We start from the raw sequence: 72089 nt of genomic DNA, 5'->3' as shown, positions 1-72089 counted from the left end.
CTCAATTCACTCATAGTCCATTCTCGGTCTAGTTTTTCTGTTTAGTCAATGAAAATTCTTTGAATTGTACGTCAGGACTTGTCCTGCTATGTTTTTTTGTTTCGTCGTCTGACGCTCTTTTTTCGTTTTACATTTGTTCACACAGCAAAGCTGAAAAAGTCAAATTTTCTGAATGACTTCTTCCTCTCACTAACAGCATTTGCGCTCGTGACGTCATTTCTCACTCGCTTTAGCGAAAGTTTTTAGGTTATTTGCGTGATTAGATTTTGATCATACGTGACTTACCTCACTCAATAAAATGACTTTTCCACTTTAAAACTTAAGTTTAATTTGAATTTGTTTAAGGTCAAAGGAACTCATTTGTGCAGTAAAGGTCCCTAATAAGAGGCTTCTGTGGAATGAATTTTAACAAGCTTTATTAATTTATCGCTGAATGTTTTTTACCTAGTTTTTTTGAGCGGCGTCGATTTTTTTTTTCAATTTTGATCTGTATCTGTTTCTATCTCTATTATATGGCACGCAGGTCTATTCTTTCGCAGCTATTCCGGCAATCTGCCGGTGATGTTTTCGAGATACTGTTTAGTCGTGTCTCACGCTGCGCGTGAAACTAAGAGTATGTTTAGCGCTTTTGCTGTATTGAGGAAGTGCTTGGCAGATTTTGCTCAATTAAACCGTGTCGGGTCATGTCTTAAAAGTACGGTTTCAAGCCATGTCCTTGCATTTGTTAAATTTACCAAGGATCAGCTGCTCCTCTCAAATTAACTTTATAAGTAATCAGACCCACCCAGTCTTTAAAAACCCATGATAATCTTTTTAATAGCTGCGAATGATTTTTGCAACTGTTTTTTTTACGATACAAGGAGTATTTTTCTGCAGATTTTTTAAACAGGAGTGTTAATTGTTCGGGCACCGTTTTGAACGAAAAGCAAAATCATTTAATGACAATTTAGCTCTAACTTAAGTATAGTCTTAGTTTTTAGCCCTTTCCTCCCATCAAGGTGGGTGGGTGGATGGGTTGGTGGGTGGATGGGTATATTAGAAATTTTTGTTTTGCTGATAGTTTTCCGAAAGGAAGGAAGAAATTAATTTCTCCGCTTAAACAATATCATCAATTTAAATATAAACACAAATACTACAATTAGGGAGAGAGTAGGCAAACGGGGGCCCTATAGACCCTCCTAGTATCTGCCCCGTGTTAAAAGATGATAGTTTTTGTTAACTTTGTTCTGAAATAAAGAAAGAAAAAACCCTTTCTCCCCTTTTTCCATTCCGATGTTACGAATGAATGTCAGAATATTTCGTTTACAAGGCTTTTAATCTTGTTTGGTTTCTCTTTGTTCGACTCAGGTGATGAAATAATTTTTTCATAAAAACAGTTACTAAGTTCCTTTATTTTATCAGAAAATCAGGAAAACTGCTTTCTAAATTAGAAGAGCTAAATTTTCTTGCTGGAATCAGGGCTTAGAATGGGGCTGCATTAGCATGCAAGCAACGATTAGAAAAAAAGGAAATTCTACTGAACAAATATGTTTAACGAATTCCTCATTTTGTTTCAAAAAGGCTTCCTTAAGGTTGAGAGAACTTTAATTTCAAGATATTTGCACAATTAAGATCGCTTGTGGGAATGTTGCTTATCCGAAGTTTGTTGTACATTTTGTTACTTCTGTACGGAACACGTTTTCTCTCTATTTCCTCCCTATTATTCTTTTTAACAGAGGTTTTTGAGGATCTATGACTGACCGTCTTTTCGGTTTTTCTTGTTCAAAGTGAAATCAATTATTCAAATAACTTTTACAATGATGGCAGTTGATTCATTTTGGCACAAATTTAAATAATTCGTAGATGTAAAATTCATACACAGTTAAGAGGTTGTTTTGGTGGAAAATATCCGAATGATCACTTTTAACTCAACATCAAAATTTTTCCTGGGAAATAAGTATTGGCATTTAAATTGAATAACTACAACCTCCATATACTAAAACTCCTTAATGTATGATCGAATTGACGTTACTTCGATAAAAGTTGATAACTTGTTCACGGGGAACATAATATCTTAATTTTGCGACGAAGCCGTTTTGCTTACTTACAAAATCGATATATGATTTGACGGATGGTTTTGCATCAAGAAAACGTCAAGATACTTAAAAACTGGTTTGAATTTGAAAACTATTGCCACCTAGCTTAGAGCTCATACTGGTAGTACGTGATCCAGTGTTTAATTGAACTGTTTTTATAGTTAACAACTAATTTGTTTGCAGTTAGCCATTCATTTAATTTATCAACATCTTTCTATATAGCAAAATTTACTTTACCAATAGCAGTAACATTTGTGTCACCTGCTAAGGGAATAACTTCCTTTATTCTACAACTCTGCGGAAGATCAAATATATAGATAAGAAATAAAAGTGGTCCGTGAATTGAACCCCCGGGGTACACCAGAGGTGATATACTTCCAGGAAGAAAAACTGTTAACAACCACACGTTGCTGTCTATCTAAGTATGAAGTAAATTATTTTAAGACAATTCCTCGAATGCCTGTAGCTTCAAGTTTGAAGAGTAAGCTGTGGTGTTCAATGGTGTTGAAAGCTTTTTGGAGATCGAGAAAGAAACTCACTCACAGATCCTTTATTTACGTTGAGTGGTACCTTTTCCGTAATTTCAACCAAGGCAGCATCTGTGCTATGCTGTTTTCGAAAACCATACTGTTTGCAATACAGAATTTGGAATATTTCTAAGAAGTTAAACTATGTTCAGCATTGCCTTCTCGAAGTAGCCACTCTTGTGAAGGGGAATAACCTCAGCTTTTTTGAGAAGGATTAGAAATCTTCCTTCCTTAAAAGATCTATTTATAAGATTAGTTTGCTAGCCTCCCTCATCTCAGTTGGCTTTTGTTCCGGGACCTTTATACATTGCAAAATTTTTGGATGGTATTTGAGCGCTCTCTTTCTGTTCAAACTTTTTTCTTGAGTTTTAAGAAAATGAGGTATTTTAGTTCTAATACATCATAGTTTCAATTGTTTTATTCTCTCTAGAAGCAACTGTTAGACTTTAACAGTATTCGTTTTCAAAAGTTTGTATTTCTCTCCAACGAATTTTGAGTATTTTTTCATGCAAAATTTCCGCTTGACAGTTTTCATGTAGATCATTTTTTCGATTACACTTTTTGAGTGACTTCTTCACGCTCGACTTTTCGAAGTTTTTATTGATTTCAAATGCGAGTTTTTGTTGCTAAAATAAAACTGATTATGAGAGGAGACCGTACATAGCCAGTGGAGCATAACGGTTAATGTCTAAGGCTTCTTATCAGATGTGTGTGTATTTTTGTATGCGTATAGCTGTTCTACGAAAATAACGTCAGTAGTCTTATAATGATGCCAATTGTTGGGCTGTTTATGTAATAACCGATATTATTGCGCAGTTGATGTAGAAGGCAGCTGTATTATTGCTTTGTTGACGTAATATTCAATGTTAATGAGCAATTTTGCTAGTAGTACTGCCGTATTAGTGGATACAAAAATTACGAAGAGCTGTAAATTAACTATAACGTAGTTGGGCCCAGCATTAAATAGTTATGCCGTAATCCGAAATTTGTATTAACTAAAATTTTCAGCTTCCGAGGTCGCGGTGGTCGTGGAGGGGGTGAAGGTGGTGGATTTGGCCGCGGCGGAGGAAGAGGTGGTCGTGGAGGAATGGGTGGCGGTGGAGGAAACAGAGGTGGATATGATGGGCAGAGAGGTGGAGGTAGAGGTGGTGGTGTCGGTGGCGGTGATCGAAGAGGCGGCGGAAGGGTGAGTTAACCAAGTCATAGTTTCATAAATATTTGAGTGGAGAAGTAGAGATAGTCCTTGTCTCGCCGATGTTTTATAATTACTTTTCATTTGCTGAGCATTGATATCTTTCTTAGAGCATTGATATCTCATATAGGTCCCCTGAAAATAAAACCTTAGTCAAACATAACTGCAAGGGGAAAATATTAAACAAACGGTTATGGACAAATAATTAAATCTTCGGGGTCTTTCGAATTTTAGACCCTCAAATGAGCGAGCAATAGAGGTAATTTTTTTCATTACGGAACCGATTATCTGTCTGTTTTAGGGAGGCAGAGGCGCTGGAGGTAAGTTATCATTCTTTGTTTCTCAAGTGCTAATAATCCCTGAGATCATGACCTGTGTGTATAGTTTTTGCAATGATCAGTTGTTGGATTGAAATATGTCTTACAATTTGTAACCCAAGCTTTCTGAAGTTGATTTTGTGTAAGGTCATATTGTGAAATTTGGCTATAACACGCAGTCAGAGATTCTAAATTAAAGGTGCAGACGAATCTCTGAAAGAGAATCCTCTGTAAGTATTGAAAGATGAACGTCTTAAAAACAAAATGAAAGGTGGAAAACTGGTTTCCAGACACTTTTTTTTCACAAAATACAATTATAATAAGCGTTAAAAGGTAAGGTGGGTATGTATTAAAGGAGATATTGATCCATTCCAACAGATATAAGCTTTGGATGACGAGGGTTTTTTTTAAAAAGTGAAGCATAACTAGTATGAGTGAATGACAATGCCATCGTTAAAAGCTGAATATACGAGATTTATAGGCGTGGTGTAGATATCAGTAACTAATCTGAAACAAAGGTAATTTCAGGAATTACCTTTCACTGCATCGTATACTAATTAATGATTGTTAGTAAAATAAAAAAAATATTTAAACTTTAAACTGTTTGCATAACCTGCTTTATACCCTGTCAAAAATTTTAATGCTCTAGAAACTCTAGAAGTTGAAGAAATAAAATTGGCAGCCTTTAAAACCATAGTTCTGGAAAACCTAAATTCTGTTTTCTCTACGATGGAATCCTGAAGATCCATCTGGCAATGATTTGTTGCCAAAAAATAGAAAGCAACTTTTAAAATAATTTATAAGCAATTTAACTTAAATGATATTCTACACCATAAAACGCAAAAACGAGAACGAATTAAACGCAAAATAAAATAAGAATAGTTGGAACAAACATGGTGCGTTGTTTCAGTGATATTAATCTCCAGTATCATCCTATGATTAATAGAAAAATAAAATGAATAAAACGGAAAACAAAAAACAGAAATTTTGACTCCGACTGTAACCTAAGTAAATGATCACAATGTGTCAGATAAATGCTCCCAAGTTAATATCAAAAAGGGTTTCTGGTTGCCATCTACAGTGAAACATTTTGCTACCTTTAAAATTTTGTACCGACAGATTAAATATGAAAATAAAAATTTGTTACTGCGATTGGTCTTCGCTATTGTAATTGTCTACGTCTGTAATATCAAACGAACAAACCAAATCACTTAATCACAGTTAACAAAAGGTGGACATAGATTTTGTGATAGGGGATTTTTAGCCGATTGAACTTTCGTTTGAGGGCTTTATTCGCTGAGGCCATTTTGATTTTGCAGATTCAACTGAAAAACTCAAAAAAGTATGGGGTGAAGTTCAAAGCAAATACTTTTATTGACCATTTGACTTTTCAACCGACTTTCTCACGCTTGATTTCTTGTTTTGCATTTATTGAATTGCTCCCATTCCGATTTTAGGCTGCTGAGTTGTTCGCGACAGGTCACTACTCAAAGTTAAATCAAAAGCATTAAAATAGGCGTTCATTATAAGACCCTTGGGGACACCATACCCCTTCCTGGGTTTTAGTAAGGAACAATTGACCACCCCTTGTTTGTGCCTTGAAATGTCTGTGCTCCAATGGAGAAAATAGATCTCTCTGATTAGTTGAACTCTAGAGGTCAAAGTCAGGAAAACGGTTGAAAACTTTTTTTCTATAAGAACTCTGCTAGCGGAGAGTTGTAATCAGTTTCGTTAGATAATGTTTCTGGATCAATTTCACTGTGATGTTTTCCGCTCTCAGTGGAGATGTTTTTGTCAGTAACGTATTTGCAGTCCTACAATTGGTCTGTTGTTTTTATTTTTCATTCCAAATACTTTTTGACCTCATGGTTTGAACTCTCAAGTTTTCGCTCTTTTCTAATTGCTCTCTAAGAAGTTTGTAGCAATTATAATAGTCACGTTGGTCTTCTTTATGACATTTGTCGTACTATCGACACTTCTCGTATGATCGGTTTTTGGTTTGACCGTTTGACTTTCTGTCGTCAAATTCGGGATAACAGGTGAAGTCCGGATGTCATTATTTTTTCTAAATATGCGATTCACCGAAACTGTTTAAAGACATAAATTCATGGCGTGGAAGGCGGTTGGGATCTTTTCCGTTTGTGCTCCCACTCTTAGTGGGCATAAATTTTTTGAACAACGCAGACGCACGTTTTTACGTAATGATTTACTATGTAATGGCACGTACTGTAAGCGAAGGGAGCATAATGTACTGAATGGGGCGCACAAACGGAAAAGATCCAGTGGTTCTTAGAGTTTGACCAACCTCACACGTCGTTTGAGAGCAGTTCGCCTGACGTTTGTGGGTTGTTATTATGTTCATTAATTTTTACATGACCCGTATCAACAATGTGTGACACCTATGTTCCAGAAGTTTTGTGCAGCGCAATATTTTTTGCTTGTTAACTCGTTTTTTTTTCATTTCTGCTAATGCTAATAGTTTGGTAGTTTTCCGGCTATGGTTGAGAAAGTCATTGAATGTTGTTTTGCTGTCCAGGACGTGTGTTGCAATAAAGTTGGTTGTCTTATTTTTGCGAAGTTTATTTTTCATTATTAAGAATGATAATTCCGTTAAATACCGTTCAGTAATCTTTTGTGTTGATTGATACAAGAAAAATTCTTTGGCAGTTTGCTTAAGTAGTCTTTTTGGTCTCCTTATCTGTCCGTGTTTTTTTACTGCAATTTATTCAAGAAAACAAAATAAATTCTTTTTTGTGCTATTTTCCACCTGACTATTGAATTCTATTTGCTCGATTTAGTGCGCTCGCCTCGTCAGCCCTTTTTCAGCAATGCGTTTTACTTTAGTGGGATATTTAATTTGTGCGTGTTTTTGCTGTCTGAAGGCTTTTGTATTTCATAACAAGAACTGAGGTCCGCTATTGCGCTGATGGAGCTTTTCCGTTATTGACTCCCGACTACATTTTGCCCCATTCCCAGTTAGAATATATGCGTTATTGCATTGTCAATCACTGTGCCCGCCTGCGCTTGGGGGTTCCAATCGAAAAGCCACCACTTAAAGGGGGTGGGGCGATAACGGAAAAGACCCGTTTCAGTTATAGCCGTTTAAAATAGTGTTGTCTTGATAATTGATTGCATTAAATTTTTATTTTAAAATAATGACAACGTAAAATGTTTACTTTTCAGGTTTCGGAGGCGGTAGCGCTCGATACGCGCCCTATTAAATTGCTCAAAATAATCAAAATCCAATTGAAATTTTTGAGTAATTTGAACACCACTGATGAAATATGACCCCTATCTTCCGCTTAATTTAACAAACAGTAAAAGAGAACAACAGCACCCATGCCAAATTATCTCCATAAAACAAACGCAGGATTGAGTTTTTAAAGCCCAGGTAAACTCAAAGCTAACACTATCTAAACAATCGGAGCAATTGTTCATCTAAAACCGTATTCCTTTTCACTTTCAAGCTTTGAAATCGTTCCTTAAGTTTTCTAATTTAGGATGTGTAGAGTTATATGGTTAAAAAATTTGAAGAAACTGGTAATTGGTAATAATACAACGGCATTTTATAGTAAAAATTTGTAAAAAGAACATGATAGCTTGTAAAAGGAATATGATTTGTCAAACCTCATCTCTTTATATTTAGCATCCGTAAAAGTAAATATTTTGTGCTGTGTTTGAATAAATGAACCATAAAACTGCCTAGCTTGTAAAAGGAATCAACTTGATAACTTTTGATGCTGATTTAAACTTCCGAATGAAATCACGGCAAACCCTCCCAGTGCAAACTGTAATCTAAGTAATACGTAACTATGATTTTGGTTAGTATTTATAACTTTTGTTAACAATCTGGGAGGGACTTCCGTGATGTTGATAACGTCAATGTAAAATGGATTAAAACTGATAGTAAAATTCGTTAACAAAATTGATGTATAAGATTTCTACTGGTTGTCGTAAAATTTGCTTGTCTGAATAAAAAGTACAAATGCTGAAAGAAAGACTTGGAAGCAAGTCGAGTCTATTAATGAATGTTGTTTTTATTTTAGTTTGCCGTTTGTTGTTACCTCTACTAAATTTCATAACCACCCATCGATATCTTGTGTAAACTTGTTTTGATATTTTGTTCTTAATTAAAAATTCAAGTATTTCCATTTTTAAAACATGGATAATCTGTGCGAATCTTTAGCTGGTTGCTATTTGACCTTTATCTGCAGGTAGGAGTACGGGATTTTTTGTGAATTCCGCTAGATAATGTCAACAATGTGAAATTTGAATTATATCGACAAGATCCAACGATGGGGGGGGGGGGGGTAAATCGAAAGCTTTATTTATAGGTTGGATCTTCTTGTACTGTCCGTAGCACTGAAAGTGCCAGCCTACGCTTTGGAAAACATTTTAGAACGATTAACATGTTAGAACGATCAGCCAGGAAACTATACAAAATTGTAAAAGAAAACGGATTTCGAAAAACAGTTTACTTAATTCATAATAAATTGAAAACTAAAAGTTTGTAAGAGAAACGTCAATGGTTGTTTTTAGTTTGTCTGTTTTCTCTTGCTTTCCAGGCATTTGAGTAAGTTTGGTTTTTTGATCTTGGATAATGATGTTCTGTTCAGGCAAATATTTTTAATAATTCCAGCAATAGAACGAAAGATAAGTTAATTTTCAAAGCTATTTTCTGGATGTTATCATCAACTTTTAATAGCCGCCGTCAATCTCTGAACTGCTTTTGCATAGGCGCTCTCCTTTTGGTGCGCTATCTTACGACTCGAGGAGTATTGGTGGCGCAGCTTTTTATCAACAATTTTTTGGAGTGTATATAAAACAGAATGTAAAAGTCAAATGCCGCACGTGAAAACTGAATATTTAGAAAAAACGGCTGAGTGAATTGAAGAGCATAGAGAAGAGAGAGTGATTTTCTGTTGACGCCGCGTTTTTGCGAGAGAGCGAGAAAAGTTGGCGTGAACAAAAATTTAGCTAAACGAGCAAAATGTTTTGATCACGTGCGGATTTTTTGAAACAGTTTTTTAGTTTCTACTTTACTTTTTGGGTAAACTGGTTTCCTGAACAAAATTAACTAGTAATTGTACGTTTAGGAGCATTTTCGTCCATCTCAATCATATATTAGAGTTTGATGTGCAACCTTGAGCTATTTCTGTGATCATTGCCTGGTAAAAAATTGTCATTAAAAACTGAAACCTGAAAAACTTAAGAATCAAACCAAACATTCTCTCTTCATTCCAAGACGATCAAAGAGAAACCCCCTAATGACTATTTGGAAGAACATGGTTTCTCTCTTTGGATCCGACTGCAATCTTAACCAAATAGTGAACAGAAAACAATCGAGAGAAATGACAAAGACCTAGAAAGAAAACAACTTTTCAGTATCGGATGTAAATTACGGCAATTTTACAATAGAAAAGCTAACTTTACAGTCTACATGACAAGCCAGGAGTGGGAAATCGTGCACAGGCTATGTTTATGCTTGTGTTCTTAGTTACCCGTGTGAACTACGCTTATGTTCGCAACTTTGAGGGGATTAACGATATTAGCAGCAAGAAAGCGTATTGTATTTCAGTCGAGTAAAATGTGAAATTGGATTGCACATGTTTGCATAACTAGAGCAAAAATTTGGAATGTAAAAAGTACTGACAAAGTTCGTAGTGCACAAAGTGTTGCACACAGCCCTCCGTAATGTACACCTTTTGAGACGTGATTACCTATACACCTAAGGTCGACACAACACTTGTAAAGTGTACTGTAATGGAAAATCTGTCCCAATCAATTCTTAGAAATTTAGGTCTATAGGTAATCCAAAAGTTTTTAAAAAGCTGAAAACACCACAAGCGTAAAGAACTTATTTGAAAATAATGAAAAATTGTAAACCAAATTCAATTTGCCGTAATTGCCCATCATTTATGCACCCAGCTACTAAACAACAAGAGTGGTATCAATTGGTGTAGATTGAAACGAAAGAATTAAACTTATGGTTAATTTCCAAAAAAGAGTGCTAAATGTAACTAAAACGGAATAACTGTCAAATTCGGTAATTTTTTTTCTTTAGTTTTCTCATGTTAATGTTAGTAAAAACAAACAAAAAGGGCATTAATCTTTGAGGAAAACCATCAGAAAGAATGTTTCTGGCACTAAATCATGCCTGGACATATATAACTTTAAATATTGGCCAAAATCTGATAAAAAATTTTGTTAGAATCACAATAGCAGTTCATAATGTTAGAGTTGACCATAAAGGCCCGCTTACTACAAAATATGGTCAAAACGACTATAAAGCCACCTTAAAACTATAATGGAGCCCAGTGGAGACTTTTCAATACGAGAGAATGAGCTTAAACAAAAGAAGCGTTAAAATTGCAGCAAGTGAACGAAAAACTTTGCTCTTAGCGAAATTTTTTCAACGTCTACATTTTTCTCTCGCTCTTTCAAATGGTGGCATGAAAAAGAAAACCTGTCTCTCCCTCCAACAAAATAACCAACTCATCTTCCAGTCGTAATTTGGCTTTCGGCATTCCGTAATAAATGAAATTTTTCTTCCCTATTGTTTTTAATAGATGGCGTTTTGAGACTATAGGTCTTCGAAGCTATCGCAGCTATTGTCTGGCAATCTGCCAGCTATGTTCTTTTAGGCCTTTTATAAAATTTCTTAGATAATAGATTCAATGAGGGAATGAGTCCAGTCAAGAAAAATTTTGCGGTTCAAGATCTTACGAAAAAAAGAACGGCCGGTACCGAAATGGTCAGCGAATAAATCCGATCTGAATCTAATTGAAAATTTATAGGCAATTTCACAAATACAAACTTACGAAAATAGACAGTTCTTAAGGAAAATTTGAAAGAAATAACTGTCAGAGAATTGACAATTGTCGTAGGAAACTTGTGTGAAAGCTATACAAATCGTCTATTTGATGTTTAATTGCTCTCAAACAAAGTTTGAAGCAATTATATTAGTCATGTGGTCTTTTGTTATGCGTTTTTTTGCTTGACCGAATATTCGTCTGACGCATCTGACTTTTCTTCCTCAAAAACAGGATAACAGGTAGCGCCCAGAGGGCATTGAGTTCGTTTAGACCCTTTTAGCTCACTAATATCCAAGTATGCGATTGACAGAAACTGTTTTGGAGGCGTATACTCATGATGTGAAGCCCCCCCCCCCCCCGCCGTGCTCACCTCATGCCCCTTCAATTAAGCTAAAGTTAGCCTCACTAAACCTTAGCTAGCTGCTGACGAAGTCAACCGCTCGCCGGTCGTCTGAGAGCAATTAGCCCTACGTTAGTCGGTTATGTTTAAAAAAACCAACAACGTAATGAATTGTTACTAGAGGACTTATTTGAACTAAAATATTGTATTAATTGAGGTCTGTGGCGCTTCAAAATTCGTTAGGTGTACGTAGCTTCTTGGTCTCATAGTGTATTGCAAACAAAAATGCTAATTTGGCAGTGACAAATGTGGATTGAATGGCTATTGTATCAAAGAGTGGTTGTATGGCTATTTGTTTCATAGTTAGCTCTGTATGCGTATGGAAGCCATAAAATGAGATCAAGTTCTCTCAGTGAGAAAATGAGCGCTTATAACAGAGACACCCATCAAGCAAGCAATCAAAATGCTGACAAAATGAATAAAGGTCGAGATCAATCATCAGATGGAAATTTACTTTCACCGGTAAGTCAAACAATTTATTCCAAGATTAAATTCTTAATCATGTGTTATAGGATAATGCATTATGATCTGCCCTGCTAAATACAGGAAACAATAGATGTGAAGTAACCTAAGAAAGTGATATCCACCCAATCTTTTGTTTAATACAATCCGTAATCTTAACTGCTGTGATGGCATCGGGTCTGGAAGTCTGGGTCGTCTGTTCAAAAGTTTTGTGAATATGGTCGAAGGAAATAAGTGGAAAGAATAAGGCTGCAAGAAAATATTGAAAAATTTATTTCTAAAAACTAATTAAATTCCTTGCTATAAGACTCCAGGAAAATGTCCGGTTTATCCAGCAGTAGCAAAAAGTTGCCCATAGTACGCAAAAATCGTTCAGCTTGATCACGGGAAGTGGAATTTGTGGCTTATTTTGTTTAAGAAGTGATTAATTTGAACCCATTTTACTCGTGAATTTCAGATAAACTTGAATCTTGTTTTGTTCTGTAAGTTTTATTGATCCCAAGGCAGCTAATCTTGTGATATGCGAGTACTGTCCTATGTTGAATTTTTAAGGAGTGGGATGCAAAACTTAAAAAGCATCAGTTTGGTCCAATTTTCAAAAACAAGATAGCTCGTACGAGTCTGTGCATGGCAAACAATGTTCCAGCATACCTCTCACGATTGCCAAAAAAGTTTAATTTGCTAGCAGAAAATTGTTTTTCGGATTTTTCTAAAAACAACTATGGGCAGTTTGTTTTTCGTAAGTTATTGGATGCTCTGCTTTTTTATATAAAATAAATAAATCATTACATATCACCTTGGTAAAATAAATGCAAAAAATTAATACTTAACCATTTTTTGTGTTCTACTTATGCGAACAGTAGATATTGCTTCCTCGGCAAATCTTTCAGTTAGAAAAATATTAGCAACCGTTCCTTGCGCTCTAAAACCAGATGATTTCTGTCAAATGGTTTGCAAAATCAATAACAGCTACTTTAAAACTTCATCATTAAACAATTAATTGACTCCAGTCAGGAACACATCACTGCATCTTGGAAGTGAAATCAATTGGAATCAAATATACAATTTATCTGGAGGAGAAAAAGGAAATAATGGAACAGAATTCAGGAATATTTCATAAAATTTGGTTTTTTTATGAAAAAAATCTGTGCTATCTTTAATGAAGATTTTGTTTAGTCATCTTTTTTGGGTAACTATTTATGAATAGCAGAAAAATGAGCAATTAAGTTGATCCCTGGGTCCACAAAAAATCGCCAAACAATTTTGACCACAATAACAACTTTGACAACAGTAACATTCTGTATTATTGAACAGATTAGGTCACTAGCAGACAAATTCCGGTCATAGTTCGAGCAAAATGTTCCGACACCGATCAACACATTTATACCTCATAGGAAGCCATGGTGACCTGTCTTTATCCATCATGTCATAGTACTTCATAAAGAGGAAATACAAGCGCAAATAAAAAAGTTGAATAAATTTTACGAGAGAGCGGTCTGACAGCTTTTAAAATCACATATGCTCTAAAAAGTATTAATTATAATCAATTGCGCTTTGTTTCAACGCCATCAATGTGGTAATTAGACTAGATAGCAGTAAAGAGACCCAAAGATTGGAAAAGGTGCAAAATAAAAAAGTTATGAAAACTCATAGTATCAAAGCCGAAGAACCATTATATAGATGATAATACAGCAATGAAGACTAAATAGTTATGTATGTTCTTTTTGTCATATTTTTTCCGTAATTTTGGCTTTTAATTAATTGAGAGCTGATTTCAAATCAATCTAAAATGTAATTAACATTGAAAAAGGCCAAACAATTATTAAAGAAGAACACCACCTCTTTAGAATCCGATTAACTTCTCAATTGTAAAACTCCATAATTATAACGCAGATAATCTTGCTATTGCTGCTCGTCCATCAAAACAACTAATTTTTCCAATTGTTGCCGAGATAACTAATTCGTCAAACTAATGACAATATATTAAATATAAGTTATTAGTTTTGGATTCTTATCAAGATAAGTTGGCAAACAACTATTAGTTATCATCTGAAATTATGAAATTGTTTCTATAATAGCTCTTTAGATAGCAAATGAGATCTTTGATTAATTGAACTCCGTTATAAGACTAGAAGAACAGCAAATGCTTGCAAAACTCAGGAATTCATTGAAAGTTTACGAAAACACTTTGTCGGAGTCATAGAACCATGGGATTTACTCAGATTTCAGTATTTTTTTTCATTGAGCCTCATTTGAAAATAAATAGGGTTTCTCTTTAATTGAGCTTCCGAATGAAAACAGTTGTCTGCTATTGGGATGAAAAAAATACAAATTATTTTAAAAGGACAGCCCAGATACAATCCGAATCCCTTTTCTTGGCGAAATTCAACTATGAGAACGAAACTGGCCTTGCTGTCGCTGCGCGGATGTTAAAGGTCATGGTTTCAATAACTGTGTAATAGATTTTTTTGGCGATGGAAAATCTTAATTTATCAAAAAATATGCATTTTTGATAAATATCGGTTTAAGTTAGCTTAAGGCCGCCAAATTATAAGTTCCAGAATATTTTCTAGGAAACTGGAGCTGAAAATGGTTCCCATCTGAGTAAATGAAGGTTATGTCGGAATTTCTTATGTCTGCACTATCGGTCAGCTTGGATAAAGTGGTCTAAAGAACCATACTTTAAAATTCAGAATTTTCAATAGTTTAGCCAAAATTGTTGGCCAAAAGGTTTAGTTCAAACAATTCGCAACACTCTTATATATTTTAACGTGAAAATAATAAGACTATTGTTGACAATTTTTCATATTTGTAGCAAAATTTATCGGCAAAAATTACGAAGAATGTCAACAAAAGAACAGAAGTGAGACTAACGTTCACAAAACATTAAACGTAATTAAGCGGAAAAATCTAATTTGATATGCTACACTTGAAAAGCTTTCCTCAACTCTGGACGTCACTCAATTCTGGACGATGAATATATCGATCGGCGAAAATTGACTGAACAAAAAAAAAACCAGTTGAGCATATAGTTTCTCCCCCCACTAAAGTGCGTCGGAAAAAAATACAAGAAAAGAGTGCGTCGGAATCGTGTGTGTTCTTGAGAGAGGCAAAATTTATATTTTGAAAAATTCACACCGAGCAGTTATTTCCAAAGAGAAATGTAAAAGTTGAGAAAACGATTGTGAATCTCAGCATTGTTTCGTCAGCCCAACATGTTGGAGAAACAGTCGGCAAACTCATGACAGAAATGTCATTAAATATACGTTTAAAGGAATTATACATGTAGATTCAATTATATCCGCCTGTTAATTCCAACAATTAATTGGGGAATCTTATCTGACGCTCAAGTTGTAGTGATGTTTCGAGAACCACGAAATGCACAACTTGTCAAGACTTGAGCGAAAAACCGATTGATGAAACCAGTTTTCATCAGAACGCCAACTTAGCAATGTTTGCATTTCAGCAACATCTTAATCTAATCCTTCACAAAAAACAAGATCACTTTTAAGGACTGCGATCAGTGACGACAGAGAACATTTTCACATGTCTTTTCAACAGCTCAATATTTTTTATCAGTCATTTTTTGCCATCAATTCATTTTTGTCTGATGACTAATTGCTCTCGAAGCAAGTTTGAAGCAATTATTGTAAACCTGTTGGTCTTGTTTTATGCAAAATTTTCGCTTGACTGTTTTGACATTTCGTGTGACTTTTGGGCCATTGACTTTCTTTAATTTAGCATGATCAAAATTTCTCTCATTCACAAGTGACAACAGCTGGAATCGAGTAGCGACAGTTCACTGCCAAAATTCAAATGAAAAGTGCGCCGGAATTGGTGTAATTTTTTAACTTTCAATTTTTCGGAGAAAAACTAGGAGTTGATTAAAAACTGTAATTTGTATTTCCGTCAAAAAGTTTTAAAGAATGGAATTAATATGGCATTCATGATATCTCAATAAAAATTAAATTCTTAATATGCTAGAAAGAATTTTGAAACTGTTTTTCACAAACTGAGATTTTTGAAATTGATTAAAACTGAAGTTTTCAAAATTACCAATTTAAGATATTGAAGAAACGTCCAATACTATTTTCAAAAATTTGTGCTTTCCTATTTTTTGGTCACGAAAGAAATTGTCCTTTCAAATCTAAGGAAATTGTATGAAACTTTAATTGCAATATTAACCCATGCGTTCAGAGAAGACTAGGCGTTTATCAAATTGTTCGATTTGTAGAGTTGCCGAGAGGATAGTTGAAGAAGTTGTTTTTTTATTAAAAATTTAGTTTTGCTTTTAAATTGTTCTCGAACGAATTTTGTAGCAATTACTTTAGTCATGTGGTCATTTTTATGCGATTTTCGCATTAACGATTTTTTGTCTGACCCATTTGACTTTTTGTCCTTAGAAGCGGGATTAACAGGTAACGATCCAAGGGCATTAAATTACGTTAGAGCCTTATGCTAGCATATCTGAACCGCAGATGGTTACTGCCAAAACTGACTGCTCGCCGGTCGTTTGAGAGCAATTTGCACGACGATATTCGGTTTTATGACTGATTAAACCTAAGTTTGGTTCACATCTTGAAATTTAAAGATTGATTTGTTCTGAGGCAAGAAATATTTTTATCCAACTCTAGCTTGGTTTTTTATTTTATTAAATTCTATGTTCTTTTTTATGTTTATAATTATAGAATTTTGTTTAGTACATGGGATAAAAACAATAAAGATTAAGGTTGGCTTCAATAATGAGTGGATGGTACCTGTCACTATTGGGACTAAATTACAAGTTGTGAGAAAGAAGAAAAAAGGGCAGTGCATAAATTTTAACGTCTTTAAGAAATTATTTTCGAGTCATTTAAACCATTAGCTATCAACTGAAATCATTAATTATGCTGATTTTTACATTTTGAGGAAGCTTCTGGGCCCAGTCATTAGAATATGTGATACAACTAAAAAAGCAACAAAAATTAAAATTAGTTTGTCAAAAAAACAGTTTTGAAGCCGTGAAAACCCAAATGCTCTGCAAACATTAAAAATGTCCAATTGCGACCCTTTCAAAGCCAATGGTTTCTGATTTGCATCTGACAATCTGAAAATGTTAGTTAATACATAGACAGCTGTAAAGAGTTACTTTTAATTCTCTAGAAGGAAGAATGACATCTGTCTGCTGATACTGAGATATTACTGAGTTACCAATATTTTCTTAAGACAAACATACCCTGAGTTACCAATATTTTCTTAAGACAAACATATCCAATGCCATAGGAGCCATTAAGTATTAACTGAAAGCCTTATATAGCTTCACTTTTACTGCTTAAGGAAGCCAACTGGAGACTAAGTTATGAGATTGCAAGAAGAAAAACAAATGCGGACAAAACAGAATTTAATTTAAGTTCACGATAACATTCAAAACTCGTGAGCTTTTCCTAAAACATATTTGCTTGTCCTCATTTTCAAGTAAATATTAGCTGTCAGTAATTAACCTTTGATAGGAAATAATATTAATTAACATTAAAAAAACACAAAAAAAACGGCTAAAATTTCTAAAAAAGACATCGCCTCAATATAATCAGAATAATTTTTTTATTGCAAGAGACAGCGTTGAAACCAAACACAGTCTTGAAATTGCTGTGCATTTACTAAAAACAAATAATTGTTCCAATTAATACTGAAATTGATAATTCGGCAACAAAAATTTAAATGTATTAAGTAGAAAATAACGCTTTTCTGTTAATGAACGTTTTAAGATAGCAAATTCCTGCAAAATTTCTATTCCAGAACACTCATGGGAAGAATTAAAACTAAACCCCCCTTTTGAGTTCACTAATAGTTGTGTCAGCAGTTTTTAGGTCTTCCATCAAATTTAAACAAATTCGGCTACAGTATCGAATTTGGTGCCATTTTTCAATGAAACAAGACTGAATTTAGCAGAATTTTGAGCCAAAAATGTCCGATCAAACAGTTCTGCAAAACTCCTCTATGTTTATAGTTAAAACCAATAACACTTTAGTTTAACAAATTTAACATACTTTAGCAAAATTGACTGACAATTTAGCAGAAATTGTGAAAAAATGAAGAAATAACGGATATCATTCAAATGCTCACAAAATTTTAAACCCCAATGTTTGGAAAAAATTAAAATCTTTCTATTTATATATTCTACGCTGTACTGGCTTTCTAATGAGACCACTAACAACCCTGTACGATTAATATATCGATCGGCCAAAATTAACTGAAAAGAAACCCAGTTGAGAATGTATAATCCTACTAAGGTTGGTCGGACCAATTGATTTCAGACCACATTATGGTGACATACAAGCTGGTTGTGACATACAAGCTTTCTTTCGTGATTTTTCTTAAGTTTTGTTTTAAATCCTTAAATATCATTTTTTTCGACACGCACTAGTTTAAAATGTTGAAATAGATGCTGTTTTTACATCTTTTCGATTTGGTGGAAGATTTAGTCTATACTATTTTATTTAGAAGCGCATTCGATGTTGGTACCCGCACGTTTTCTGTCAGCCCAAAGGTTCAAAATGATCTAATCATACAAGAAGGTAATAAAAAATCGGTCGGCAAACTATCTGTTGCCAAGAATTTGTTTTCGCGTTACAAATCCTTCATTCCTATTTTTTCCTGTTTAATCGTTTATTCACTGCAATTGATGTTTATAAATACTGCACTAAAATTTGGGTGACAAAACTAATTGGACGAATAGTATCACTTTAGCTTGAACGGCTCATGGTGTTTTACAGGCTAAATTGATCTGATTTCTGAGGAGACTTTTGATCTCTTTTCAACAGAGTGCAAAACTTGAATCCGATATGGTTATAATAGGGCTTATGAAACCATGAAACTGCGTTTAAAAAAACTAAAAATTTTTAAAATTTAACTCTCCGGAAAACATTTTAAAAACTGCATTTAACGTTCTTTTGACTCGTTTATTTATTTGCGTTTTAAATTTTGATCTTTTAAATGGATCGCGATTTTTGCTGAAAAAATGAATAAATACAATAGATATATGCAGAACGTTGGGCAGTTATATTTGCTGGGTTCTGTTTCAAATTATTTTCAACTTAGTCTTGAAGCTGTTGTGTAAGATTGCTCCAGCTTGATAATTTGAGAACTCGACCATACGTTAAGTAAACTTCTTCGTCGCCGTGTTAAGTTGGAATGGTGACCACTTGGTCGTCTCAAAGTGATGGAAGTAACATAAAAGTGGCTTCCATTTATTGATAAAACAGACTAGAATATTGACCATAATGCTCAGGCTTCAATTGAGACTCAAAACCGCATAAAGAGGTTTGTATATGATTCTACTTAGGATAATGTGAAACAGAATCTATTTTAGGATGATTCCACATAAACGCCGCAGGAAAAGTTGTAAAGCGCAATGCAATCGCTTTTTGTCCGAGAACTAGCAAAGTGAAATGAAGCGATGATCTAGATTTGTTCTGCAGTGGAAATCGTGTCACGCTTCAGATGGAAATTGGCCACGTGTTAGAGAATTTGATGCAACAGTTGTTTGGACCACTGTCATTGTTTTCGAAACCAGAAAGTTATTGGCATATTGTATTTGTTGCGGCTTCGTATGGGGACTGAACTACGCTGCTGAAAAGTAAACAGGTAAGTAGTGATCAAACTTAGATAAAGGTGTTAAGCTATGAAATTAGGTTTTCAGTTAAAAATGAAATTTTTAACGTTTCTGTGCTGTATATAGGGAGACTGGCATGTATGCTCTGTGGACCAAAGAAGTACTTAGATTTAAGTAACATGGGAAGTAAAGGGAGTGAAAGAGTTATTTCGAAGCGTGAATTTTTTAGGCTACATTTAAAATTGAATAAGAAATTGGTTTGAAGTTGTTCGCGGTTTTTCGGAGAGTATTTTCACGTGCTTCAATTTGACTTTGGGTTTTTGCTATTTTCTCAATCTTTTGAGATTGCTATTAAAATGATATGCGTATTCTAATGATGCATAGTTGAAATTGATCGAATCCCTCAATGAGCAGGTAATTGTTTTATGACTTTGATACTATTTGTTTTTGTTGTTAGTGAATTGTTGAGTTTTGCCCGTCTTTGGTTGCTTTTTCGTTGTGCAAAAGTTTTCCGCGGTGTTGCTTTTTTGAATAAAGTAGAATTTGAAATGAACATTTTGATTTATGTACTCCCTACTTTTGTCTAATATTTTCCCTTCCTTTTAACTAGAGGTTCATGTTATTGTTGTTGTTACTGCATTTCGCGGTAATTTTCGCGGAATATCGGCGCTTATTGCCGTTTTTAACTGGTTCCTTTGTTGCATTTGTATAATAATAAAAAGGTACATCAGTAGTTTGACTGCCTATTCACAACTTGCTTCCACGCCATGGTGGGTGACATGCAGTCCCGACGACTGATGGTATTAAGTCCTGCGAGCTAGCTACCTCTACTGGTCTTCACCACAAGTCAATCACTTTTAGGAGCGTGGTGTTCCTTTTGCAGTTGAAAATGTGATTTACGTCATGCGTGCGGGCTACTTCGCATTTGGGACAGCGATTATTGACATTGCTACAAATCCTATTGAACTACGAATCCAGTTCTCAGTTCTGGCAGTATCCAGTTCTCAGTTGTGCCAATCGAAAAGCTGTCTTTGTTCAGCTGAGTATGGACCGTGGTTCGGTGAATGTTTTTGAGCGCATTTTTGTATTCTTTGCTAAGTATCATTTAGTGTCGGTCTCATGGCACGAGAACTGGTTGAAGAGTTTGTTTTGTTATGAGCACGGTGGCTCTGATAACTGCCGGCCAGAAAATGCTGCTCTAGCATTTCTGTGTGAGCTTTAACCAGCAGAATTTCATCCTCGTTGTAAGTCATTGATATTCAGACAATTTTACACAGCCAATATTTGTGCGAAGAGCAATATTTTGTTGACTGCATGTGGTTGTTTGCAGGAGTTCTATTCTACGGCTGTTACCTGCTGCTTTGCGGAATATATTAGTGATCTAAGTTGACAATGTTCATTTTGTTTTTCAATTTCACGTTTCGATTGAATAACTAACTTTTTGTCAGATAGAGAGATAGTTTTTGGCGTATTTTTTTCCTAATATCTACTTTTCCTTTGTTGCGTTAATTAGATAAAGTATTTGGTTGTTCAACAATGCGTTTTCCATACTGTGTGTGCCATTTGCTTTCAAAACATCAGGGTTAGTTGATATCCAATTAGTAATAATGATTGTTTGGTCTTTTGCAGAGACGGTTTTTTGAACCTGCGAGTTTTTTTTGCATTTATCACTAGGCCTTAATTTTGACATCGATCGCTCAAGGGGTTCTCTCTTTGAATGACAAATATTTGCTTCAAAAACGCCTTAATGAAAAAAGACGCCTTAATGAAAAAAACAGGATAAAACGATTGATCCTGGGTTTGATGACTCCTTGCATTAAGTTATGAAATTTTATTAGAGTCAATGCTGATAGGCAGTATTTTTAAAATTATTATTAATAGCCGAACAGTGATAGCTGGGGCTATTATCGGCCTTCTCTTGTTTTTTTTTTTACAATTTTAGTCAGTGAAAGTTCTTTGAATTGTAGGTTAGTCTTGTCCTGCTATGTTTTTTATTTCGTTGTCAAATTTTTTTTGGACCATATGACGTCACAACCACCTTAAATCTGCTTTTTGTTTTTTCGTTCATGCAATTTGAACTGAAACGAGTGCGTAACGTCATTTTTAACCCTTAGTGGAGCGAGTTTTTTAAAGTTTTTTTAAGGTCGAGTGAGTATTTCTCTCTAATTGAAGGTTATTCGAGAGCAGCTATTAGAAGCAGCAATACATTTGACAGATTCTTAATCAAAATGTAACATCTGAGCATAATAAAAAGTTTTTTCTGGTCTGTTTCTTTTACTATCTTTTTGAGACTGCAGAGCTATGAAGCTATTGCGGATTTTTCTGGCAATCTGCCAGCTATGTTACTCCAATAGGCTCAATCTCAGCTTCGACCAGTTATGAAAACATCTGCTATTTGTCGGCAACCTGATGGCCATATTTACTGCTTCCACTGATCACTTCCGAGTTTTTCCATAGTTCCGCAAAGTATCCGTGAATATGGAAAAGCTTGGAAGCGTATATTCTCTCCAGCGGTGTTTACACGTAGAAGGACATCTTGTTGAATCGTTTATGTCTCAAAACTGTCCTAATATTTACTTTTCGGTCGGCGATTTGGAATAATAACTGATTAAAGGTAAACGAATTCACTATTTTTGCTTATTTTACTATACTTTTATATGTATTCTTTCGTCTACATGTTTAATGTGATATATCGAGAACAATTGTGAGATAATGTGAGAGCAATTGATAGCGAATAGTGAAGATTTTGGGTATCTAATTACGGGAATTCTGATTTTGGGAGATTTATTGCTATGGCTCATGCAAAACTAGGCTATTATGTGTCTGGAATAAAGTCTGGTACTAATTGTGATCGATGTTCGCAAATACATCTTTCACTTCGATATGATTGTCAATTAAATGCTATCATTTGAAACAACAAAACTGAATTAGGGGTGAGCGTTTCATTTGGGGTAAGTAAGAGATTTTGAACAGTTCCCATTTTTCAAATTTCTTTAATCAAAGTTTTCTGGTTGCTCCAGAGTTTTTGAATGCTGTTTGTTACGAAGAGTTATTAATTAAACTTTTTAAATTGTTCTCGAACGAAGTTTGAGGCAATTATGTAGTTATGTGCGCCTTTGTATGCTAAATTTTTACTTGGCAGTTTTTCAATTTTGGGACTGGATTTTACGTCTTTGACTTTTACGTTTTGCGTGATCCGAAGCTCCTTCTAATTTTCATTTATAGCTCCTGAACTGAATTGACGGGAATTTACTAGTAAAAACAAAATCAAAATTGGTGACGCAACTGGTTTAGTTTTTCGCTTAAATTTGAATAGTGGTCTAATCTGAGAACGTCATTTTGAGCACCTAATCCATTCCCCACCCCGGTGAATTGAAGAAAACTACTGTAGAATTGACGCCACGTTGGTCCACGTACGATAGCAATTATTCCTCCGTCGCTATTCGGCTATGTTTTCAGTTATATTTTCTGTCAATAGACGTTGCAGTTTTTAAGGCAAATCACTTAAAAACGAGCTCTGACGTGATAAAAAATTTTAATGAATCTGAATTTGTTGAAAATTGAGTTGGGTTTGTCCTGGTTCCACTAAGAGAACTTCATGGTCTCTAGGCAATGAAAATTAAGTTCCTGCCTCTTGTTTCTTTCATTTTTCAACAAAGAATGACTTTATTGTTTCAGGTTGTAACAATTCTTATTTCAACTTCTATCTAAAATGATCTTTGATCGAATGGGACTGGGCTATTTGTCCATCTTGGCATTCAGCCTGGCAATGGTAACCTTCATTACTTCGTACTCCATCTCTCAAGCGAAAGATTTGGTGGTGACTCGGTTGCCCTTTATCAGTGATACTGGAACCCTACCTCCTGCAAGTTGTTGGTTCGGATTGCTCCTCAATGCCACGGCGTACACGTTCCTAATTGTGGTTATCGTTCGATTCTTGCAAATTCGTGAACAGTTGGGAGAGGATAGGAACGAGTTCAAATGGATCAACTGGACTTCTTTGGGTGTAGGAGTAGTTGGAAGTGTTGGAATGAGCATGGTTGCATGTTTTCAAGAGACAAATGTGCTCACTATGCATCTTGTGGGAGCTTTTGCTGCGTTTATTTCTGCGACAGTTTACGGGTTTATGCACTGTTACTTGACCTATGCTTTGATTGAGAATACCTCATATAACCACAAAGGACTGTTGGTCATAAGAGTACTTATTTCAATAACATGTTTGTGCACGTTAGTGTCTGTTGTTATCTCAAATAGGTTCTCCGGCTACAGACTGCCCCCCTATGTCAATGGAAAGGAACCGTACACGCATAAAGGGTGGTATTATGCTGCAACAGTGTCCGAGTGGACTTTGGCTATTTCGTTCTTTGTATACATTTTGACATTGACTTACGAATTTTCTACTGTGAAGATAACGGCTGAATTGAAAACCGTGCCTGGAAATCCAATATTCACTCCCAAAGAAGCTAACCAGACAGCATTATAAAATGAAAATGATTCTGGAGTGATTCTGAAAATGCTTCGCTGTTCTATGGAATTGACGGTCCAAGATTCCAATACAACACCATTCTGATATATCAAGCTAAAAGAAAAATGTTAATATTCAAATCTATCATTGTTAATTGCTCTCAAACGAGGTTTGTAGCAAATATATTAGTCCTGTTGGTCTTGCTTTTTATATGCGATGTTTCACGTGACCAATTTTTCGTCTGACCCATTTAACTCTTCGTCCTCAAAAACTGGATAAACAGGTAGCGCATAGCGGGCACTAAGTGCTGTTAGAGCCGTTCAGCTCACTAGTCTCCAAGTATGCGATTAACAGAAACTTTTTTGGGGACTTATACTTATTGTGTGAAGGCCGGTTCTTAGAGGTTGAATAACCCCGCTCCCCCCACTATGGCCCCCAACACCACTGTGCCCCCTACTGACAAAGCCAACCGCTCGCCGGTCGTTTGAGAGCAATTCGCCCGACGTTAGTTGGTTGTGTTTAATAAATTTGGAGAAATTGGAGAACTTGAAATTCATTTTTGTAATTTGTGATTTTTTTGATAGCAGCCATAGCGATAGCTAAGCGGAGCTTTTATTGGTCTTGTTTTCTTTACGACTCGGCTAGTACTACTAGTTTTTACAGGTATTTATAATCCTAAAAGTAGTGTTCGTTTTTTAAGGTTTTTACGACTCGAAGAGTATTGGGTTTCCTGATTAATTGCTCTTGAACGAAGTTCATAGCAATTATTGTAAATGTGTGTGTCTTTTATGCAAATTTTTCGCTTGACAATTTTGCGCTTTTCTTCTAGAACATTCTTTGACGTCTCAAGTGACTTTTTCACGCTTTCGCTCTTCATTTTTGAGCGATCTCTATTGCACTGAAGTAAACCTATTATAAAATCGGTTGCAGAATAGGAGAGTACTGTGATCTGTAGCGCAGTGGTTAGTAGTTGTGGCTGAGGATCGCGAGGTCAGTGGTTCGAAGTCGGGCCGGAGACAAGTTTTTTGCACCCATAAAGAAAAATTGATCTAGGCTACAATCCCTGAATTAAATTGCCTCGCCTGTCGTTCGAGAGCAATTCTTCCCACATTTGTCGGTTTATGTTTTTTTAATGAAGTACTTTGAGTTCAAGCGGTGTGTTATCTTAAATCTGAAAGTGATTATAATTGTCGTGAACCTTTTTTGCTGAGCAAGAGAAGTGTTGTTCATGCGCCTCTTCGAATGCATGACTTTTTGACTTTGAACAGTTTTTGCGACAGAATGATACATAGCACAATTGGATCATATTTCTTAACTCTTGGGTAATTTTGTTTTTATCCAATTTTCTACTTTCAGATTTTTGATAGCACTGTGAATTGCGCTACTCTGTTTTGAGGTATAGTTTTTTTTTGCAAAACTGTATTTATGTACTAATTGCAATTCAAATTTGTAACTGGTTATTTGAAACAGATGAGTAGAGTGGTCGGCATTTTGAAGTATCAGTTTTTGTCCGTGTTAAGAGTTAACTTGTTAATTTTTTTCAATGACTTCAGTGACTTTACTGCTTTGCAGTTAAAATTTGTGTTCGTGACGTCATTTCTGCTTTTAGGTCAATTGTGTGACTTACCTCACTCAAAAAAATGACTTCTGAACTCATTTACGGAACTTCAAATTTTAGGAACACGTAATAGTTAAAGATCAATAGCGTGCATTTAAGTAGTGCTAACCTTATATGCCCTAATTCTTGAGTATTAGTCTTAAATTTTTGATTTCGAATATCAATTTTGAAAAGCTCTTTTGGGGCTCTTTCCTTATAGACCGTATGTGTCATAAAAGTGACAGTCCGAATCTAACTCAAAAAGATCTGTCTATCTTATTTGTTTAGTTGTTTCAACTCATGGAAGCCCACAAACGTCTATGGCGGCTTTTTCCGACATTCTGCCGGCTATTTTTTTTGTATTTATAAGTTATCGAAGTTTCAAGTTTTGTGAATTGTAGGAGGAATTGCGTTGTTTTTCACTTTTTTCAAATTTTTTAACCGAATTTTGCCAGTTTTCGCTGAAATTTGTTAATGCTATTGTTTAAGGATAGAGGAGGTTTAATCCTAGTCTTTTGGTTATTTTGCTAATTTTTTTGAATTCCGGACTTATCAAAAATGGCTCCAAATACGCTTTTTTATCTCACTTCGTTTAAATATGCCAGTAGCATTGACTTGAAATCTGCTATCATAATCATTGAAAACTGCGTAAAAGGCTAGCTGTGCTTTGGTTTCCTATAGGAGTCTTCTGTAATTAAAAATTTGCCGTCTTTTCGAAAAAGCTGCTTCATCACTTCGTCTTAATATTAGAGATCCAATTGAGCTCCGTTATAGCCATAGGTGAACCTATGCAATTTTCTCAGTTGTTATCTAATGCCTTTTAGGACTTTCAATATATTTGTTAAAAGAAAATGTCCGTGAAGTTTTGAAGTGTGACAATTTTTAAAAATCTTATTTCGGTCCACATGTAGATTAGTCTCAATATAAAGCGGGCAATTAAAGAAAAAACATTTTTTTTGTTGTAGTTGAATTTTAACAAATGGTTTCTTGGCTTTCTGACTATGAAATTTCCTATAATGAATGTGATTTTTGCATAATTGCCTCTATTTGAGGTTATAGTTTTTTCCCTTTTCGAATTATCACATTAAAGATAGCTCCAAAAGGCATAGAAAGAATGCGCAAAAGAAAAGTTGCAATGAATGACGTCACTCAAGCTCTCCGGTCAAGAGTTCGAATGACTGAATGAATGGCCAATGCTGTGACGTGAGCGCGACGTCATATAGTCGTAGAATCTTGCCGACGAAATAAAAGAACAGCCACTAGCGTTAGCTCTAAACCAAACAAAATTACTAAAGCAGAAAAATCACATTCAAATGAACCAGTCATTTGATCTCTGAAATCATTATAACGAATAAGCTGAGACAAAAAGTCGATCAAAAATGAATTTATGAACCAAAAGTAAACGTGGTCGGTTGCAGAACTAACTCTTTTGTTGAGTAAATTTTAGATAACAGTTGTCGTCAATAAACCAGTTGAATTGCCAGCTGCATTCCCAGTGTCAACTGAATTACTTCAGAAGACCTTTTTAACACATTGTAATAGGACCTTATGGTCGACATTCTTCACGCAAAGTCTCTACAAAACAATTACTTAGTCAATGAGAAAGTGAATAGTGCTTTGGTCATAAGTGAGGTGAACTAACTCTCTCAAAAGGACTTCTACTCTTAAATTGATTTTTGCACAATGTAATGAAGGATTTGAGGTCAATTAATAATATCACAAGCTAACTGATGGTTATTTGAGGGCAGTTGTACAATATATAAGTTCAAATCAATAAAAGACTACAAGTAGTAGAAAACATTTTTCTTTTTTCAGGCGCCGTTTTGACCTAAAAGCGAAAGTGAGAAAATTGACATGGGAACTAGTTTAATCTGAGCGAGTAAAGTTTTTCATGCATAGGTTATGTTGAGTGAATGAGTTTTTTGAGAGAATGGTGCGTATAGATAACTGTTTTCAGCCGTTTTTTGTCCATTTGGCTCAATTTTCTGCCCTTATGTTTTTGTAGAATTGTTTTTTCGATTTTGAAACTGCATAAATACGTAACTTTCCGGATTTTTTTAAAAGACAGTGCATGTTTTAAATGCCTGTTTTTGACTTGCGGTGTTTTTATAAATTTGTATCAAAACTGTTTAGATTTGGTTGTTTTTTTTGGTGTCCAATTTTTCAAAAATTGTATTTGTTTTTCTTTTTTGGTTTGAATAAATAGAATAGGCCTTTCTATTCGCCGTCAGGGAGTTCAATTTAGTGTTATTGGTAATTCGACTAATTTTTGGCGTTAAAAGTTTGACATTCAATGAATTTTTCTTTCATTGAGATTTTAGTATACTGACATTCTGGGCATAATATTTCAAATGTTCGAGTTCTGTTTGCACTATTTTGTTTTTCTAGGAGATGGAAATGTTATTTTACTCAACCTTCAATAATAAATAATGAAATGTACTTTTCCGCTATTTTCCAGATTTTTTGAATTTCAAATTTCTCAAGTTATGAAGATGGTTGTTTATGAAGATTGAACATTCATGAATTGTTAAAACAGAAAATGACTTTGGCCTTTTTGCCGTAGACTTTTTCAAAAAAAATTGATTTTAATTGGAATTTCTAATATGATGTTTTTACTAGTTTTTGACGTTAAACAATTGTTGTTTACTTTGAGTTTAGTTTGTATCCTTTTTTCTTTTAAAATAGAATTAAGCAACAGTTGGCATTCATTTTTACAAGAGATTGTTAAGATTTTGTAATAAGGGCAAATATTTTGTTAAGTTTTTCAAAATTTAACTGAATTATAAAAAGAACACAAAAACTTAGGTCTCCACAAAACAATTAAATTTTCGCCACCATATAGTTTAATTGTTTTCTGGAGACCTAAGTTTTGTGTTCTTTTTATAATTCAGTTAAATTTTGAAAAATTTTATCTTGATTTTTATGACCGGTTGTTCAGTGATATTTTTTTGCTGTTAAATTAATATCATGCCATTTAGAGCTTTGTAGTTTTTTATATGGTTTCAGAATGAGGTCGTAATTGTAGTTGCTTGTTAACTTGCTCCAATGATGTCAACACTGGAATTTCTCCCGTTACAGCGGTTGTTTAAGTTTTAACAAATGTTTTTGTTTGCTCTGACAAGACAAAAAATAATTATTTTCAGACAAAGGAAAATGCTTCAGACTGTCCGAAGCTTCGAGTTGCTTGGGCATTTCTGCCGGCTATATTTCTTCATTCGTTAGATTTTCGTTACAAAACGATAACTAACTACAAATCATATGACGTATCGATGTCTTAAAATCTGCTTTTTTGTTCTCCCATGTAATTTTGATTGAATTGAGTGTGTGGCGCCACTTTTAGGGGAGTGAGTTTTTGTTCATTCGCGTGATTCATTCTTGGTCACTCTTGATTGACCTTTAAAAATGACTTCCTCACACTCCAAATGACTTTTCTTTACTTTAATTGCAGGAGATAGTCAACTGAGTGAGTATCACGCTCACTGGAGGTTATTTGAGAGCGGCTACTAGAAGCAGCAATAAATTATACTGATTCTTAATCAAAATTTAGCATCTCAGCAATAACTTAGAGGAAATGAATTTTTTTTGGTCTGTTTTCTGTTTGAGACTGCAGATCTGCGAATCTATGGTGGCTATTTTCTGGCAACCTGCCAGCTATTTTTATTGGATCTTACCAACGAAGTTTCAGCTAAGGGTGTGAGAACGGTACTTGAAAAGGGTACCGTAATATTCTCTCTATAGAGTACTCAAAGGTCCTTTAAAATAGTCGACTTGAAAATGAAATAATCAAGTAGACGTAAAACTCATTAAAATTATCAAACCCTAACATTATATCTATACCCCACGCTAGACTCGAATTTGAGACTGATTTTTAATTTGAATTGAACTTTGGTGTCAAGCATTTTGAGGCGCTTTTTGAAAAAAGCATTGGTGTTTTCAATCTTGTTGTACTTAATGTTCTAAAAATCTAAACTATTACGTTTTCAACGAATTGAAAAATGTCAAATTTGACGTTTCAAATGTTTACAAACTGTTAAAAATTTCTGTTAACTGAAAATCTGTTAAGCCTCTGACGAATTTACAGAGCATTTTTTCTTACTCAGGTGGTCAATTGGAAAGATTCGATATATTAGGAAAACAAAGTAATTTCTTTGTCTTGAGTTTTGCCTAAATGACTTATTGCAATGTTTGAGTTTTTAACCAAGTCAGAAAGTACTCCTATATTGCTTCCTTTTGATTTTCAAGGAAATAAATATCCGAATCGTCAAAAGGAAACAACATTATGACGTTATCGACCAAACCATAAATATGCTGGACTAGGCAAGGGAACTGAAAGATATTGGTTTATCTAATAGAACTCATTTACGATTTACAATCAACAGGTTTATAGACTTTTTTCTCAACTCTTTCAACTATCGACCAAAATCCGTTTCTCCCAAATTAGCGACAGTTTTTCAACGCCTTCCGCTGAAACATGGGACGTAACCTTTACATTAATAAATAATCAACCAGAAGTTTTCGTAGAGGGATTTCATGGAGGAAAGTCAAATCTTGATGCAATTGTTTTCTTCTCAGAAAATATTTATTCGTTGCATTAACCCGTTTGTCACTTAAGACAGTATGTTAAAATTTACATTGTTAGATGAAATTGGGCTGTAATATAAGACGGATCTCTTCACAGAAAAAATCTGTGGCCAATAATTATAATCTTATGTTAGCAATAAAAAAACGCTGTACGGTTTGTGGACTGCACAGCACTTATATATCACTTAAAGGAAGAAGTTGCGATGGCAATTATTGACTGACAAATGGCCTTATACCCGTTAATAAAACAGATTAGTATGTGAAATTGAACGCTTTAGATGTGAGTGAGGGATAAACAGAAATGATTGTTTTCAAAACAGATATTCGCCTTTAATACAATGGTCACTCTATTGAAAAAGCTTTGCTTAAATGACTTTGTTGCAATTTTTCGTTTTTTAACAAGGCAAAAAGTACGCGTGTATTGCCTCCTGATTTCAAAGGAAATAAGTTTGCGAATCGTCAAAAGGAAACCACCTTATGACGTTATCGATAAACAACCAAACAATTTCTGCTCGCCTAGGCAAAGGAATTGAAAGATATTGATTTTTGTAGAGGACCTCATTTACGTTTTACAATCAACAAGTGCATAACTTTTTTCCTCATTTTTGAACTATTGAGCAATAGCCGTTTCTCCAAAATTAGTTAAAAAATTTTCAACGCCTTCCGCTAAAACAGAAAACATATCATTTAGATAAATATATAATCAACAAGATGTTAAGATTCTATAAACGAAAGTCAAATCTTGATGCAATTGTTTTCGCAGAAAATATTCACACGTTGCGTTAACCCGTTTTTCATTTAAGACGGTATGTTAAAAATTACGTTTTTAGAGGAAATTGGGCGGTAATATATCCCGGTCTTCCTCAAGGAAAAAATTTGTGGCAAATAGTGATAATGTTATGCCAGCAAACAAGCTTTATACGATTTGTCGATTGTTCATCAATTTTATATCGCGCAAAATGGCTGAAGAACTGTTAATAAAACAGATCCGTTTTTGCAATTGAACACATTAGATTTTGAGTAAGAGAAAAACAAAAATGATCGTTTTCAAAAAAGTAAGTTGCATTTGATTCAATGGTCACTCTTGAAAAAGTTTTGCCTAAATGAGTTTGTTGCACTTTTTAGGTTTTTACCAAGGAAAATAGCCGTCCTGTGTTGCCTCTTTCCGATTTCAAAGGAAATAAGTTTGCGAATCTTCCAAAGGAAACCACTCTGACGTTATGACGTTATCGATAAACAACCAAACCATAAATCTGCTCCACTAGGCCCAGGAACTGAAATATATTTTGATTTTGTACACATAAGATTTTGATTGAGAGAAAAACAGAAATGATTTTTCAAAACAGTGAGTTGCATTTAATACAATGGTCACTCTCTGATACCAGCCCAAAATTGCAAGTAAATAAGTGTAATCCGTGATGACAATTTAACATATCAAAGTTTCAGGATGCTAGCAAGATGGCATCAGAGAAAAAATACTATATTTTTAACGTCATCACAAGTTGTAGAATGTTGAAAACCTGAACTTATTTAGCTGTGTTATATTTTGTTGACTAAATGAATTTTGGTCAAAATGGGTACTTGTTTGATAGACGAATGTATTTCGGAAATATGGTTGCTCGAAGCGAATTGTTATGTTCTTCCTCTTTCATTATTGTAAAATGTGTGATTTAAAAATCGGAATTCATTTTTCCCAAGAAAAGGCATGGGTTTTAGTTTATATGAAAAATTTGCTTTGCAATTCAGGTAGTGTATAAGTAATAGAGATCTTGTACGTTGCGTCCGACATGATAAATAATATTGGGGCTTATCAATTTTTACGCTGCTTAATTTCGGAATTGAAGGCTGCTCCTGGGGGTTTCTTTGGATCTGTTTGGTTGTTTTTGTTTCGTGGGAAGAAATTCTTTGTTCGGTCCATTAATGGCTGTACAATTTGGTTACATTAAACTTGATTTTCGGAATGGGATATGTTTTCTCTCATTATAGTGAAGTCTGTCGATTCGCTTGATTATTTATTGTCACTTGACAGCTCATTTTTTGATTTTCGTTTTTTACCTGGAGATATCGTTGTTTAAATTTTTGTGAATAGTAGACGGAAATCCGTGGTTTTTATTCACACTTGCCGTTTTTTACCAAATTTTATTTTTGCTAAGATTCGTCAAAAATTTTTACGGACATTGTTATTAGTTTTACTTTTAAGGATAGAGTGGGCTTGTCGATTAGTTTTATGCGAGTTTTCTGGTAAATATTTTGCCAAATATTTCGAGTTTCAGACTTTTTAAAATTCAAATGGCTCCACTTGTTTAAATAGTATAAATATTCCTGAAGTAGAGACCTATTATCTGCTGTGACATTCTCTGGAAACTTCAATAAACGATAAGTGTACTTTTGCCTCCTATAGGAGTGTTCTACAATTAAGGTTTTGCCGTTTTTTTTCAAATTAACCCATCAATTATGCAAAATGCGTTATTTATTTTTGGTTTATTGGATTTTTTTATTTGCTAATTGATGATTTTTTAAAATATATGGAATAATTAATTTCTTTTGTTGGACGGGCAACAAAATAAAGGCTAGGTTTGGATTCATCTTGGATTTTTACCATCAATAATTATTCAGATTGTTGTGGCGCGGTCTTTTTCGAAGTACTTCAACATTTTGGTTAATGACAAAAATGATTTTAAGTCAATGTAAAATTAATGAGAGATCCTAATTATAACAAAGTGAGGCCAAATGATTATATATTAAGTGTGGAGAGAAAAGCTCATAGTTTTAATGGCTTTGTCTGGGCGCCAATACCAAGTAAAACTTCAAGTTTTTGTTTTTCGAAACTTTTCATATTCTAATTGGTGTATGTAGCAAATACATGGAATAATGAATTGTTATTGCTGGACGCGCAACAAAATCAGGTCTATTTTGGACTAAACTTCGATTCAAAGAAACCAATTAAATTTTCAGTTTAATTGGTGCAAGGTCTTCAAAATATTTTTGTTTTTTGTTGCTTGCTGACGAGACTGCGTGTAAATCAAGGCGCAATTGTTGACAGATCCTATTTTCCACAAAATTAGGCCACATGGATGTAAAATTTGTCTTAAGAGAAAAGCTCATTTAACGAGTTTTTATGGCTTTAACAATGTGTTTTTGTAATCTTTAACTGATTTTTTTTGTTTTGCGTTCTTTTGTGGTTATTTTGCTGCCTCCTGATTTCCTGTTTTAATCTCAGTTTTAATTGGTTCCTGAAGACCTATAGGTGAACCTATTGAATGATTTTAGTTATTATATAATGCTTCTTATGAATTTAAAAGTTTTTGTTTTAAAAGAATGTCTCATTTAAGTTGTAAAGATTGTCCCATTTTTTCTTATTTCTGTCCACACGTATCTTAGAAACAATCTATAGAGGGTAAAACTTATTCCAAGTAATGGAAAAAAATTTTCAGTGTTTTCATTTTTGCCAAATGATTTTTTGGCTTTCTTACTACGAAATTTTATAAAAGTAAGTTTTGGTTAGATCATATGTGCATATTTTAATGAATAGCCATGGTTTTAACGGCTGCAAAACCTTGCTGTGGCAAAGTTTTTTGCCTCTAATCGTCGGCCATTTCGGTATGTCATTTCGGCCATTTCGGTGTGTCATACGGCATACTTTTTCGATCAAAGGCCTCAATAGCTTCTATGGATGGTTAAATGATTCAAATGATTCACTTAAATGATGTCCGTTTAGCTAACGGTTTTAACTTGGAGAAGAGCTCATAGTTTTTGCGGCTTTGACAATGTGTTTTTTAAACTTCAAGATTTTTTGAAAGTTTTCATATACTAAATGATCTATGCAGCAAAACATGGAATAATGAATTGTTATTGCTGTACGCGCAACAAAATCAGAATTCGTACTGTCCTAAAATTTTCAGTTTATCTTGGGGCGCGGTCTTCAAAAACTTTTTTTGTTTTTTATTGCTGACGAGATTGCGTGTAAATCAAGGCGCAATTGTTGACAGATCCTGTTTTCCACACAATTAGGCCACATTGATGTAAAATTTGTCTTCAGAGCAAAGCTCATTTAACGAGTTTTTATGGCTTTGACAATGTGTTTTTGCCAACTTTAACTGATTTTTTTGTTTTGCCTTTTTTGTCGTCATTTTGCTGCCTAATGATTTCTTGTTGTAATCATTGTTTTAAATGGGTTCCTCAAGACCTATAGGTGAACCTATTGAATGATTTCAGTTGTTATCTAATGCTTCTTATGACTTTGAAAGTTTTTGTTTTAAAAGAATGTCTCGGTTGAGTTTTGAGGATTGCCCTTTTTTCTTATTTCTGTCCCCATCTAGCTTAGAATCAAACTATACAGGGTAAAACTCATACCAAGTAACAGAAAAAATTTTTTCAAGGGTGGTTTTTTATTTGGCTGTTTTTTGGCTTTCTTCCAACGAAATTTAAAGTAAGTTTTTGATTTGAGCATGTGTGCATATTTCAATGAGTAGCCATAATTTTAACGGCTGCAAAACTTTTCTCTGGCAAACTTTTCTGCCTCTAATAGTCGGCCATTTCGTTGTACGACATATTTTTGTCAATCAAAGGCCTCAATAGCTTCTATGGATGTTGAAATGATTCACTTAACTGATTTCAGTTTAGCTAACGGTTTTAACTCGGAGAAAAGCTCATAGTTTTTGCGGCTTTGACAGTGTGTTTCTGTAAACTTCAAGATTTTTTGAAATTTTTCATTTACTAAATGATCTATGCAGCAAAACATGGTATAATTAATTGTTTTTGCTGGACGCGCAACAAAATTAGGTTTCGTACAATCCAAAAATTTTCAGTTTATCTTGGGGCGCGGTCTTCAAAATATTTTTTTATTGCTGACGAGAATGTGTGTAAATCAAGGCGCAACTGTTGACAGATCCTATTTTCCTAAAAATAGATCGCGTGAATGTATAATTTGTCTTCAAAGAAAAGCTCATTAGACTAGTTTTTATGGCTCTGTCAATGTGTTTTTGTAAACTTTGACTGATTTTTTTTGTTTTGCCTTCTTTTGTCGTTTTTTTGCTGCCTCCTGATTTCCTTTTGTAATCATTGTTTTAAATGGGTTCCTCAAGACCTATAGGTGAACCTATTGATTGATTTCAGTTGTTATCTAATGCTTCTTATGATTTTGAAAGTTTTTGTTATTTGAAAGAATGTCTCAGTTAAGTTATGAAGATTGCCCTTTTTAATATCTGTCCACATGTAGCTTAGAGACAATCTATACAGGGTAAAAATTATTCCGAGTAATGGAAAAATATTTTCAACTGTGGTGTCATATTTGACTAATCGATTTTTGGCTTTCTTACTAAGAAATTTTAAGTTTTTGATTTGAGCATATGTGCATTTTTCAATGAATAACCATAGTTTAAACGGCTGGAAAACCTTTCTCTGACAAAGTTTTTGCCTCTAATCGTCGGTCATTTCGTTGTCGTACGGCATATTTTTGTCAATCAAAGGCCTCAATAGCTTCTTTGGATGGTTAAATGATTCCCGTAACTGATTTCAGTTTAGCTAATGGTTTTAACTCGGAGAAAAGCTCATAGTTTTTGAGGCGTTGACAATGTGTTTTATAACCTTCAAGTCTTTTGAAAATTTTTCATATATTAATTGCTCTATGCAGCAAAACATGGAATAATGAATTGTTATTGCTGGACGCGCAACAAAGTCAGGTCTGTTTTAGACTACTCTTCGATTCTTAGAATCGAAAACTTTTCAGTTTATCTTGGGGCGCGGTCGTCAAAATTTTTTGTTTTTTGTTGATTGATTGCTGACGAGAATGCGTGTAAATCAAGGCGCAATTGTTGACAGATCCTGTATTCCACAAAATTAGATCACATGAATATATAAATTGTCTTCAGAGAAAAGTTCATTTATCGAGTTTTTATGGCTTTGACAATGTGCTTTTGTAAACTTAAACTGATTTTGTGTTTTGCCTTTTGTCGTTATTTTGCTGCCTCCTGATTTCCTGTTTTAATCTTATTTTTTATTGGTTCCTGAAGACCTATAGGTGAACCTATTGAATGCTTTCAGTTGTTATCTAATGCTTCTTATGACTTTGAAGGTTTTTGTTTTAAGAGAAGTCTCAATGAAGTTTTGAAGATTGCCCTTTTTTCTTGTTTCTGTCCCCATGTAGCTTCGAAGCTAACTATACAGGGTAAAACTCATTCCAAGTGATCGAAAAATATTTTCAACGGTGTTTTCATATTTGACTAATGATTTGTTGGCTTTCTTACTACGAAATTTCTTAAAAGTAAGTTTTGGTTAGAGCATATGTGCATATTTTAATGAATAGCCATGGTTTTAACGGCTGCAAAACCTTTCTGTGGCAAAGTTTTTTTGCCTCTAATCGTCGGCCATTTCGTTTTCATACGGCATATTTTTGTCAATCAAAGGCCTCAATAGCTTCTTTGGATGTTTAAATGATTCTCTTTACTGATATCAGTTTAGCTGACGGTTTCAACTCGGAGAAAAGCTCCGTTTTTATGGCGTTGACAATGTGTTTTCTTTGACTTCAAGTTTTTTGAATTTTTGAAATTTTTCATATACTAATTGATCTGTAACAAATATAAGGAAAAATGAATTGTTATTGCTGGACGCGCAACAAAATCAGGTCGATTTTGGACTAATGTTCAGTTCGCACAATCCAAAAATTTTCAGTTTATATTGGATCGCGGTCTTCAAAATTTTTTTTCGTTTTTTTTTGTTGATTGCTGACGAGAATGTGTGTAAATCAAGAAGAGACTGTTGACAGATCCTATTTTCCACAAAATTAGGTCACCTGAATGTAAAAATTGTCTTCATAGAAAAGCTCATTTAACGAGTTTTTATGGCGTCGACAATGTGTTTTTGTAAACTTTAACTGATTTTTTTGTTTTGCATTTTTTTGTCGTTAATTTGCTGCCTAAGGATTTCCTGTTGTAATCATTGCTTTAAATGGGTTCCTCAAGACCTCTAGGTGAACCTATTGAATGCTTTCAGTTGTTATCTAATGCTTCTTATGACTTTGAAAGTCTTTGTTTTAAAATATTGTCTCCGTTGAGTTTTGAGGATTGCCCTTTTTTTCTTATTTTTGTCCCCATGTAACTTAGAAGCAAACTATACAGGGTAAAACTCATTCCAAGTAATAAAAAAAATTTTTCAACAGTGGTTTTTTTATTTGGCTGATTTTTTTGGCTTTCTTACTTCGAAATTTCATAAAAGTTTTTTGATTTGAGCATATGTGCATATTTCAATGAATAGTCATAGTTTTAACGGCTGCCAAACCGTTTTCTGGCAAAGTGTTTTGTCTCTAATTGTCGGCCTTTTCGTAGTCGAACGGCATATTTTTGTCAATCAAAGGCCTCAATGGCTTCTATGGATGTTAAATGATTCACTTTACTGATTTCAGTTTAGCTGGCGATTTTTGTACTCCTTGTCGTCAACAAGTATCTTAGTGTCATTATTGACAGGGCTAATCAAGTTACAGTTGCTCCAAGCATTTTCTCCTAGTTATGCTTTGACTGATGTCTATAGAACTTAGAAATGTGTTCTCATAGTAATTTCGGGAGTTTTCGATACTGATCAATATTTGTGGTTGTTTTTGTTGTCTTTTTCACAAATCTCCTTCACGACTGAGACAAAGTTAATATCAAGTGAGAGCCAAGCCGAAAAATATAAACCCCTTTTTCAATTTCAAGTTGTTAATGGTTTTCAAGGTCTTATAATTTTAATGACTTCAACACTGTGGTTTCGATAAATTGTTTCTATTTCTAGGTTCTGACCGTGTTTGTTTTTTTTGTTGTCATACGATTCGGTATGCTCTCACTAATAGAAAGACGAACTGGCTTCCGAGCAGTTGCAAGTTATTTTGTTTTTGTTTTGTGATAGTTTTTGGTTTGATTGAGTTTTTGAAAATTTGTGTGCTTGAAATTTTTTGAGCTTTGTTAGTTTTATCGTTTTTTCGTTTTAGTAACTTTGTCTCTATAACAACAGGTGGCATCCTATTTCTAGTGAACCAAGATCCATTTTGTATAATGATTTTTTAAATTAATGGCTTTGGTACTACGCATTTTCATAAGAAAATTGTGATTTTTGGAAATTGCCCATTTCTGAGTTCTTTGTTTTCTTGCCCAATTATCACTCAAGTGAGATGGCCCATTTGGTGTTGAAAAGAAGCAAAAATGAAAATATTTAATGTTCTCCACGAATAGTCTATAGTTTTAAAGGCTGCGGACAGCTTTCTTCTCAAATTTAATTAATTTTTTTTGTTTTTTGCCGTTCTGTTTGTAGTCGTCTGACATATTATGGATAATGGCAGGTCTCAATTGCGATGAAGGTATCAATTGACATTTTCAATGAGCGGACTTGATACGTATTGGTTTCAATCAATTCGAAATTGGTTGGTTTCAAAGATAGAAACGTATTTTTCAACTTTGCCCTTTTTGTTCTTCTTTGTCGGCCTGTTCCGAGTTTCATTCTCGAATGGTCTCATGTCTTATCTAATGAAGTACAGGTTATTTGGTTCAGTTTAGGTTGTATCTGATTCCTTTTTTTTGCTTAGGTGTTTTTTATATACAGACATGCAGATATACAGAGTTTTGGTCGTAATTAATGTTTGCTATTATTTTATTTTTGTTTGTCTTGTCCTGTACTTTCATTAATGGCAGGTTCATCGGCCCTCTAATCGAGCTTTTTTTTGTTTTCACTTAGTTGTTTGTAGAAAGATATGTGAATTTCTATCTCTTCCCTTTTTAAGACAATTAAAGCAAAAGTGGATGAGCTGGGTCGGAACATTGTGCAAACGCACATTACCGAGCCTCCTTGTTGGAATTGAAAATGATCCTAACCAGTTCATGCACGAAGCATTTGCTCCATTGTACATCAAGATATGCTGAAAACTAAGAATAAATTTTTATTAATTTATAATTTTGAATTGGTTGTAGCTTTTTGATTAATGTTTTTGATACTGCAGGTGTATAAGACTATCGGGGATATTTTCGGACGATCTGTCAACTGTTTTATATTTTATAGAAGCCTACTTTTCGAGCTAAGAATCAAACATTCCCACAATTTGGTAGTTAACTTTTTTGTCATTGCCTTGAAGGAGTCTTTAGCAATCGCATTGAAAACGCTCATTTCATCATTTATTAATGAGAGTTTGCATCATTTACATTTATTCAGTTTAACAGAGACAATGAATTTAGTGTTATTATGCCCGTGGGAGTTAAGAATGCCTATTGATTGACCGGATATTGCATTCCGTTGTTGAGCGGGGTTGTTTCTGAAGCGGTATTGATTCTTTCTATATTGTAGTCATAAAGGCCGGTTATGGTATGAAGCGTTTTAGTGTAATCGAATTTGTTCTGCATACGTGCTATTTAGCCGATTTAATGCCATGAGAAAGTGTTAAACCATCGAAACTCAAATTAAATACCATAAAGCAGAGAAATATTTTGTTACCCGAGAATTATTTAACAATCCAATTTTTTTTATATGCAGCAATTATACACATTTTTTAAAAATGATTTTGTTTTCCGCAATATTTCAATTTGGCTGAGCAGTTTTTTTCTATCCTATTTCGAAGATTTATTTTCTAATCTGCTTAGAGATACTTCGGCTTAATTGTGTAATACCTGCACAGCTACCACCCATGAATATTCATGCAATGAAATAGCTATGGTAATTTGAGTTAAATTATTTGCAAATCAGTTTAGTTTGTTTTGAAAGCGGGACTTTCATTTCGCTCCCGAAGAGTCAAAGTAAACTATAGTGAGTTATCTCCGAAGTTGCATTGATCTAGTTGGTAGCGCAGAGTTTAGCAGTGGTCAAAGATAGCCTTAATCTGTTTAGGGTGAATATTATACGACTGTTTTATATTTCAGATAGTATCTAGTTGTTAGAACTCGTTTACTAAGATTGAATCTTGCTTTGAATTTGAAGTTGCCAAAAATGGGGGCTGAAGAATGCATGGAGAAAATTGGGCTATGTTTGGTGGCGATATTAGCCTTTGTTTTAGCTGCACTGACTTTTGTCATCTCTTACTCAATTTCACAAGCTAGGCATTTTGTCAATACGACATTACCGTTTATCAGCGACACAGGGGCTATAGCACCCGCTAGTTGCTGGTTTGGACTATTTCTGAACGCGACCGCTTACACATTTCTGGTAATTGTGATCATTCGGTATCTACAAGTGCGTGAACAACTCGGACATGGTGAGTTCTCGGCAGTGAAATGGACTAACATCATTGCATTGATTTTGGGCGCCATTGGGACCTTGGGAATGAGCATTGTTGGGTGTTTCCAAGAAACCTCGGACATATTCATGCACCTAACTGGTGCCCAAATGGCATTCGGCTGTGCAGGTGTTTATGGATACCTTCACAGTTACCTGACGTTTAAGTTGATTAAGCACACCTTCTACAACCACAAATGGCTGCTGGTCATCCGAATTATCATCTCGACCATCTGTGTGATCACTTTCATTCTGGTTATCATATCGATGCGGAAATCAGGTTATCAACTACCTCCTTACACTGAAGAGAATGGAAAACATCCGTATGAACACAAAGGGTGGTACTACACGGCCACAACTTGTGAATGGACCCTGGCTATATCCTTCTTCCTGTATGTTCTGTCGTTCGCTTACGAGTTCTCAACGGTGAAGATCGTGGCTGTGATGTCTACGATTCCAAACTCTGGTATCTTTGGTGCTAATCCGTATGCGGCTAATAACTCGTTGTCCTGAAAAAGCACAAGTTGCTTGATCGGTACTGGCTGTTTCCGCTTGAGGTACATTTTGAATTTTTAACCACTAAACATAGTAAAGATAAATCATGCAAATTATTATATAATTACAATTGTTTCCTTACACTGAATTTTAAAATAAAACGAAACAGCTCCCTACTGACCAAAATTGAGTTAATAGTTTATTACTTCTGCTTAAATCATTTAAGATTTAAAAAAATGAATGCTTTATTTTGTCATCTGTGAATGTTGTCCCGGTTTCTAAATTATGCATCAAATTCTGTATTATCTGGAAGTGTTTTTGATTTTTCAGCCTTCTACGGTGTAGCATATTCTTATGATACAGTCGGGGAACTGTACATGGAAATTCAGCGTGATATCAAAGCTTGATTACATACGTTTAGAAGAAGGCGCTTCTAGAACATGGAAGAGAACTATTTCAGAAAATTTAAAATAATCGATTGATTATATACGTCCTTCTAGAAAAATGCACCGTCTAGAGCAAGATAATAAAACGATAAAATTACAGAGAATCTAAAGATCTGAACAATGGAAGGATGATCTCTAGTAAGTTCTTGAAGCGGTCAGTAAAAAATTGTCTTTTCTTTTTTTCTGTGTTGCGATTAGCAGCTAAAGTTTCAGGCCACGCTATTTGTAGATTGATTGTTTTCGCAGCAAAATAGTTGGTTTCCGAGAAAAATTACTATACCACCTTCTGCTTCTCTAATTACCAGCAAATGGAGCCCTTTTTTGCTTAGTAAGGCTTTTTGAAGTTCGTTTTTGATCAACATGTTTATAGCAAAGGACAGTTACCATCCTTTAAGTGTGTAACGTTTTGCAGCAAACATGCCTACTGTTCTTTGTGACATAATTGAACATTTGGTGCTCATTGTTAAACAGTTGACTTTTTGCTAATTTTCAAAATCCAAGAATCCAGTAGATGACAGAAAGCAGTATTACTGTTTAGAGCTTTCATTTTCCTTCGCAGGGCACAAATTTGATCGGACAGCTAGTTAACAAAAAACAGCGGATGCGTAATCTTCCTTCACTATCCATTGGTGATAATCCGATTAATGTTTGTTTAATAGCCGCACAGCGATAGCTGGGGCTATTATTGGCCTTCGCTTGGTTTTTTACAATTCAAAGAATTTGAATTGTATTGGGGCGCTGTTTTTTTTTAAGATGTGTTCACACATTTTTAATGACTGATCTTTCAAAACGGGATAAACAGGTAAAACCCAGCGGGCATTAAGTTTCATTAGAGGCCCAAAGTGTACGATAGTAGTCCTTCAAGTGTTTAGAGTGTTGCAGCTGCTGGGATGGCCTCAATTCAAGGTTAAAAGGTCATTTTTAGGAGTTTTTGGGCTCAAAATGGCGCAAGTTTTTTTGCTTGATTAGTCTTAGGTTGAAGTTTTTAAAAGTTGATGAAGGCCTTTTGCGAGACAAAAGTACTTGATGTGACCATTTTATGAGCTAACACAAACACACAAAGTGATACTAGTTTTTGCAATTTTTTTCAAGTTTTTTGAAAACTTTTGTCAGGTTTTGTGTTTTTCCTGCTTCAAGGGCCAGGGAATCTCCTTTAGGGTTTGATAATAGGGCACTGTATAATTTCTAGTAATAATTGAGTGGTTTTCAACATTTTAATGTCTCGAGTTTTAGCATTTTTTTTTTTGATAAAATCTGCAATTTTTTTGAGGTTTCCTAAAGTTTTTGTCAATTTTTGATATTTGTCCATTCTCTAGTGCCAGGAAACCTATTCCAAGGTCTGAAAAAAGTTACTGCATAGTTGTTAGTTTCAATGGATTTGTTCTCAACAATTTTACTTTTCGAATTTTTAAAATTTTTTGATAAAACTTTGATAAAAGTTTTCTAAGTTTTTTTTTCAAAACTTTTGTCTTTTATTCTGTTTTTCTTGCCCGAGTAGCCTGATAACCTCATACAGGGTTTGATATTATGTTATTAAAATAGTTGCTTTTGGGTAATTGGATGGTTTTCTACATTTCAATAGAACGAATTTCTGTTTTTTGAAATTTGAATTTTATAAAAAATTTTTGCCTATCGGTCTTTAATTAATTTTATTTAATTTAATTAAAAATTAATTAAAAATTAATTTTTTAAGGCATGAATTGGTTTACTGGATAGCCTCTAGAGACACTAGAATCATTTCTTAAGAAACAATTCTTAAGATATTATCACGATTTTCAGCAACATTTCATTAAAATTTCAATTGATATTATTTTTTAATTTTTGAAAATTTTCGAGTTAATCGATCTTCAAGGGCCAATGAATTTTTGCAGGCCTTGCTGATATAATACTTCACCAATTTCAGAAACAAAATTTAGTTTTGAACATGTTTTTGAAATAGTTATTTTTAAAGGGATCAAGTTTTGACTTTGGGGTAATAGCTTAAAAGTTTTATCACTCAATGATTATATATTTGTTTAGTTTGTTTGTTTGTTTCTCAATTTTTTGAGATGATTTTGTTTGTGTTTTGGCTGGCATCAATGAATTAATCTGCTGGTCAGGTAGAGTAATTCTAAGTTTTTCAGTCAATTCTTTGAATTGTATTTCAGGACTTGTCCTGCTATGTTTTTTTTTCGTCGTCATGATTTTTGTTACGACCATATGACGTCACAGCCACTTTTTGTTCATTCGTTCATGCAGTTTTAACTGAATTGCATGTGTGACGTCATTTTTCGCTCTTAGTGGAGCGAGTTTTTTGTTCATGCGCTTGATTAAATTTTTGGTCACACTTGACTTACCTCACTCTCAAAAATGACTTTCTCACTTTGAAATTGAGTTTTATTTACTTTAATTCAAAGAGATAAGGTCAAATGGGTGTGTGTCACTCTATGTGAAGGTTAATTGAGATCAGCTAATAGAGGCAGCAATAACTTATACAGATTTTAAATCAAAATACAACAGATCAGCCCTCAATGAAAAACGAATTTTTGTGGTCTGTCTTTTTTACTGTTTTATTTAGACTGCCGATCTACGAATCTATTGCGGCTATTTTCTGGCAATCTGCCAGCTATGTCATTTTTTAATAAATTATATTTTTAATTGATGGAAATGTACGGCTCTAGCTTGCTCTAATAAGCAGTGCGGATATTAGGGTATAAATTAACTGGTAATTACATATATAGCATCCACTTCACAGATCTAGCTATGATTTTACTACCTGACAGGTAGTTTAAAAACTAAAGTAGTTTTGTGCCACTTTAATTGCTCATAAACGAATCAAGGTGGTTTACCTGGAAATCAACACACAGTTTTATATCTACAAAGGTATTTAAATTGAAAGCGGCACAAGAAAATGCAGTCTCTAGAAAATCTATGCTTTTTCTTCAATTACTATTCGCCACTGCGTGGACTGGCTTCGAGATTGATGAAATAGCAAACGTTTTGCACTTCTTTTGAGCTGCTGGATGTATGAAAATCAAGTGATCAACTGATCTCTTTGTCACTCAGATCGTGTTTGATAACTGATGGCGTTGTTTTGTCTTCGCCGCTCTTCAATGTTTTGTTTTCTCTTTGTTTTGGCGGTCAATATTTTCCAAGCAGAAAAGTTACCATCCTCACATCCTCCCTTTGTCGAACCCTCTGAACTTATCTTCAATTTTAAGCACCTTCACTTGTTGACATGATTTTACATTGCGTTCCACTAGTAACACAAAATACTCGTTTGACATCCTCCGATTGTTTTTAGGTCCTCTAGTGATATTCCTTCTATTCTGTATGGTGTGCGGTTCTTGTCGGAACACAGCAACCGACAGAAAAATGATGAAAGCGATATTTGAAGTATATTGTGAGACTAAGTACGCTGGCACCAACATTTGTTTTTTTTTGTTATTTTCTCGGCTTTTGCACCTTGACGCTATTTTAAAACGATTTTGAACTTTTCGATTTCCCACCTCGACCTAAACTTTCAGCTCTCTCAACCTTGTTTTGATTTCTCCTTTCAGGAGGCTCTTTTTCGATTCTGCGGTTTTGCCTTAATTGAATTATTAAAAAAATTAAAAGTTTTCTCGGAACTTTTTTATATTGTATTGTACTGATAACTATTGTGCCATTTTGTAAAGATTTTTTCTTTTGGCTGTCTGAAAGCTCTTTTTCGAATCTTTCTGCTACCCATAAAATGATTGTTATATCGTTTTACAGATGCCAGTCGGAGACTCCTAAACAATATCAATATTCAATTCAAAAGTTCTTGTAAACCAACTGCTCTACGTTTATCCCAACTTTCAATAATGCTCTTTAATGCTTTTACTCCATCATGTTTTGGTGTAAAATGTTTACTAATTTTCCGATTGATTTCTCCGGCACTATTGTGAAAATGACTTCAACAGCAGCCATTACTAGAAGTTAATTTTGCAATTTTTATCACCAGTTTTTTGCAGTTCGCTTTTTTAAGGTATAATTGTGTTTATATTCTGTTTTCTTCAAAGCAGTTTGATTATCAAAGCTTAATCTGTAGCTGCTCTGGTAAAAAGCAAACAAGTTTAGTTGTCAGAGGTTAAACATTAACTTCTAACAACTAAATTTATTTGCTTTTTCCCCAGAGCAGATACTGATTAAGCTTTGATAATCAAATATTTCACTTTTTTGTTACTTGTCCATTTAGAGTTGCTTATGGTTTTTCCGTTGAATCTTGACAGACGACTTCTGTATTCATTTATAGAGAAGTATTCGTTGATGAATAGTTCCACTGTGTGAGAGGAGTGACACCAATTGAATGTGACATTAAAAAGCTTAATTCAACACTTTACACTCTGCATGTAGAGGGATTTTTAATAGCTCCCAAGCTGTTAGCTGAGTCGAGCTATATTGTGGTGCTCTTGGGTTTTTCGTTTCGTTTTCTGGCGCTTTTTCGTTTTACATTTGTTCACACAGCAAAGCTGAAATTGTCAAATTTTCAGAGTGACAGAACAGTATGTGCGCTTGACGTCCTTTCTCACTTTCCTTAGCCAACATTTTTAGCTCATTTGCATGACTAGATTTTCGTTATACGCGACTTACCTCACAGAATAAGATGACGTTTTCACATTAAGACTTAAATTTAACAAGCCTTTTTTATTTAACGTTGAATATTTTCTCCGTAGTTTTTTGACTGGCTTCTGTAAACAGTTGCAAAATAGACACACGTCTATTTTGCAACTACTCTGGCAATCTGCCGGCTATGTTTTTGCTATCAAAGTCCGGAAAGCATAGAGACAACTGGTTTCAAACTAGTCGAAAATATATAATCAATTAGATGCCCTCATTTGGTCCTTTTTTTACTATTCAAAGAATTTGATTTGTATTGGGGCGCTGTCTTTTTTAGAGATCTGTTCACACTTTCATGATTGTTGAAATTAAATTGAAGTAACCCTTTTGCATTTTTGGTCTCACCGAAACAAACAAGTGCTTTTGCGTTGCGGCGTAAAATTTGTTCCTCTAATTTAAGTAGAGTGGAGAAAATGGTGTTTATACAAAAAGTCGCTTTCTCGCTAGCTTTTTGAGTGGCTTCGATAACTTCAACTCGTATATGTATCTGTTACTATCTCTACGATACGGCAAGCAAGTCTATTATTTCCAGCTATTCCGGCAATCTGGTATAAAATGTGTTAAAAAAGTATAAAATGTGCTATTCCGACAATCTGGTATAATCTGGTATAAAAAAATGTTTTTCAACTGAGAATTGTTGATAATCAGATTTTGCAATTTTTATGTCCTCATTAGGTTATTGACGATATCTTGCTATTGATGCCATGTCAGGTAAATATTCAAATGCTGGTCCTTTAGTGGAAAAGTGGATTTATAGTTCATCTTTCAAGATGTGGTGTTGTAGCATCGTGACACGAAAACATGTCAGCTCTAATCTGAATTTAGGTATTTTGAACTTTCGTTCCACACACACACTGGTTGTTTTATACATTCTTGACTTCCTTTTTTTGTACAGTGGGTCATCGTATCTCATGGATCTCAAATACATCAAAATAAGGGGTTGCCAACAATAAGTGAACAATTTTCCATCGGAAATGTTTCGATCAGTCTCCTTCTCTAGCAGTTTTTTAGTTTTTGTCATACATCTGCCAGTTTCCTAAATGATTGCAAATCAGGTTGATCCTAAGATGGTATCATTAGTAGTTCCAGCGATAAATCATTGATGCAAGCAGAGAAACTGCTTGACCCTACGCAGCTGTCAATTCTGTCTATTTCATTTTTAATAGACGATCAATCTTGTGAATTGTTCTGGTATAGCAATGAATTCCGGTTAAATGGCAAATTGCGTTGCTTATCCATTGTTTCATTCATCAGGCTTGCAATCTGGTATAGCTCTTTGGAGACTCAGAACATTTGTCCTGTCACAAACGGAATTGCCACAACTAGTCACATTTTATCCAGTCTTTTCTATTATTTCGTGTTTGAACTACTTCTTTTCTGTTCTCATTCGAAGGAGTATAGGGAGATTATTCTAAACTGAATAAATAGTTCAGGCTCTCATTTTATTGGGGACTAACGGATCAGCAATATAGTTTTTCATTTTTCACCATAATGCCATGTACTATGGGTGCAATATACTGAGGTTTTTTGGATTTAGTCTAAATCCGTGAGCAACTTGCGTTTGATATGTTCAAGGTTTTCCTGCAAGGTTTTTATTTCTAACTTAAACTTCCTCCACTATATAAGGAGCCAACCACTTTCATTAAAGGTTGCTTAATTTCACGTTCCATAATTTTGGGCTTAAAAGGAAACAGTTTTCTGCGATAATCAATCTTTGTACGTTTGATACGTAGACATAGTTTAATTTCTTTTTTAATTGTTAGCATTACTAAATATCAGGTCTCTAAGATTTGATGGTATTCGTCCATGAAAAATTGGGCTTGGAGGGCAACCGATTGTAGAGTGACAAATTGTTTTATATTGGATGGCTGCGAGGTTTTATAGTTATGCCAGTAGCATTTTATAGTTCTGTGTGATCTCTGTGCTACTCCTATGGTTCGCCCATTTTTCGACGTTGTATGTTTTGCCAAACTGCAACTGATGTTGAAATATCTTTTAACCTTTTTGAATTGAAATGAGTGCCTTGGTCAGTAAATATTGGAGTGGGCATATTTGTATGTCGCATAAACCTGTGCATTAGGTATTTGCATACTTTTTCTCCAGAAATCGTTCGACTTTTTGGACAACTATATAATAAGTGAAAGAGTGATTTCTTGTAAGATGTATGAAAAACCCTTAGATTTTGTTGATGATCCTACTATATCAATGCTTAACATATCCGCAGCATAACGTCTATTTAAACGCACAGGAGACAGTGGAGATTTTAGTGCTTGGTCTTTTGAAAACCTTTCTTGCAGACAAGTTAGACATTTGTTATTGTATTGACTAAGAAACTATGTGAAGGAGGGCGAAATAATATTTTCGTCTTTTTTTAATTCCGTCTGTTGTTTTTTTTCCAATTCAATAGACGGAAATTTTCAACCATTGTAGAAGCTATTGTTTGTCTTTACTCAGCTGTCTCCCTTTTTTCATGTCTACTGCAACTGTCGTGTTGGTTGAATTGTAAGATTAGAAAGAGTTAAACTCAATAACGTTTTTTTATGCCGGGAGCTTCAACTGTATGGGCCTACCCAATTGATAGGAAAAAATTAAATGACAACACAGCCAACAAGATTGCAAAGATTGCCTGACAACTTTAAAATAACATGTTTTGGGGGTTAATACTATAAGGATTTCAAATGAAACTCCACATACATTGTTTTCAAAGGTTTCAAAGGCCTGCTAATAATTCTTTCGTATAAACCAAATTGTGTATTTGTGCTGGTGAAAACAAGTTTGAGCAGAGAGCTACTGCTGAATATGTTGTGCTTAGCTCTATTGAGCTATCGCTCCTCTATGACTATTATAAATCCAGTGGCATTCAAACTTGCGACACAAACTATTACGAATTGTCATTGTAGTGTTTGCGCGCTTTGACTGAATCAGCTTTGAGTGCGTCTAGACTTTCTCTTTGTTCACCAGTGATTAGAAAAGATAATTCTTTACGTTATTTAAAGAAAGAATTGTAATACAATATTTGGAATGCTTTCATAGTGCTGCTTGAATCCAATAAAACGTCTGAATTGTTTTTGTTTTTTAGGGGTTTTTAAGTTACTCAAGAAATTTCTACACTTGCGGTTTATTAGAAGACATTTATCTGATTGTTGGACCATCAAAATGCATTTTGGGCCTTTCGAATTAACTTTTTTTAATTGACAATTTGGAACCTAATTTTCGAATACAGGAAAACTTTTTGAAGTTTTTGAAATATTGCTTTTCCGTCTGTTGCTCCAACTCGCAAAGCATTTAGTTACACAAAAATTTGTCATTTGCCACACAAGGTTGTAAGTTTTTGCTGACACAGATGCTTGAAGCCTTTGTTGTTCAGTCTGAACCTTGTGCCAATCGTTTGAAAGCAAACTGGTCATCAAAAGTAAACACTAAAAGTAGCGTTATTAATTCATCGACAAGTTTTCAAGTATTGAATGCCTGGAGAAGTGGGCGTTTTAGCAGAAATTGTTTTTCCAACAGGATGTGCAGTTCCGGTTGCCATAGTCGGTATAGGAAAACTTGTTATAATAATATTTTAATAAATGATTTTTTTGTCTCAGTTCTATCAGAATTCTCAGTTTTCTCAAAGTCACGTTTCGAGTTTAACCCCGGAAGTTGGGAAACTCCAGTGGTTGCTTTTGAGAACTTTCTTCAGATGCCCAGAGTTGTTCCACATTTTTTAACTGCTAATGAACCGTTTCTAAAAAATTAATACAAATTGTTATCTCAAGGTCGACTTGGTATGAAAAGGTTATTTCTCAAGGTCGACTTGGTATGAAGAGCAATGATGGTTAGTTTTCGGTGTCAGAACATCATGAAAAGTATTGTAAGCAATCCATGCTTTTGATAACATACGGGTTTTGTGAAGCGCCAAAAATATGTTTAAGGTAGCAAGTTAGTATGATGCAAACATCAAATATCTTTCAAAGTATTACTATTGTCAATCAGAGTCCGAGTATAATAAGGTAACTTTGACAAAACCATTTTGTTGTCGAATAATTTGGCTGTTTTTTACAAAAGCAGGCCGTAGAACAGCCGTCGAATGTTTAAAGATTTGGTGGACTTTATTTTGTTTAAAATTTTCAGGCTTTTGATAAAATAAAAAAATCTACCGGAAATTCAACTTTCTGAAATGATATGGTGGAGTGTTTCTACTTTATATGTGACAAAAGTAACAATAAAAGTGGTATTTGTGCGAGGAATGATAAGACAGAACGAATTCGCACCCAACCCACCACCTATAAAACAATTTGGGAACTGTTCTTTATGTACAATTTGTGGTTCATTATAGAACGTTTTCCAAATCCAAAGGAGACAAAAAATTGCTGTAAAACGAAGGGTCTCCCACATTGAACGGTTTTGAATCTATATAATATAAGAATGTTTTTGCAGTGAAACTTAAGTAAATCTGATTGAAAGGGAGTGCGTTTGATCCAAGAGCTGGGTAGCTGGGTTTTTATGGGTTCAGATCACTTTTAATGGCTTAAGTTTAAGATATTTTTTGGTGCAACTGCTTGTACTCCTTGAGGAGGTTTTGATATTTTTATTTGATTTGATACCAAATAAATCAACTAATCAAAATACTTGTCTGCTGAACAAAGACAAGATATTGGTTCACCGTAACGCGGACAAACAATTAACTCGATGAAATAATCTGATAACGTTCTAACTCTGTAGACAGCTCAGGCAGAGCAAGAGGTGGACATTTATTCGTTCTATGACACGTCAACCAGTTGAGGCGTCGTGCCAGATTACACTTTTTTGCTATGTATTTTTATCCGCCTGATAATGGACCGTTTTTTATAATTTACTAAAATTGATTACCTTTATCCCAAATTGAAAATACTCCTCTAATTTTGTACCGGTCTGTAGTGTGATTTTTGGTCTGTGTACCAATGTTTCAGGCACAAGTGGTACACGGACAATCACACTACAGACCGGTACAAAACTAGAGTATTTACAATTTGAGATGAAGATAACTATTTTTAGTGTTTTATCAATATTAGGACAAAAAGTGCAATTTTCTGTTTTTGCAATATTGGGACGGAAATTGAAAACTTTTATGGCACTATTTACTGACAAATTGATTCATTAGCTAGCTAGCTAATAATCAAATTTGTTGTTATTTATTTAACTTATTCAAACTTCTCTATTTTGTGATTACGTACCGGAATTCTTGAAATTTATTTAAAATTTTGCAAATTCTTCGAAATAGTTCAAATGAACTTTCCTTTCATTTGAAACTGTTCTAGATTAGTGTAAGATTTGATGATTTTTTCTTTTCAACAAAGCTTCTTGTTTTTTTTAATAAAAAGTCATTTGCCGATTATTGATAGCCGTTGTTATTTTTTTGCAAAAATAATTTCCAAAGGTTTACCGGTGAGAAAGGCAGGGGTCTGCTCTATAAAAGGAAGTTTCTGAAAAGTTGCTTAAGATTTAACAAGATGCGGTGTTTCTCTAAGTGCTTGAAAGTTCTTTGCTTAAAGATGAATGAATTTCAATTTAATAATATTTGTTTTGTCAATCTACATATAATATAGCCGACTCATCTTATCAGTTGTGGACACAAAGTATTAATTAGAGCGCAGAAACTAATACTTGTCCTTAGTGCTTGCAAGGTCACTAGAATAATACGTTTCAAAGGTTTTTTGAGCACTTTGCAATTGATGAATTGTGAGTTTCGAACTGGAAACTGTAGCGAAGGACGCTATTTCCTGGGTGATACATCGATTGTCAGTAATAGCATAGCTCAATTATGTCCAAATTAAATACAATGTTTGCTCTCGCAGACATTAAGAGATTAAAAATTCTAAAAAATAAGATCTTGTAGCAACCCGGAGCGCGTCGTCATAGAGATTCTTTTTCTGAACCAGAATATGAATCATAATGATTTTTCAGCGGGCCATTACTATGTTCAGGTCCAAGATTTCACTGTTTAGTATGATTTTAGTTAGACAAGATGAGTCATCAACTGACTTTTGTATGAACATAAATTTTGTTAATTGGGTTTGCGTTCTGGAAAAACAAATTTTGTCTGCCTTGTTTATGGGCATATTATAATGCCGCCTGTTATTGATATGTGCATATCGTACAAAATTACCCGCGCTTTTATTTGCTCAAGAGCCAATCATCTCGCATCTCTCTCTCGCTATCTGTTTTGATCGTAATTAAAATGAATGCCTTTTCAATATACATGCTCACTGAAAGTACAAGCTGAACTGATAATAATTGCTGACTTTATAACTTTGATTATAACTAACTATGATTTTGAGTTATAGTTTGAATTTGTCGCTTGCACCTGAGTTTGTTGCATGCATCTAATTAGTTTGAATTGTGGCTCTTTGAATTGCGGCTCCACCGACCTCCACACTCTTCTCCCGACATCACTGTCCAGCAGCATGGCTGGCGTGAATAATGTTCTTGTGGGTTCATCAACGTGAAGAAAATGTTGCAGAGTCCAATGAGATCTCGATGGACGTCTAGGGCTCCGGCTGTCGTATGCACTGAATCTTGAATGTGAACCCGGCTGTCGTGCCCATTGTCTCTCATTGGGCTGCATTGGTTGTCTAGAATAGGAGAAAGGTAAAACGTACCACTTGATATCAGACAAGGTTATTACATAAGACGCACGAATTAGGTGCACGTGTTATTTTTTACACAGTAAGGGGGGTCAAGGCTGTTATCGTGGATTCGAGCCAATTGGCGCGGAGTAAGATTTTTTCACTGTAGACATAATCGCAAGCAAAACTTTTGCTCTTAACCACCGCATTATTAACCACACCTCTTTTTCACTTCAACCTCATCAGCTTAATTTTCTTTTTGTTGTCTACAGGATACACATTTTCTTGGTGACAATTCCATGACACAGATTTGTTTCTGGATGGTTAATTGGACAGCAATAACTCTTCTTCTCACATAATAATTGATTCATCCAGGCGAAATTCGATGGATATCTCTGCCATTCCCAGTAAACAATCGATCAACAATTCAACTCAACAACAACGTAATCAGTAAAACAAAACAACAATCAACTCTGAAATACACAACATATGAAGACCATTGAGTTCACTATTCAGACATTGGAAAAAGATAAACTGAAATAGACTGATAAAGAGTGGTATTGACACCCCACGGACGGAGCCCGAAGCTTGTACTACTACTACAAGTTCTACTACTGCACCACAACTAAATATGGCTCGCGCATCGACCTCCACCCTCCTTCTACCTCCGCCTCCGACTTCCGCCGGCCTCCGCCACCGACCTCCGCCTCCGACCGCCGCCACCGATTCCACCTCAAAGATGTAAATGCGCCAATATATAATATAGTTATCTAGAATTGTTTTTGAGGTTATCGCCATTTAAAAAAATCATGCACGAGATCGAGTTATTCGAAATTTTCAAAACTTGCTATGTTCTTTGTATGTACAGTCTGACGATGAGAGAAATGGGAAACATTCTGTGCGGTGTTGACCCCGAATGTAAATGAGGCTGCGAAGAAGAGGGACAGACTGGGATTTTTCTTAATGTAGTCGGGACAGACTGGCAAAAGTCTTTATACTGCTATTTGTCTGGTACGGTATTGGTTACAATTGACGGTCAATGGTACAGCGCTGAAACTCTTATGTAAGCAAGGTCAGGGAAAAACGATAGAAGACATGACAGAAAAATAAATTGTACACGCCCACCCCGGATGAAATATCAAAATGGATTCCTGTGACTTGTTATATCAAGGCGAGGAAATAAAACAAAAAATTTATTGTGTTATTTTTATGGGTCGACGTATTTGCGTCCTCGCACTTTGCTCTAAAAGGCACACCTGCTCATGCTTTTGAGGTTGTTAAACACTTCTATAACATGGTTTAGCAATTTAAAAATAATCAAGTTGACGAGAATTTATGAGCAGTTTCACGCGTTTTGTTGGATTGTATAATTCAAAGTTGTCGCTAGATTTTTTTGCAATTTTTTGTGTTTCATCGATGTTACCCGGTTAATTTTGACGCATGTTTTAATTTTTTCAATCAAAACAGCTCTTTAATTAATTTTCGAATGTATGCTGAGTTTTCGAATAACTTTGACAGATCAATAAGGAACCATGCAGCAATGTTTCCACTGCTGTTGCGATAACAACTGTTATATAATATGCGAGCTTTTATCAATCGTTGATTGACAACACTGTTATATAAATCGTATCCTAAAACTTGTTCCCAGATCAGAATACGGTTTCTGACAGTGATGAGATATTTTAGTTTACGTTTTTTCTTCGTCCATAGTTGATCAAATTGTTATTATGCGTTATGGCAACAGCGGCTGATGAAAGTAAGTTTTTTGTTATAAATTATACTTTTCCTGAGCAATTTACCTTCCTTTCCGACCCTTAACCTTCCGCGCAAAAGTTTAACCCGAGGACAGACTTGCGTTTGGTGTAGCCGTTAATTTGTTTTGAGAACGTAATTAAATTTGGATTTTTTTGTTTTTGCCACCCCCAAGCTTTATCGTGATACATTTAATTTGCCACCCCCAATTTAATGTGCTATGATAACAAACGCAAAATGAATTACTACATAGACACGCTGTTTAGCGGGGGATAGCGTTCTGCCGTCAATAACAAACGATTCCATAGCTCCAATTTTGAAAAACAATTACGCGGTTTCCTTTACATTTTGTAAGTGATCAATTTTTTCTTGCGTTTTGGTCAGTTTTGCCTTTTTTGTCAGTTTTTCCTGAATCTCTGCTCAATGCTTTGTTTTCTCCCACTCAATGAGCTCTTTCGTAATCTCTGTAGCCGTTAAAACAAAAAGTCTTTCCTTTCGCGCCTTTTTCTTGAAAATCGGGATCTATTCTGCCCCCCCCCCCCCCCCGTGTTTTTATGACCCCCAGTTACAAATTATATGTTATTATATAGCGCGGTACTATGTAAGAAAATAGCACGTGCGCCTAAAAGATGCGCCTTGTACGTAGGTTCCCTTCAATTTTGAAGGTTTTTCATAAAAGGTTTATAAAGTCGCTCTGTGCATAGGGTCATCCTTTGATTCAACCTAAAAAATCCTTGATTCTCCTTATCTTTATTATGGCAAATAGCGAACTACACACTTTCACTCAATTCAGGCAGAATTTGATCTGTAATTTAAATTTATGAGATATTGATAGTGAATTGTAAACTTGAAGTTGTTCTGTTTTCTGCAGTGTAATGTGTTGCCTTGTAACTTCACCTGTGTCAGTGCTGTACCGACTAAAAAAGTGTCAAAAGTTGGAACTGTTTCATTACCCCCACCCCCTTTATGATTCAATTATCGATTTTATTATTATTTTCAACTCATTACGGGATGTGTTATTAATTGCTCTTGAACGAAGTTCATACCAATTATTGTAAACGTGTGTCTTTTTTATGCAGCATTTTCGCTTGAAAATTTTGACTTTTCGAATGACTTCTGCGCCCTTGACTTTTTGCGTTTCGCGTGATCTAAAATTCTCGGTCACAATCACAATTTCAAGCAGCTGAACTCAATTGGAGGCAATTTAATACTAAAAGTCAAATGAAAAGTGCGCCGAAATTGGCGCCATTTTTCACTTTAAATCTTAATAGTGGTAAATGTTAACCTCTAATGTGGTTATTTGAAGCCCACTATTGAACTTCTTAGTCCCATTTAGCCCCCCCCCCCCCGACTGAAGCAGGCTGCAATTGATTACAGCTCCCACTAGTCGTTCGAGAGCAATTCTCTCGACGTTTAGTCGGTTGTTTTATGTTTGTTATCACCCTCTCGAAGTTATTCAGCACCTTGGCTTAGCTCCGGAGTTTTATAACTTCTCGGTGGCGAAAACAACTGTGTGGTAACATTCATTTTAGTCTTGACATTTCCTGGACATTTTGATACGACAGGAAGTTTTTTTAAAATCGATATCAACGTACGTTTTACAATAACAACGTGGAAGAGGTAACATTTTTCGCCAAGGTTAATTAGTTCTAAATTGGTCTGATCAAATTGTAGACCATTTCCTTGGAAACATCTTTTGCTATTACGCAACATTTTAGCTTCGTACGCCTATTCGAACTAACATGCTTATATCTACAGAATTAATGAGAAACTAGTCATTTGTATTAATTAATACCGTCAAAGGATGTCGACCAATAAAAGATGGTATTTTGGTATTGGGTATAATGGTATTGGGTATAATGGCATTGGGTATAATGGCATTGGGTATAATGGCATTGGGTATAATGGCATTGGGTATAATGGCATTGGGTAAATTGTCATGTAACCGACCTGTCCAATGCGGATTATTGGGAGTACCCAATGTTTGTGGTGTGGAACAAGGTCCTTCTTTGAATAAAAAGATTGCGGAGATTTCAATGTCAAATCAGTGCAGTATCTCTGAGATATTTATGCTTATATGTCCTTTCAATATGCTCTGCGGTCGTGTAGTATTATCTGTTAAAGCAGTACCCCAAGTTTCTCATATAACAATTTCTATTGCCAACTTAGTTTACCAGTTTTCTATTCTTGCCTAAGATTTGAACCTCATCTTGTTAACTATGGTAACAAATTCTAATTTAATTATTTGTGGATGTTTTGTTTTATGCAACGGCAGTTTTTTTCTGAGAACTGTTGTTAAGCAAAGAGTAAACATTGTCAGCCTCTAAGAGAACCTTTCATTCAACCTGTGTCTAAGGCAAACTTTCATCTTGGTAAGTTGGAACTTCTGATGAGTTAAATCCTTGTTGCAGCAAAAAGACACAACAGTGCCACGGACCAGTGCTCACAATTGCTGTAGGTCTTGCGGAGGGTTGACTGACAACGAAATTAGAGAGAAGCTGTTGACTTTGATTTTTGGGATTCTGGGAGAGATTGTGACCTTTAATGTCGAGTAAGGGTACTCTTCTGGAGATACTTTTTGATTGCATTTATCTACAGGGGAACCGCAATCGTCCAGCGCGGGTCTCTTTTCAGATGCGCCTTATTACCGTTTCCACATCGCAGAGTATTCTTTGCTTCGCCGCATGATTGCACTTTTTCGTGACTCAGTTTTCTGCTTGTAAAGTTTTTGCATACTACCATAATTGCGGCCAGAATTGGCCAGGCTGCGCCGGTGAACAACTTAAAACTCTTGTTCAGTTAGAGTTCATCGTTATGTTAGAGTTCAAATCAAATGCTCGTCCGTTTCAATGGTTAACTGCAAACTCACGTGAGAATATTATTGCTTCATCCCAGTGGCTTATTGGAAATAAATAAACCCCTAAAAAGATTTATGCAATAACTGAGCGGAGTGACAATTTATAGAAAATCTGACCAGCAAAAAACGAAAGCAGTACTCCAAATTAACGATACTGTGCGGGTCATCCTCCCTGACATTGAAAAGCTGAATTTGAAACTCGTGTTTTGAAATCATCAAAAAACTTCATACTGGCTCACTTTTTCGTGCATAATTTTTTTTGAGTAATTTGTGACTAATTTTGCAGACAATTTTGGCCATTTTAAACTATTTTAGGACTTTTAAATCAAAATTGAACCATTTTTGTCAAAAACAAGTGGTGTTAAAATTCTTTGCCGAGCGAGCCATTTTTTTGTTACGTGCGGCATTTTTGCCAATCTAAAGCAAGTAGAAATCAAGATGCAATTATAAGTTTTTTATGGACGCGTTTTCGGTAGTTTGTGCAACCGTCGTCGAATGTTAATGTTCCGATTCACTTTAGCGCGGAGAGGAACTATATACTCAAATGGGTTTTTTTTTCAGCCAATTTTCGCCGAAGGATATATTCGTCGTAGAGGGTTTTGAGTTGTATCATTAGAAAACCCGTCTAGCGTAGAATATAGAGCTGAAAAGATTCTTTGAATTGCTCTTGAACGAAGTTCATAGCAATAATTATAAACGAGTTGGTATTTTTTATGCAAATTTTTTGCTTGACCGTTCTTGCGCTTTTCTTCTAGAACATTTTTTGACTTCTCAAGTGACTTTTTCACGCTTTCGCACTTCATTTTTGAGTGATTTCTATTGCTCTCACTCCAAAGTAAAGCTTGTTGCTAATAAAAAAACCGTTTGCAGCAATAAGATGGGCCTGATAGCTGAGTGGGCAGTGGTTCTGGTTAGGGATCGAGAGGTCAACGGTTCGTATCCCGGCGTGGTCAAATGTTTTTCCATCCGCCTATCGTTCGGGATTAATTCTTCCTACCCTAGTCGGTTTTTGCTTAATTTCGTTTTTCCACGGAGTTATCGAGGTTTGATGTTTTGTGATTATTTGTTCACGACTTTCGTTATTATTCACATTTTCCGTATCTTTTCGCAATTTTTGCCCATTTTGCTTAAATTAATGTTAAAATTGTTAATGAAAGGTGGTAACGGTGGTGCCGATTCGACCTCTAAAAATAGAAGATTTGTTGAACTGTTTGAGTCAATTTTCTGGCTAAAGTTTTTGCTATTTTCAAAATTCAGCCGTTTTCATCACCAATGGCATGAAATTAGCTTTTCTTAGCCCACTTTGTTTAAATTCACCTATTTAACACGACGAAAAGTCCTGAAACGATTTTGTTGACTCCAGGGAAGCCTAGTTTAACTTGCACTTTCTTTGAGACTGTTCTTGAATTAAAAATTTTTGCGGGTTTTTTGATAATTTAACTCTATAAAGATGCAAAATGCAAAGTTTTTTTTGAAATATTGATTTTTTTGAACAATTACGTGATCCTACTAGACAGACGGCAATAGCAGGAAAAATCATTGTTCTTTTAAAGCCTAATTTAACTGGCACTTTCTTTGAGACTGTTCTTGAATTTAAAATTTTGCGGTTTATTCGCTAATTTAACTCTATAAAGATGCAAAATGAATAATCTATTTTTGATATATTGATTATTTTGAACAGTTAGTGTTCCTACTAGACGGACGGCAAAAGCAGGAAGAATCATTATGCTTTTAAATTCTAAAAGAGCTCGGATTCTAATCAGTCAATGAGTTTTGTTTTAAAAAAATTATATTGTTTATTTTTGCCCCTTTTTACGTTATTTATGGAAGAAGCTTATATCAATTTAAAGCTTACCAATGAGAGGTCCTTTTGGTTTGCGAAGGAGTGTCTTTTAGTCAAAAGCTTATGGTCGTTGTGTCTTCTAAAATACATATTTTTCAAAATAAACAAGGGCTTTTCAACATTCTCTTTTTTGATCAGTATGCAGCTTACGGTCAACGACGACAGGTCAGATCGTTTTTCTAATGGAATTTAATTTAATATTTATGGTTGTTTTACGTTTTAAATGAAGGCTTTTCTGCTTAAATGCTACGAGATATCACAACTTCTTTTTTTATTTTGGGACGTTTTTTATCTTTGAGATGCTTTTTGTCTTGTCACGATATTGACAGGTCAGATATCACCTTAATTGCGCTTAGAAATATGAAACTCAGTTTTTCAGTGAATAGATTATGGAATCATTTGCTTCGACACCGTCCTCTAGCAGAATATAATTGAACCTTTGTTTGTCATTCCTTTTGTAGTATGATGAATTGTGGATGATTGCAGGTCTTACTGGCTTCCTATGGATGAAAAACGCAACCTAATTACTGATTTCAGCTGACAGCTAAAGTTGTTCATTATATAGAGATGTTATTTAAAATTCCACTTGGCTGTTCTTTTTTGTCTACTTGTTAACTAGTCTCAATAATTACAGGTAGCATATCAAATTATTGGTATTAAAGAAAAACAAGATTCAACATATCTGATGTTTTTAGTGCATTGTTTATTGTTCTAACGGTTTCAATACCAGTTTTACGAAAAATTGTAAACTAATTTTTGATTGTTTTTGTATTATTTATTTTGTCTATTGACTGAACAATGACCGATCACATTTTTTAAAGTAAACAATCCTTTTTATTGATTTCAGCTGTTAGCTATTGTTTTAATCAATGACATTGAAATAAATTGTTTGAAAAAATGTTTTTCATTTTCCATTTTTTGTTCTTTGTTAAACTACTGGTTACCTAGTCTCATTCGTATGTCACATATCTCATTATAGGTGTTCAAGCAGGTGCAATCAATTATTTTTACGGAATAGATTATCATTGGCTTTCATTGATCGAAATTATTTGTTTTCAAATCATTATAAACAGAATTTTTGTAATATTTCCTTTTTTGTTCTTTATACTATTTGTTACCTAGTGTCATTATCCAGAGGTCGCATACCTTTTTATTGGTGTTTAACGCAGACACAATTAATTGTATCTTATTTTTTAATAATTAGATTTCGTTTTTAACCGCTTCGATGCCGTTTTCTTGCAAAATTTAACGGAATTCGTTTTTGTTGTAAGTTTGTTGTTTGCGTTGGTAGACATCTGACACATTCTTGATAATGATTGTCTTTCATCAATTCAAACTTTTTTTTAATCAAAAACGTGTTTTTTAAATTTACCACTTATTCTTTTTGTATACTTGTTACCGAGTAATAATAATAATAAATTGTTCTCAAGTATGTATAAACAAACAGCATTGTTCAATGAGGTTTACATATACGTACTCAAAAAGCCATCAAACGGCAAAAAAAGCCTAGTCGTGTGTTGCCTTTGGGAAGCAGTTCAAGTTTGTTAGCAAATAGGGGTGGGGGTAGGGAGTTGATATTGGCTTGTTTTTAAGGTTTAAAAAGATTCAGTGACAGCAAGTACACGTGAGGAAACAGTTGAGTTTTTGTAAAAGGATAAAAAAAATACTTTTTAAAAAAATAATGTTTTAGAAAATTGCTGAAAAAAACTAATAAAAAAGTTCTATGATATCATTTCCTTGTATAATATTTTCAAGAAAAGTATGGTGGTGTGTATTAATTCCAGATTTGTAGCAACTTTATAAAATGAACATATTTTGAGTCGAAATTAAGTATATAATTTAGCAATTTCCTTATTCGTATTCCAATTCTCTTTGAGTTGATACCAGTAAATTGATTGCTAGGTTTTACTTTCTTACTTGTTGTTCTTTTCTCTTCTAACCTGACAAGCTCTGAATCCTCAATAAACCTGTTAATAACTTCATTTTTATGTTCTTGCCTAATTGTTTTGGTTAAAAATTTTAAAAGCTCATAAATATGTAGCTATTTCACCTGGAAGATTTCATATTTTTCCCGTTCGTTCGCTGTTGATTGATGACTTTGTTTCCTGCAAATAATTCGCGAAATTTGTTTAATTTTCTTTTCGATAAACTTCAGGCTTGTCTTGTTTGCAGTTCCGTAAATAAGTACTCCATATTGTATTACCGGTTGAACAAAAGACTTATACTAAAACTAATTGTTTAATACTCAATATAAACCTTAGTTTGTAGAACAATCCCGTAAATTTGGCCAATTTTGCTGCGACGCTATTTGTGTTTTTGAAATCAATTTTTTGTCCAGTAAAACGCTTAGATACGTTACTTCGTTGCTCTTTTTAATGGTTGCATTGTTCAGTCTTAGAACATTCATTATAGTTTTAAAACCTAAATTTAGTTTAATCGTTTTTTCAACATTGAGCGTCAGTTTTTTATTGCTTAAGTAGAGGCCGATGTTGTCAATATCACGTTGAAAAACAACTTCATTTGTATTTGTTTGTGGCTGCAGAGCAGTATCGTTGGCATAGAGCGTTATTGTGGAGCAGTTGCATTGTTGTCTGATGTCATTGACGTATATGATGAACAGTAGTGGTCCTAAAACTGAACCTTGAGGCACACCAAACGTAACAATTTTCGGACGCGTTCTTGCAGCACCATATCTAAGAATTTGTTTTCTGCCAGATAAGTAAGATTTCAAAATTTCAAGCATTGGGCCTCTCAAACCTATGTTAGCAATTTTTCTAAGAAGTAAGTTATGATCAACCGTGTCAAATGCTTTTTGAAATCTAAAAACAACCCTATCGAACACTTTGGCTGGTTTTTCTAAAGTGTCCATAGCGTTTTCAACAAAATGTGCTAATGCATCAATTGTTCCTCTATGTCGTATGAAACCATATTGATTTGCATCCAGGAGATCAAAAACTTCCAAAAAAATTAGATATTTTGTTGTACAGAAATGTTTCAGACTTTTGCAACAGTCGGAAGTAGAGAAATTGGTCTGAAGTTAGATGGTTCCTGGACATCACCACTTTTATGTACTGCTACTAAGATGGCTTCCTTCAAGCAGGGTGGAAAACTTTTTTCATCGATACATTTGTTGATTAATTTTGTTAGTATTGGCACAATTACCCATTCGAGTTTCTTCAGAAAAAAGTTGTTCAATTCAAAGCAATCTGTGTTGAATTTGGTTTGCATTTTATTTTTTATTTCCCGTACTTCCAGCAAAGTGGCCCTGGTTAGTCGCATTGATTGTACACTAATAGTACTGCTTTTAGAAATTCTCTTTTTTAGACTCAAAATTTGATGCTAAGATTTTACCAACTGAAGAAAAATAGTCTATGTATTTATCAGCTGTCTCTTTATTGAGCCTATCATGCGATGCAGGTTTGCCCTTTAATCTGCTTATGCAGTCAAAAAACGATTTCGAGTTCTTCTGACTATCTGCATTCATTAATCGCTGATAATACATTTCCTTTTTTCTTGTGATCAGTTTTTGCAGCGTGTTAAGTAGTGGATTGAATTTGAGCTGATCATTTTTGTCTTTTGTTCTCATAAAACTTTGGTATTGTTGTCGTTTCTTGGTAGCTAGATGTTTTATTTCGCTGTCAACCCACAATTTTTTTATTTTTTGTACCTTCACAAATTTTCGTAGGAACAAATTTTTCAACACATTTATTCAAGAGAAACAGAAAATTTTTCATGGCTTCTTCACAACTTAATTGATCAAGTGTTTGTTCAAAATTCTGTAATTCATATTGCATATAAAACTGAAGATTAATAATTGCGTTTGGGTGATTAAGTTTTTTCCACATTTTAATCATACGATCATCATCATTTTCTCTTTCTGACTGATCAATTTGTGTCCCGAGAATCGAAAAAAGAGCGTATAGTGATCTGTTAGCGTAGTTGGTGACACTTTTAGATCAATTTTTACGTTGGAATACAAGGCATCAATACACTAATTACTAGTCTTTTTTTCTCTAGTGCATTTCGCATTTTCTACATATTGTAGATCAAAAGACAGCAAGGCTTCTTACAATGTTTTCAAATTTGACGAAACGGTGTGATGATTTATATTAAAATCACTTAATATAACTGACATATAGTCTTCCGGAATAACAATTTTCTCAAAATGGTTTCCTAAGCTTGTGCCTAGTTTTTCGTTGGAGGTGTTTGGTTTGACATATATTGTAGTTAAAAAACTTTTGAATTATTATAGCAAAACTTCAGTGTCAAAGTTTGGCACTCCTTGCTGGTGTACTTATTCACTGTTTCGAACTTTATTTTGTTTTTCAAAAAAAATACCAACTCCTCTATTTCTTTTTACACCCCTACTGACTGTGACGATTTTTTGATAACCGTATAGTTGCAAACAAGCAGTGTCATACTCTTCATTTATCCAGGTTTCTGTTAAGCAGACGGCTAAGGGTAGACTATGTAAACTGTTTACTAGAATTTGAAGCTGATCTAAATTTTTGTATATAGATCATATATTTTGAAGCATGAAGAGCTTTTGCATTTTGTTGTACTAAAATGATTTGTACAAGTGGAAGAAAAGCGGGACGACCATTGTCTTCAATGGATTGTAGCAGCAAAGTTAAAAGTGTTAGCGGATATGACGTTAGAGTTATCATTATAGAGATATGACGGTAGAGTCTCATTAGGGACTGGTTCCATGTTTCCGTAGTGATGTACAAGTAATATTGTATAGTTTAGGTTTTTTTTGAATTTATTTTGACTTTGTTGTTATGTAATATTTCAAAATTGAAAATGGACATTGAGTTTTGGATATAAATTTTTGTTATTTGATTTTTTGTTTTTCTTGTCTCGTAGTCTGAATGGCAGTTCTTGTCGGCCCAGTGATGTGGCATTGTTTAACTTTGAAAGTGATTTGAGTTGAAGGCAATTTTTTATTCATACGCGAAATATTTTTGTACATTAATTGAATTTTTAAATGTGTTACTTCTTTTTAATAGCCGCACAGCGATAGCTGGGGCTATTATTGGCCTTCTCTTGGTTTTTTTTTATTTCGTCGTCATGATTTTTGTTACGACCATATGACGTCACAGCCACTTTTTGTTCATTCGTTCATGCAATTTCAACTGAATTGCGTGTGTGACGTCATTTTTCGCTCTTAGTGAAGCGAGTTTTTTGTTCATGCGCGTGATTAAATTTTTGGTCACACTTGACTTACCTCACTCTCAAAAATGACTTCCTCACTTTGAAATTGACTTTTATTTACTTTAATTCAAAGAGATGAGGTCAGATGGGTGTGTGTCTCTCTAAATGAAGGTTATTTGATCAGCTAATAGAGGCAGCAATAACTTTTACAGATTTTTAATCAAAATATAACAGATCAGCCTTCAATGAAAAGACGAGTTTTTTGGTCTGTTTTTTTACTGTTTCTTTTAGACTGCCGGTCTATGCCGGTCTACGAATCTATTGCGGCTATTTTCTGGCAATCTGCCAGCTATGTTCCTCATTTGGTAGACAATGAAACCAGAAATATGGATTAGCGGGGTTGGAACATCATGTGCGAACGCGCATTACCGAGCCTCCTTATTGTATTGTAGTGATATTTACTTTTGATTGAGTTTATTTTTTGTTGTTTTTGTTAGAGAAAATCGATTAATTAAAGAGTGGATGAGCAATATAGGTGTTAATAACTGCAATGTTGTATTAGTTATTCAAATATTGTAATAGCAACAAGATTTGATTAAATCGTGCGATCAGCGTTGAAATCTGCCTCGTGAAGTTTTTCAACTAGTTTTTCAGAGTTTGGTAACTTCTCGATGACGACAACAAACTTGTGATTATAATCGTGTTTGTTTATTGTTGGTTTAGGTGTTTGCTTCGTGAGGATTCTGGAGCATTTTTTTTGTCTTAAAGATTTTTGTTACGACCATATGACGTCACACTAGCTACAAATCAGCTTTTTATTCGTGCTATTTTTTTACTGAATTTCGTACGTGACGTCATTTTCACACCAATTGGAGCGAGATTTTTGTTTAATAGCGTGAATAGTTCTTTGGCTACACATGTTTAACATCGGTCTCAAAAGGCCTTTCCCCTCTCAAATTGACTTTTGCGAATTTCAATTACAGGAGTTTAGTTTGAGGATATCTTTATCTAATCGTTTTCTATTCTCGTATGTCAAACCGAGTTTGGCAGTCTTTTGCTTTATCTTATTATATACTATTATCAGCAATAGTTACCGAGGAAGATTTAAAGATACATTTGTATTAAATGTTTATCTTCAAAATATTTCACTGAACCATCACGTTTTGAATTGATTATGTACTCTGTCCGTGATGAGCATAGTAAGTTTTCACGTTTTCTATTCGAGATGTTGACATCACATGTGCTTTTGACTTCAAATATTTTCAATCCTAATTATTTTGTCGCCTTGTAAACTATTTTGGCCATAACATTTTATTACAGAAAAATGTCACTGGAAGCATTCTTTCGACGTTGAGTAACGCTTCAACCTTTCAAAAAATTTAAGTTTATGGACTTTGCTCGTTAAGATGGCGTTAAGGACTAACTGAAAAATTCCCAGCGATGTTTTTTTTGTTTATGTTGGTTATTTTGTTTTTTTAATTATCGTCGGTAAAAGATAATTATACAGCTAACAAAAAGCCTCATTTACTTGTACAGCTTTTGTCTAGATCTTGGACTATTTTTTCGAGATATAGTCATTATCACAATTTGAGCGCTTGTCAAAAATGAAAAGCAAAGTGTGGTACAACTGATACGGCGCAGCCAATTCAATCTAAAACATGTTTTCAAAGTTTTATTGGAGGAAGGACGGCATTAAATTAGTAATGCCAACCTTATGAATAATAAATGTGTTTCTGCGTAATCGCAGCATTACCCAGGTCGAGGTGGCCAGACCGAAGTGACCCCTGATCAGACGAGTTTCGAGCGCACACATGTTCCGGGTGCGCTCGAATTACATGGTCTGGAAAAAGCTTCGAGCGCACTTTCGTCTGGACAATGGTCTGGAACTTTTTCTGGTCTGATTGTCTGATCAGGGGTCACTTCGGTCTGGGACGGTCTGATCAGAGGCAGTTTCGAGCGCACACTAGTCTGATCAGAGACCATTTCGAACGCACACTAGTCTGATCAGGGCGGTTTTCGAGCGCACACTTGTCTGATCAGGGGAGGTTTTCGAGCGCACTTTAGTCTGATCAGAGGACGTTTCGAGCGCACTTTTGTCTGATCAGAGACGTTTCGAACGCACTTTTGTCTGATCAGAGAGACGTTTCGAGCGCACTTTTGTCTGATCAGAGGACGTTTCGAGCGCACTTTTGTCTGATCAGAGGACGTTTCGAGCGCACTTTTGTCTGATCAGAGACGTTTCGACCGCACTTTTGTCTGATCAGAGGACGTTTCGAGCGCACTTTTGTCTGATCAGAGGACGTTTCGAGCGCACTTTTGTCTGATCAGAGACGTTTCGACCGCACTTTTGTCTGATCAGAGGACGTTTCGAGCGCACTTTTGTCTGATCAGAGGACGTTTCGAGCGCACTTTTGTCTGATCAGAGAACCCAAAAAATCGACCGCACGCCAACTACGTCCCCAACATGAGGTGCACAAAATCCCAGCGGGGGGGGGGAGGGGCCGACTAACCGGCGTCTCAACGGGGCAGGGAGGGGGTGCACCTCATGCGGGGCCGAGGCCCTCTCCTTAGACTAATAGTAAGACTGAAATTTACTAATATTACTAATATTTCCGTATGAAAAACTAACTTTTTTCCTAGGCTAGCTATAGCAAAAATTCTTTTTGTTTTAGACTCTACATACAATGGGGATACTCCATACCGAGTTTGGTTCGATTTGAACAACTCCTTGACCCGATCAAAAAGACCTATTTTTGAAAAAAAATATTCGAAATAATAGCAAATTTCCGTATCAAAAGCTAACTTTTTTCCTGGGCAAGCTATACCAAAAATTCTTTCTGTTTTAGACTCTACATACACGGGATACTCCATGCCGAGTTTGGTTCGATTTGAACAACTCCTTGACCCGACGAAATTTCTATATTTTTGAAAATAGAATAAGCGAATAATAAGCGAATAAGTCGATATTTCCGATTGAAATACGAACTTTTTTCCTAGGCAAGCTATACCAAAAATTCTTTCTGTTTTACACTCTACATACCCTGGGGATACTCCATTCCGAGTTTGGTTCGATTTGAACGACTCCTTGACCCGACGAAATTTCTATATTTTTGAAAATAGAATAAGCGAATAAATCGATATTTCCGATTGAAATACGAACTTTTTTCTAGGAACGTTAGGCTGACCATTATTTTTGCATTACAACCTAAATGTTACTGGTAGTCTGGGATGTCATTTTGGTTCACTTTGAACAACTCCTTGACCCGATAAAAAAGACCTTTTTTTAAAATTCGCTAACCATGAAATTCGCAAATTTCCGTATGAAACTTTCCGTTTTATGATCACAACGTTTTATGACTACATAATATGGAAGTTCTATGGTTACTACTTCTCCATAACAACAGAAAGGAGGCATTTAACGAGTCTTGGTTTTTCGTGAGTCCTCAGGGGCTTCTTAAACTACAAGGAAACAGATTTGACTGTTTTTCTTGCAGAATAAGCAAAAATGGAGGCTCTTTTCTTCCCAAGACATATATATATAGTTAAAATCCCGGATAGGCCAGGACTAGAACATCATTAAAGCAAAGAAACAAAGCACAATTAAAATACAGCACATGGGAGAAGGTGCCTGTAAGGGCAAAAAGGGATGGACATTTAACAAAAAATCAATTTTTTTTAAAGTTTACCCCCAAAATTTAAACAAGGACGCCAAAACAAAAACAACCTAGTGCCTTACAATCCTTATGGATAGAAGGCACAAGCAAAGCAGTATTGGTAACATTGAACGACTCCTCGACCCATAAGGTCACATCATATTTTTGAAATACGAAACGACTTTAGAGAAACATTTGAAAAAATTGCAAAACTTGACATCATATATAACTAATCTTGAATTTCTTCAAACCATGGCCAACGTTAGCCTGCCACACGCTTGTTTTATCACTTTGAGCCGCCTAGACTCAATAGTCGAGAAATAACAAGACATTTTACAAAAAAAGACCAATTTTTTTACGTTTCCGAACTTAACTTTTCTACTCTACCACTTTTTGAAGTATTGACCCCAAAGCAAAAATTGCCAGTTTATTACAATCTAATTGAATAGTAGATTCTATGAAAATAGTCTGAGCAACATTGAACAACTCCTTCAACAAGAGGGTCACATTATATTTTTGAAATACGAAACGACTTTAGAGAAACATCTGTCGAAATTGCAAAACTTTACTTCATATATCACTATTCTTGAATTTCTTTACATCATGGCCAACGTTAGCCAGCCATAGGTTTGTTATATCACTTTGAGCCGCCTAGACCCAATAGTCGAGAAATAACAAGACATTTTACACAAAAAACAGACGAATTTTTTGCGTTTCCGAACTTAACTTTTCTACACTACCACTTTTTGAAGTATTGACCCCAAAGCAAAAACTGCCGGTTTATTGCAATCTAATTGAATAGTAGATTCTATGAAAATAAGCTGAGCAACATTGAACAACTCCTTGACCCGATAAAAATTAACTATTTTTTAAAATTATTTAAAATTAATTATTCGAATTAATCGGAAATTAACGTACGAAAAACTAACTTCCTTCCTAGGCAAGCTAAACCAAAAATTCTTTTTGTCTCAGAGTCTACCTACCCTGGGGATACTCTATACCTAGTTTGGTTCAATTTCAAGAAATTTTTGACCATACGAAAAAGACCTACTTTTAAAGTTCGTTATGCGAAAAAGTCGAGATTTCCGATTGAAATACGAACTTTTTTTCTAGGAAAGCTAAGCCGGCCATTCTTTTTGCATTACAACGTAAATGTTACTGGTAGTCTGGGATATCAATTAAGTTCACTTTGAACAACTCCTTGACCCGATAAAAAAGACCTATTTTTAAAATTTGCTAACCATGAAATTCGCAAATTTCCGTATGAAACTTTCCGTTTTATGATCACAACGTATTATGACTACATAATATAGAAGTTCTATGGTTACTACTTCTCCATAACAACAGAAAGGAGGCATTTAACGAGTCTTGGTTTTTCGTGAGTCCTCAGGGGCTTCTTAAACTACAAGGAAACAGATTTGACTGTTTTTCTTGCAGAATAAGCAAAAACGGAGGCTCTTTTCTTCCCAAGACATATATATATAGTTAAAATCCCGGATAGGTCAGGACTAGAACATCATTAAAGCAAAGAAACAAAGCACAATTAAAATACAGCACATGGGAGAAGGTGCCTGTAAGGGCAAAAAGGGATGGACATTTAACAAAAAATCATTTTTTTTTAAAGTTTACCCCCAAAATTTAAAAAAGGACGCCAAAACAAAAACAACCTAGTGCCTTACACTCCTTATGGATAGAAGGCACAAGCAAAGCAGTATGGGTAACATTGAACAACTCCTCGACCCATAAGGTCACATCATATTTTTGAAATACGAAACGACTTTAGAGAAACATTTGAAAAAATTGCAAAACTTGACATCATATATAACTAATCTTGAATTTCTTCAAACCATGGCCAACGTCAGCCTGCCACACGCTTGTTTTATCACTTTGAGCCGCCTAGACTCAATAGTCGAGAAATAACAAGACATTTTACAAAAAAAAACAGACCATTTTTTTGCGTTTCCGAACTTAACTTTTCTACTCTACCACTTTTTGAAGTATTGACCCCAAAGCAAAAATTGCCAGTTTATTACAATCTAATTGAATAGTAGATTCTATGAAAATAGTCTGAGCAACATTGAACAACTCCTTCACCAAGAGGGTCACATTATATTTTTGAAATACGAAACGACTTTAGAGAAACATCTGTCGAAATTGCAAAACTTTACTTCATATATCACTTTTCTTGAATTTCTTTACATCATGGCCAACGTTAGCCAGCCATAGGTTTGTTATATCACTTTGAGCCGCCTAGACCCAATAGTTGAGAAATAACAAGACATTTTACACAAAAAACAGACGAATTTTTTGCGTTTCCGAACTTAACTTTTTTACACTACCACTTTTTGAAGTATTGACCTTTTGAAGTATATCTAATTGAATAGTAGATTCTATGAAAATAAGCTGAGCAACATTGAACAACTCCTTGACCCGATAAAAATTAACTATTTTTTAAAATTATTAAAATTAATTATTCGAATTAATCGGAAATTAACGTACGAAAAACTAACTTCCTTCCTAGGTAAGCTAAACCAAAAATTCTTCTTGTCTCAGAGTCTACCTACACTGGGGATACTCTATACCTAGTTTGGTTCAATTTCAAGAAATTTTTGACTATACGAAAAAGACCTACTTTTAAAGTTCGTTATGCGAAAAAGTCGAGATTTCCGATTGAAATACGAACTTTTTTTCTAGGAAAGCTAAGCGGGCCATTCTTTTTGCATTACAACGTAAATGTTACTGGTAGTCTGAGATATCAATTTGGTTCACTTTGAAAAAGTCCTTGATCCGATAAAATTTCTCTATTTTCGAAGATAGAATAAGCGAATAAATCGATATTTCCGATTGAAATACGAACTTTTTTTCTTTTAAAGCTAAGCGGGCCATTCTTTTTGCATTACAACGTAAATGTTACTGGTAGTCTGGGATATCAATTTGGTTCACTTTGAAAAAGTCCTTGATCCGATAAAATTTTTCTATTTTTGAAAATAGAATATGTGAAAAAGTCGAGATTTCCGATTGAGATACGAACTTTTTTTTCTAGGAACGTTAGGCTGACCATTCTTTTTGCATTACAACCTAAACGTTACTGGTAGTCTGGAATATCAATTTGGTTCACTTTGAACAACGCCTTGATCCGATAAAATTTCTCTATTTTTGAAAATAGAATAAGCGAAAAGGCAAATACTCAATTGCGTGGGCGCCATGGTGATTTGTGGGCACAAGGTTGATCGCAAGAAAACTTTCTGAGAATTGACTGAACTTAAAAATGATTTAAACCATGATTTCCCCAACCAAGCACACCCTAAATTTATGATTATTTTGGAAAAAAAAATAAGCGAAAAAGTCGAGATTTCCGATTGAGATACGAACTTTTTTTCTAGGAACGTTAGGCTGACCATTCTTTTTGCATTACAACCTAAACGTTACTGGTAGTCTGGAATATGAATTTGGTTCACTTTGAACAACTCCTTGACCCAACGAAATTTCTATATTTTTGAAAATAGAATAAGCGAATAAATCGATATTTCCGATTGCAAAACGAACTTTTTTCTAGGAAAGCTAAGCCGGCCATTCTTTTTGTATTACAACCTAAATGATACTGGTAGTCTGGGATATCAATTTGGTTTACTTTGAACAACTCCTTGATCCGATAAAATTTCTCTATTTTTGAAAATAGAATATGCGAAAAAGTCGAGATTTCCGATTGAGGTACGAACTTTTTTTCTAGGAACGTTAGGCTGATCATTCTTTTACATTACAACCTAAACGTTACTGGTAGTCTGGAATATTAATTTGGTTCACTTTGAACAACTCCTTGATCCGATAAAATTTCTCTATTTTTGAAAATAGAATAAGCGAAAAAGTCGAGATTTCCGATTGAAATACGAACTTTTTTTCTATTAAAGCTAAGCGGGCCATTCTTTTTGCATTACAACGTAAATGTTACTGGTAGTCTGGGATATCAATTTGGTTCACTTTGAAAAAGTCCTTGATCCGATAAAATTTCTCTATTTTTGAAAATAGAATATGCGAAAAAGTCGAGGTTTCCGATTGAGATACGAACTTTTTTTCTAGGAACGTTAGGCTGACCATTCTTTTGGCATTACAACGTAAATGTTACTGGTAGTCTGGGATATCAATTTGGTTCACTTTGAAAAAGTCCTTGATCCGATAAAATTTCTCTATTTTCGAAAATAGAATAAGCGAATAAATCGATATTTCCGATTGAAATACGAACTTTTTTCTATTAAAGCTAAGCGGGCTATTCTTTTTGCATTACAACGTAAATGTTACTGGTAGTCTGGGATATCAATTTGGTTCACTTTGAAAAATTCCTTGATCCGATAAAATTTCTCTTTTTTCGAAAATAGAATAAGCGAATAAATCGATATTTCCGATTGAAATACGAACTTTTTTTCTATTAAAGCTAA

The 72089-nt window shown here is 34.7% G+C and overlaps 3 protein-coding genes across 5 annotated transcripts in view; all 3 read left to right on the top strand.

Annotated features, from left to right (window-relative positions):
* Positions 1–8256, top strand: part of LOC142342359 (uncharacterized) — a 77728-nt gene extending 69472 nt beyond the window's left edge. The window contains exons 7-9 of the mRNA XM_075393661.1: positions 3611–3788; positions 4096–4114; positions 7295–8256. Of these exons, the coding sequence (XP_075249776.1) occupies positions 3611–3788; positions 4096–4114; positions 7295–7332 (235 nt within the window). The 3' untranslated portion in view covers positions 7333–8256. The remainder of the gene's footprint in view (positions 1–3610; positions 3789–4095; positions 4115–7294) is intronic.
* A 3270-nt stretch (positions 8257–11526) lies between these two features.
* LOC142342280 (DNA damage-regulated autophagy modulator protein 2-like) lies at positions 11527–24086 on the top strand. 3 transcript variants are annotated; one of them, XM_075393575.1, is made up of 3 exons: positions 11527–11788; positions 19137–19411; positions 23058–24086. In XM_075393575.1, exon 3 carries the CDS (start codon positions 23092–23094, stop codon positions 23860–23862), a length of 771 nt encoding a protein of 256 aa, XP_075249690.1. In that variant the 5' UTR covers positions 11527–11788; positions 19137–19411; positions 23058–23091; the 3' UTR covers positions 23863–24086. The 3 variants fall into 3 exon arrangements, with proteins under 3 accessions (XP_075249690.1, XP_075249683.1, XP_075249698.1); XM_075393568.1 differs by lacking the exon at positions 11527–11788 and having other exon boundaries at positions 18799–19411; XM_075393583.1 differs by lacking the exons at positions 11527–11788; positions 19137–19411 and adding an exon at positions 22066–22330.
* Positions 24087–39609: 15523 nt separating this feature from the next.
* LOC142351187 (DNA damage-regulated autophagy modulator protein 1-like) lies at positions 39610–41053 on the top strand. Its single transcript, XM_075403311.1, has one exon. It carries the CDS (start codon positions 39962–39964, stop codon positions 40757–40759), a length of 798 nt encoding a protein of 265 aa, XP_075259426.1. The 5' UTR covers positions 39610–39961; the 3' UTR covers positions 40760–41053.
* The last annotated feature ends 31036 nt before the right edge of the window (positions 41054–72089 follow it).

The sequence above is a fragment of the Convolutriloba macropyga genome, chromosome 1 (assembly GCF_964194025.1).
Source record: "Convolutriloba macropyga chromosome 1, txConMacr16.3, whole genome shotgun sequence".
NCBI lineage: Eukaryota > Metazoa > Xenacoelomorpha > Acoela > Convolutidae > Convolutriloba > Convolutriloba macropyga.
The sequence above is the reverse complement of the archived record's forward strand: the minus strand, read 5'-3'. Positions and strand labels throughout refer to the sequence as shown.

What these genes read in the sequence shown, in the direction of transcription:
- LOC142342280 (XM_075393575.1), top strand. Translation starts at nt 23,092, where the DNA reads ATGATCTTTGATCGAATGGGACTGGGCTATTTGTCCATCTTGGCATTC.
- LOC142351187 (XM_075403311.1), top strand. Translation starts at nt 39,962, where the DNA reads ATGGGGGCTGAAGAATGCATGGAGAAAATTGGGCTATGTTTGGTGGCG.